Raw genomic sequence first — 62,245 nt, forward strand, 5'->3', positions numbered from 1 at the left:
AAATTCTCTTCCTCTTTATATTATGTTGAATTAAATCTAGTTTTAGGGCCAAGGAGAAAACTGTGGTGGAATTAACCTTCCAATTCCATATGACTTACCTACAGACTCCTAGAATCACCCTCAAACCCTTCCACATGGATCAAAGTCTTCTCCAGATTTGTTACTTAAGCCTGGCCATGGTTTTGATCAGAGACTCAAATTTGGAGGCTCAGCCACAGATTTGGAGGGGATTTTTTTTTTTATCAAGGAAAAGATAGAGGACTAGGGGCCCTGACTTTATAGGAGGCGGGCCATATTTTTGGGGTGTTAATGAAAATATTAGGAAAACCAAAGACAAAGAAAGAATAATAAAACGCATGTGCCAGGAACATACTGTCTGTAGGAATCAAGGAGGAGCTGGATTGGTTTAGGAACTTTGAACTTGAAGTCAGAATGAGAGCAGTTGGAAGGAGAAAAATAAATAAAGGAGCCAGGTTGATAATGGGGGGAGGGAAGACAACAGGGGAAGCCTAGGGTTCAGCCAAAGATGCACCTTGTTGTTTGCAGCCAGTGTTCATCCTGCTTGGCTAGTACTGGGCCCTCCCACCATTGCCATGTAGAGAGGAGGGGCTCCTTGAGAGAAAGGTTTTGATCGTGGAGGACAGGTTAGTCTGATATGAACAGTGGAAAGAGATATGCTTAGACATAACTGTTCTCAAAGAAGGTATTAGAAACCCTTTTGTTTCAGTTATTACTACACCAAAAAGGGTGCCTGGGGTCCAAAGAACTCTAACAGAGGGAGGAGAGATTACAGAGAACAGACTGGAATAATCTACATGCCCTCCCCACCCCCAACCAAGGATGCAGTTCCAGGGAGCACTGAGAAGTGCCCTCTTAAAAGGTCAGATAAGGAGTCAACAATAAGTTTAATTGGGGAATCACCCTTTAAATACTGACAGTTATACCAGGTAGTCACGTAACTGTGGCCAGATTTGAGGGGGGAGGGCTGGGAAGATGAGCACAGGATGCTTCCAGCATTGCCAGTGAGTTTCCAGGTGGCTCACTTATTATAGGTGGGAATGCAGGCATGGCATGTACCTTGAGGGAACACACCTTGGAAACTTTTGGAGGGAGACTTACAGGAAAGGCACAGGAAGATGAAATGAACTGCAAGTGAACCAGGCAGTACAGTAGAACAAAGAGTCCTGAACGGGGTTAGAGATTGGTCCGATAGGACACCACCATCCAAGCAGGATAAAGGAGGACAAGACTTGTTTCAACAGCCGTGTTTTTGGCAGACTCAAAACTTCCTAATTTCATATTGCTCACTGTAGGGGACCCCACAAAACAGAATCTAAGGAATATATCAGAAAACCAAATGTCTTGACTCAAAAGCAAAGGGAAATAAAGAAAACACTGATCAACACAGCAGACAGTGCCGGCTGGCATGGGATAAAGGAAAGGATCAGCTGAAGAAGGAAGGTATAATGTTGAAAATTTGGCTGAGTCTTCCTGAAAAGAGAAGTGGAACAAAGGCAAATAGATGATCAGAGACCTGTTTCACTTTGCAGAAAAAGATAGGACATAAGGAAAGTGTTGCCTTTGACAGGCTTTAATAGCTAAGGAGGAAGGCCGTGCTATGTGGACCAGCACATGGCAGCGGTGTTTGTCCTCACCAGGCCCCAGGGAAGAGCCTCAGTACCACCGAAGACAAATATGTTTTAAGAACCTTCTATGTGCTAAGTACTGTTCTAGGCATCAGAAGTACAGCACTGAACAGAACAAAGACCTCCTCAGGGAACACACATTTAATAGCAGCTTTAGTTGAGAAATCCACCATGAGTGAGTCTCCAGATTAAACAAGTAAAAAAAAAAAAAAAACTGCTTTAAAAGGCAGGTATCACGTGCCTAAGAAAGTCTAGGCAAGAGACAATGAATGGCTAGTAGGGGCTCACAATACGTAACAAATATTCAGGGATTTTGCAAACCACAACTTCAGTAGCTTCAAATCTTCTACAGTAAGAGAATATTTATACCAATGAAAAATTGCAAACACTACAAATCAGGGCTTTTTTTTTTTAATAGCACATCACTGCAGGGGCTACTACAAGAGAATGTAGGATTGTGTTCTTGGCTTGACAAGGACACTGGGGAAATGGAAATTAAGGGGTTTTAAATATACAGAATGGGGAAGAAAGGAATCTCTGGTAAGTTCTGGAGCACCATTGAAAATTTCTAAATTTTGTAAGAGCTGGGAAGGTTTCAATTTCTAGATATAATATGGCAAACCTAGGCCATAATTAACATCTTGATGAAAGACTTCTCCCAGCACAGTGAAAAGTTCACGGGTCAAGAACTAGGGAAAACTGACGTAGCCTGGGAGGTGTTAAGACCAGGCTGGTACCTAGAAGATTTTCTCCTTTCTCTCATGCTTTGTTTATCTTCCCTTTTTTCCTCAGATACTTTTGGGCCTCTGCTAAGATCACTAGCTGGTGCCAGAACTGTGTGAGTATTCTGGGATTTCGAGGACTTTTTTTGATTGGTGAAGTAGACAGTCGTATGATTTTTGGCTGTCCATCAACGGAATCTCTTTCCCCTCCTTAAGAGTCTTGGTGGGAATTAGAGTATATCTCCTTTTATAGAAGCAGAAAATGTCACTTACACACTTTCCCAGCTTCCCTTGCAGCCATGTGACCAAGATGAAGCCAGGTGCCCAAGGCTCAGCCAGTGAGACATACCCATCCTGAACTTTGAATCAGGGTCAGTGATGTGCAGGTGAGGCCCAACAGAGAAGTCCCCATGCTGGCAGGTCCACAGCTCAGCTGCTGACAACAATGTCTTCACTGGACACACTACTCAACACCAGGTTTTCCAGTCTTCTCTGTAATTCCCCTAACTATCCAATGGGCTATCAATAAATTCCTTCTCTGCTTAAATGAGGCAGTGTTGGTTTAAGTGGCTTATAACCTTGAATCAGGACTGATATAACTGGTCTAACTGCTGTAGAGACCAGCAGATTTGCTCGTGTTTTCTAAGTTTCTTGGGTGTGGGGCTGGTGCTGGGATAATCTCCTAGGTCCTGTTAACCCTTTGGACTCTAAAAGTGGAACACATAAGAGACTTTGGCTGCAGCCGCTGAGGAAATCCCATTCTTCCCAGGCACTGAGTGAGGTCCCTGGGCTGAAGCAGAACAGGATGAGAGTTTGTGCAGGAGATAACTGTGGACTTTAATGTCCGTGGTCTTTACCTTACAAGAGCAAGGAGATTCAGTTTGGGAGATATTCTTCCTTGGGAATGTAATGCCGTATTTCATAACATCCAACATACTATCAAGAAGGGGAGAAAACTGCAAGTAAACTTTGACACAATACTTTTTTTCACTTAAAAGGTTTATTTTATACTTAGTTAACAAAGCTCTTTTAGACTTAGACATAGATTTTTATCATATGTTGCTTTTATGCATACATAAAGGAAAATACTGTATAAGCAAAATAACACGAAGTATTCTTAGAAGCTCTTTATATTCAGAATTCAGATATTATTCATCATCTTTGTTTTCAAAGTTGGAAAATAGCTTTTATTGAATATCATTTTATTTTTTTCCCCAAGAGGTAGTTCACACAAATCGATAACATATTCTGAATACAGATTTCTCTATATAAGACTTCAATATTGGATGGTGTTCCAAAAGACATTTTTTAAGCTTTTTATTTTGAAATAATTTTAGATGCACATTAAGTTACAAAAATTGTACAAAGAGTTCCTGTGTACCCATTACCCAGCTTCTTTCCATGTTCCAAATTACTTTTTAAAAATTCCATAAAATTCACCCTTTTAAAGTGTACATTCAGTGGTTTTTAGTGTATTCACAAAGTTGTGCAACTATAACCACTACCTATCTCAGAACATTTCTATAACCCCAAAAAGAAACCTTCTGGTAACAGCTCCCTCCCCTTGTCCCTACTAGAACATCCCAACATCTAATTCCTGGATGCATCAGCATCCCTTGTTGGTGCCTTTAACCTTAACCACACCTCTGCAAATCATCCGTTTGCTAAATACCTTCAATTACCGTCTGTTTCCTGCTGGAACCCGTGATCCTTCCCATAGGGGAGTGACTCACAGACAGCTTGGGTGCCTCTCTCTTCTCTCCTCTCCTCTTCTTCCCTCTCTGGATCAGTGCCCCTTGCAGCAGGCACCCAGTCCTCTCTCCTACATGATGCAATCTTACTGGGCCAGGCTCCGTTCAGTAACAGGGAAGTCTGCAGTAGGGGGCCAATAGGTGAAATTCAGGGGGAGGATATTTTAGCACAGTTTTGTCTATAGATCAAAGCTGCATTCTACAATCCAGTTTAACCAATAGAAAAGTCGACATTTTGGTCCCCAAGATCAATATCTATTTCTCAGTTGGATCTGAACTCAGAGGGCAGAGGGTATTATCTATTGGCCCTCTGAAGTCCCAAAAACCACTCTCAAATTTATATCTCCAGTGTCAGATGCATACAGACAGCTGTCTTGTCATTTCACAAACTGCTCAGATTGAACATAACCCACACCAAACTCATACTCTTCCTCTTTCTATCCCCAAAGCTGGGCCTCTGTCAATGTTCTCTATTTCATTCCATGGCACCACTCTCCGCCTAAATGCTCATGCCAAAAACCTGAAAGACATTCTTCACACCTTCCTCTTCTTCACTTTTATATACATTATTTTTCAAATACTGTAGCTCCTGTCTATGAACAGATCATTAATCCATCCACTTCTCTCCATCACCATGGCTATAATGTTGGTACAAGCCACCATCAACTCTTCCCTGGGTCATAGTAATAACTTTCAATCATATAATCTCACCTCACTTCTGCCCCGCTCTCTAAACCGTTTGCTGCTCAGCGGCCAAGGCCTTTTACATGTTTTCAAGTCAGCTCTGATCATGAGACTCTCCTGCTTAGAAGCTTTTAGTGCTCCCAAGTGTTCTTAGAATAGAGTCCAAATGCCATGATTAAAAAGCCCTTTAAGATCTGGCCCCTGCCTACTGTTCCTACCTTATCAAGAACTAAATCATCTTCACACACAGCACCTCAAACACTGACCTTCTCTTTTCCTTGACAACGCCTTGCTTCTCCACACTGCAGACCATTAGACATTCCATTCCAGTTCCATCTGTCCAGAAAGCTCCCTCAGCTCCCACATTTCCAGCCCAGGCTTTTCATTCCTTGTCGTGGATCCAGCCCCTGGTCACTCTGTCTTACATTCCCTGCACTTGTCCTGTATAACACCTGTCACAGTTACCTGTATAAGTGGTTACTCATTTTCTGCCTCCCCCACTGGACGTGAAGTTCCATCAGAAGAGGGGCCATGTCTACCTTGTTCACGTCTAGGTCTCGGGGCCTAGCACACAGCCTGGCGTGTGGTAGTTGTTCAAAACATATCTGTTGAATGAATGAAAGGTCTTAGGCAAATCATTTTACCACTTTGAGCCCCAGTTTCTTCACATGTTAAGTGAGGCTTCTTCCAATGTGAACATTTTATGATTCTATGATGCAAAGCACTTCTTTGAACACTAAAATTGCTTAGAGTAAGAAGAAGCGATTAAGCAGGAAATTATGGAAACAACTCTGCTGCTCCCACTGTCCACGGTCCACTGGGAAATGCAACATACACAACAGACTTGCAGGTCAGAAAGCATTTCTACTTCTAAGAGTTTGCCCTCTTTCTCTCAAGAAAGTTAACCTATGGGGTTGGCCTTATATTTCTAGATGCATTTCTAGTGCATATCAGACAATCCACTAAACCCCCAAGCTTTACCCTACTGAGATGTCCTAGACTCTGACAGTGCAACCAGGGATGAGTTTCAAATGGTGAGCTTTATCATTGTCTTCTGTGGGGGTAGGAGGGCAGTGTTAGTAGAATCTTTACATATTTTATCATTTTTTTAAAGTTTAAAGTGAAAACAAACTAAAGAAACAAATATTAGCCTATTTTCTAGAATCTCAGATGTATTATGAAGCTTCCAGGAAGTTCAAAAATAGCTAAGAAACATTCATTCTACTACAGAATGAATTCTAGATCTTTTTTTCCCATAGTAAGTGACATATTTTTAAATGAAAGCACCTAATATCTGGGGGCCTTCAAACAATAAAAAATAAGTGTCCAAGTGTTTGGAACTGTGGGAACCATGAAGGGTGGTGCTCTCTATTCACTCCAGGTTTGTAAGTACTCCCTAGGATAAAAGCTAAGCTAAATCTCATGGTCATCAATTGCATCACTGTCTGAAGAGGTGTACGTAAAAAAGAGGACACCTTTGGCCCAAAGATCCTCCAGCACCTCTGCCCAAGTCCATTGCTGTTGTGGGTTGAACTGTATTCCCCCCCGAAAAAATATGTTCAAGTCCTAACCCCCAGTACCTATGCATGTGACCTCATTTGGAAATAGGGTCATTGCAGATGTAATTAGTTAAGATGAGATCTTACTGAATTAGGATCTGTGTCCCTATAAGAAAAGGAGATGAAACCCAGACATAGACATAGAGGAAGATGGCATATGAAGATGGAGACAGAGATTGGAGTTATGCTGCCACAAGCCGAGGAACACCTGAGGCTGCCAACAGCTGGAATTTGAAAGGAAGTATTGTCCCCTACAGCCTTTGGAGGGAGCATGGCCCTACCAACACCTTGATTTTGAACTTCTGGCCTCTAGAAAACTGACAACAAATTCATTTTGTTGTAAACCACCCAGTTTGTGGTACCTTGTTATAGAAGCCCTAGGAAATCAATACATCAGACTTTAGGAGTTTATTCCTCTAGAGCAGAGATTGGCAACTATAACCATGGCCCAAACCCAGCTCACTGCCTGTTTCTGTATGACCCATGAACTAAGAATATTTTTATTTCAGAAGAACATTTGCAATCAACTTGATGATAAGGAACATTTACTTTGAACATCAATTAAGCAAAATGTTATCTCCCAAAAATGAATTCCATTCTTCTCATTATTAGATCTATATTACAAAAACTTGTACTCAATTATTACTACATTTTAAATTTCATCAATAAAAAATGTGCAGAAATCTGTTCTCTCTTGTTATATGGGTACCTACATAACATCCACAATTTTGCCTCCTTGCCTGCAAAGCCTAAGATATTTTCTAATTGCCCTCTTACAGAAAAAGTTTGCTAAACTCTGCTCTAGAGGAATCTCAGCATCACCTTCTTATTTAGCCAGGTAATTTGTAAGCATCAGCGAAAGCATGCGAATATTGGTAAAGAGAGTAATTTTTATATGTTTTCATCTTTTTCTTTTTAAAAGATGACCGGTAAGGGGATCTTCATCCTTGACTTGGTGTTGTCAGCACCACTCTCACCCAATGAGCTAACCGACCATCCCTATATGGGATCCGGGGCTGGCCCCATGGCGCACTCGGGAGAGTGCAGCGCTTGGGAGCACAGCGGCGCTCCCGCCGCGGGTTCGGATCCTATATAGGAATGGCCAGTGCACTCACTGGCTGAGTGCCGGTCACGAAAAAGACAAAAAAAAAAAAAAAAAAAACCACACCTATATGGGATCCGAACCTGTGGCCCTGGTGTTATCAGCACCGCACTCTCCCGAGTGAGCCATGGGCCGGCCCATATATGTTTTCATCTTACATAAACTTTTTTCTCATGTTACTTCTTTAATAAGAGCTTTATTGAGATAAAATTCACATACTACATAATTCACCCATTTAAAGTGTACAATTCAATGATTTTTAATATACAGTAGTCCCCCCTTATCCTCAAGGGATACATTGCAAGACCCCTAGTGAACACCCGAAACTGCAGATAGTACTGAACCTGATATACTGTATACTATGTTTTTTCCTATACATACACATCTATGATAAAGTTTAACTTATAAATTAGGCACAGTAAGAGAGTAACAATAACTAATAGTAAAATGGAACAATTATAACAATATACTACAATAAAGTTGTGTGAGTGCGATCTTTCTCCCTTTCTCAAAATATCTTAATATTTTTGGACTACAGTTGACCACAGGTAACTGAAATTATAGAAAGCAAAACCGCAGATATGGGAGGACTACTGTATTTAGTTTTGCAACCATCATCGCAATCAATTTTAGAACATTTTCAGCACCCCATAAAGAAGTTCTGTACTCATTGTACTCATCAGTAGACAGTCCTCACGTCCCCCAGCCCTAGGTCACCACTAATCTATTTTGTCTTTATGGATTTGCCTACTCTGGACATTCTAGATACATTTTCCATGTTATTTTTCTGCATTTGCTTTGCTTGATCTTAACTTTTATTTATGCTCTTTCGATACTTCAAAACAAGAAGAATTAATACCAGAAGTGTGATCCTTAGTTTTTACTTCTCTGACATCCGTCTTTCCCATCTTGAAATTTAGCCCACAGATGTGGCCCTACCAGCTACATTTCCCTTATAGAAATGTTAACTGATTGAACATCCTAAAGTCAGGAAACTGGTACCCATTTCACAAGGATCCTAAACCTCCCAGCTTATGGTTTTCTGAGTTGCTGAGTTGTGACATGTAAAGTATCAGCCTAAATATCTGTTATAATTTGTTGGCAATATGAATCTCTAAAATAGGGAGAAAAAGTGGTAAAAAGAAAATTACTTATACAAAGTGCCCTTGAGAAGTATGGCATAATATTTAAATATTTCAAATTAATTGTTCTTTCAGAATCAAGATTTTTCAAAAACCTTACTTGGCCTCACCAATTAATGATTTGCTTTTATTATTGGTAAAGGCTCTCTGACTAGAAACCACCACTTCACTTTGCTTGTCATAGTAATTAGTTATAATGACTTCTAATGGCCCTTGGGTTTTTTCTTACTTATTAAACAGCCATAACATTTAAATCACCTCATATATTGTTCCGGTTACCTATTGCTGCATAACAAAATATCCCAAAGCTTATTGGCTTAAAACAACAATTATTTTATTAACTCCATGGTTTCTGTGGGCTGGGAATCCATTGGGCGGTTCTGGCATAGCATCTGTCACACAGTTGCAGCATTGGGAGAGCTTGGGATGGCCAGTCATCTGTTTCTCCACGTCAGGGCCTCTCCACATGGCCTGTCTACATAGGTTGGTTTGTGCTTCCTCACAGTATGGTGGTCTCAAGGTAGTAATGCTTCTTACACAGTGACTCAGGTCTCTAACGCACGATCCAGACAACCCGAGAGAATCCGCAGTCCCTCTTATGACCTAGCTGGGAAAGTCACATAGCATCACTTCTGCTATACTCTAGTCGTCAACCAGTCACTAAGGTTTGGCCCAGATTCAAGGCGAGGGGCCAGAGAACTTACCTCTTCATAGGAGGAGGGTGGAGGAATTTGCAGAAATGTTTTAAAATTGCCACTGTCTGTGCAGAGGACATCCTTTGGTTTATGCAATAATTACTCCGGTGAGAGATATTACTTCTCTTTTCCCTTTACTTCACTGACCAATTTCCCCCTTTTTCATGATCCCCTTTAAATGTTTACAAATTAAAGACTTCAGCTCTTAATGTTTTGCTTGGTATTTATTTGTTCTGTAGATAGACTAATTCTTGCACCAGACCCAAATATTTCCGGCTGCTCAATTCTACTCTGCCTACTTCCTGTTTGGTTGAATTTTATTTCCTGTACTCTGTCAAAGGGCTTTGTCAAAGTTGTAAACTGCCATGTGGCCTAGGCACTGTGTTCTATTTCTGAATCTGTCAGTTGTCTTGAGCAAGAGTACACATACAGTAATTAAATATAATACAGGAAGTGAAAATTAAACATGATGCCTTAATATTGATAGAATTAAATCCCCAATTTAGGGAAATACATGTTTTAGTGGAGACCATTTTCCAGGAGCTCAGACCTCAGTCAGTTCACCTAGTCAACAGTGGGCCACTGATTGGACCACTGAGGATCCAACCCTAAAGGTCTTATTTCCAAGTGATTACAGACCTGGCTAGGAGTCTCTCTTTTAGCAATAGTTCTATATCTCTTAAGTTATTCTGGGCTGCAGAAAGCTCATCTGGGTTACACTATAAGGGAATATTTATTATCTTACATAACAAGAAGTCTTAGGTGGGATGGTTCCAACTCAGCAGCTAATCATACCATCAAAAACTCAGATATTTTCTAGAGCTTTTAACTCTAACGTGTTCAGCATATTGGCTTTATTTTTAACTCATGGTCTTAAAATGGCTCTATAGTTCACTTGTCGCATGCAGACATAGCAAAGCCCAGTGAATTCCCTTGTGTCTCTTTTTGATGAGTGAAAAAAACTTAGTCCGTTTATGCTGCTATAGCAGAATACCTCAGACTGGGTCATCTAAAAGAACAGATATTTACTTTCTCACAGTTTTGGAGGCCAGGAAGTCCAAGATTAAGACACCAGCATCTGGTGAGGACCTTCTTGCTGTATTGTTACATGACAGAAGGCAAAAGAACAAGAGCACAAGAGACGGCTCCCCTTCAACCTTGAGCTCTTTCATAAGGGCCCTAATCCCATCCATGAAGGATTATGACTTAATCATCTCTTAAAAGTTTCACCCCTAATACTATCACATTGGGGATTAGGATTCCAGCACATGAATTTTGGAGGACACTTTCAAACCACAGCAAAAACCTATTCCAGAAGCTCTCCAGAAAATTTCCCCTCCTGTTACATTGGTCAGAATTGTATTGTTTGCCCATTCCTAAACCAACCTCTGGCTCAAGAATGGTATTAGCATGATTGATTTAAAGAAGCACATGGCATTTCTATCTGGATGGATTACCCCCAAAAATCAAGGTTCCATTAGAAAACAGGAAAAGGAGAAAGAATGAGAGACAAGGGTCTTGTAATATTTGGATTTACTCCAATGCAAGGGGAAAATTTCCCCTCTCCTGGAGTTCCTAGTTTACTGGATGGCACCACAGTTAATACAGATGCTCAAAGCAACTATACAGAAACTCAGAAGTTCTCCTTACCTTTGTCTCCCATATATCTATTCCCCAAAGTGACTGTCTTAATTCAAGCAGTTAAATCTTCTCTCCTCCGTTATTATGATTATTTTCCCTACTAGTCACCCTGCCTCTAGTCTTGCACCCCCCCAGTCCATCTCAGTGTTGAGAGGGTGAACTTCTTTCATGGATCATCAGGGTGTCCTCATTGTGGCTCAGATCCTGGGGAAATGGAGTTAGATGTCACTTGTACTGTCCGCTTCCTCCAATGTGAGTTCATTATATGGAGAATTTTGCTTTGTGGCTGCAGACATATGAGAGAGCAAGGACATTAGAGGAGATGGGATGGCATCTGTTGTTACCATTAGCTTAATGGTTTGGAGCCACTGTGGAGGAAGGGGTTAGAGCCAAAAGAGAAAGGAACTGTGTTAGTAATAGATTCTGTGAAATTTGAGGCACAAGCATTTCTTTCTGAGGCTTGGGTGACAAAATGTGATATAGTGTTGGACAGAAGGGGAGGTCTTCTAGACTCAGTAAAGCAGGAGAGAAGACCTCATGCTCCATTGCATTCTGTCCCTGCTATTTCAGCACTAATTATCTTGTGTTGGAATGGCAGGTCTGTGTCCCCACTAGACTGTAAGGTCCTTGATGCTAAGACATAACTCTTCCTTTGTATTTCTAGTTAGCACAGTGCTTGGCATGTAGTAAGTACTTAATTATTGATTAACTCAACAAACATTTATTAAGTTTGGTTTTCACGTATATACACAGCACCCAATTACCACTTAGAGAAGCAATGTGATCAAGATCATATCAAAAGTCTAAGGCAAAAAAAGGTATTCAAAATATACCTAATAATTTGGAAATATAATTTTATGATTTATAATATTGATCTGTCATTTTTAATAAACATTAATATAAATAAAGGTGTATATTGTTACTATGAAATGAAAAAATTTCATCTGGAATAACCAAAATTAGGCTTAATATATTTTGAATCTCATTAGAGTTTTTGATAATTTGCTGTCAATATTATTCTTAAGTAGTTATGCTTGTCTTCAATCTCTGTTGTGTTAGATACTAAATACAAGCCTTTCTTATTTATGCAATAACTTAGAAAGCCCAACCTCCTGTTTGTATCAGCACCACACTCTCCTGAGTGAGCCACGGGCCAGCCCCCAACCTCCTGTTTGTAATTTCCTATTCTTCCAATTTTCTCCCTCCATGGTCACATAAAATCTGTTAAAGAACAGATAAGAACCTGTAAACTTTGGAGCTCTTCCCAGTTTCCTAGGATATCATTTTCTAGCCAACTTCTTTCCTTATGGGGCTTAGTATAAAATCCATGCAGCAACATGTCAAAATGTGACTAATATCAAGTGGAAAAAACAGGCTATCAAATTTTATGCATATATGGATAGCATTCATGATTGTAGCTATACAAAATATGTGATAAAAGTTATGTGAGGATATACTCCAAATCATTACTCTTGGATATTTTTTGCACGGGGGGGGCGGTGTGTGAAGTCATTTTAGTTGACTCTCATTTTCTCTTTCTTAATTTTTTACCATGATAAAGTAATAGCAGAAGAAATAAATCAGGGCCGAGCCCGTGGCGCACTTGGTAGAGTGCTGCGCTGGGAGCACAGCTACGCTCCCGCGGCGGGTTCGGATCCTATATAGGACTGACCGGTGCACTCACTGGCTGAGTGCCGGTCACGAAAAAAAAAAAAAAAAAAAAAAAAAAAGACAAAAAAAAAAAGAAGAAATAAATCAAAGCCTGCATATTAAAGAGTTCTGGATGAGAACACACACACACACATCCATACAGGCACATATGTGATATTTGTATTAGCGAGGTGGAATAACAGTGGATTTTTCTTCTCTTCTCCAATCTTTCCTTAATGTTTTATTTGTATTCTTTTGTCTGTAATTTAAAAATAAACAAAAATTTTAGCAAAAAATTAAAGAAGTTGAATATTGGTAAAGAACTTGATTGATTGGTCCAGCTTGCTTTCATGATATTAACCCATGATTTGGGTACTTGTCTTAATACAATCACTGTTAGGCCTCTCTGCATAGTTACCTCTTTGGGCAGGAGTTGAGCCCTGTGCCACTTTTTATTTTCTTAATGGCATCTAATGCCCAGTGGTGACATATTGTCACTCATATCAATACTGGAGTGATTCAATATGTAATCACTTATATTTCATTAGATATTTAATGAGCATCTACCACACTCAGGGCACTGTACTAACCACTCTAGGGAATAAAAGATGAATAAGACAAAGAAGTAAAAGTACGGATTTTAACTTTTCCCACAGAGGAGCTGAATTGAGAACTTCTGCGAAAAAAGCATGAGAGTCTTAAAAGATACAGAGCCTGTGGATGCTCGGCCATCAGAGATTATGGCTGCTACTTGGATGACAAATATTTTTATATTGCTTTATGTCTTAGGTCATTTTTTGAAATGCAAAGTGACACAGTGGAAAAAGTTCCAAACTCAGAATCTGGAGGTCTGCTTTCAAGTCCCAAGTCAGCAACTAACTAGCCGTATGAACTTATGCAAAAGATTTAACTTTCTGTGTGCCTCAGTGTCTTCATGTGTAAAATGAGGGAGTCGGACTAAATAATCTATAGGGTTCCATCCAATCTTAAATTTTAACTATTTTCTGTTGAGTCATATCAAAGACATCATATAACTTTAAGGTGACAATGACTTTACCATCAGTTCTGAAAAATGCTAATTCTAAATCTGAACATGTAAGTATTGCATCTCATGTTTGTGAAACATTAGACATTACTACTGTTACAGAAACCAAGTTAGTACAATGTATCATACTTCCAAGCAGTGCAGGCAAAACTAGCATATAATACTATAGGGCCTATACAATACAATCATAAAGATTAAAAAGAGAGAAGCTTTTAAAGAATGACTATTTTATGACTGCTTTTGAAGTTTTAATGTAGTAAAATTTCATTTCTCTGGGTGTTCAAAAACCTTATGTTTCAGTTCCTTAAATGGAAATAGGTGAATGGGGCTTTTCCTCAGAGCTACGGTTCTTACTCCAAAGACTGCACCCTCCCCCAAAGTTTGCTTTAAAAATAGTGGCACATGAGCTCAGTTGGATAGGAAGAACAGGCAAAACTAATTATTACAGCATCTGAGTATGCTACTTTACTCCAAACTGTTTATGACTTTTTGAAGTTAATCCATATATTTCCATGTTACTGACAGCAATTACTGCTGCAGATTTTCAGGTTAGAAACCTGGGACTTCCTCTGATTCCTGGTTCTCCTTAATTGCCCATATCCACTTGGTCACCAAGTTTTCTACAACTTCTCTTTGTAACATCCCCTGATTGTTTTCCTTCCTCTTCATTTTACTTCATTTCTATGTTCAATATCCTGGTTTGACACTCACATTTGTTTCACTGCAGTAATATCTTGTTGGAGGCTTTATCTGCTACCGGTCTCATTTTCCTGAAACACACAGCTTCCATCCTAGCACTTCCTAGTTTAAGAACTTAAAATATTTTTCCATTGCCTCTGAGATAAAACCAAACTACTACTCCTGGCATTCTAACCCCTCCATTACCAGATTTTAAACTTATTTCCTTCTGTTACTAATTTATACCTATATTAGTTAATGTAATGCTAGCTGCTATAACAATAAGACTCAAATGCAATGGCTCAAAAAAGAGAGAAATTCATTTCTTAATTGTCTGAGTTCCAGGCTGCTCCATACAATCATTCAGGTTCCTTGCATTTTGTTTCTCAAGGACATTGTCCTCAACAGTAGAGTTGAATCTGGGTCATAGGATATCTTTTTAGCAGGCTCATCATCTTAAAGGCTCCCTAGGAGTAAGTGCAACATATCTCTTCTCAAGGGAAGCAGGGAGATATAGTACAGCCGAGTAACCATATATCAGACTACAATTAACACAGGAAAAGAAGAGAATCCAGCTAGCACTGTCTGCCACACACCCTCTACTTGGATTGTCCTGGGTTCCCCAACACTCATTTTTTCTTTCTTTCTTTCCTCCCTTTCTCTCCACTTAACCAAATGGCGTTCATCCTGCTTAACTATTACCTCCTTCAGCAAGCATTGCAGCCATTTTCTAAGAATGCTTCAGTACACTGAAGAAAGTGGAAACAGTTCCAGGACTTCTAAAAACTGATTTACAGATCCTAACCCTCATTCTTTTTTTTTTTTTTTTTTCCTAATCCTCATTCTTTATGAGGTATTTTTTCCTCTTTCTTTTGTCTTTTACAACCTCTTATATTCATGGAAGTGAATTTCAGAGACCTCAAATGATACTCATGTAGTAGGTAAACAGGAGAGCAGGAGTGGGGGTGGTGGCCAACAGCACAGGTAAAATTCACCTGTAATGGATGAGTCCAGCTATTGCAGCTACTTGTCCTTAGGAGTGGACAGCTACTTGTCCTAGGAAGGAGCACCTTCCTCACTACCCAGTCAGGCAGTTGGGTAGTATTCTAATTGGGACTAGGGTGTAGTCTCAATAAAGCTTCATTTTCTGAAAAAGAACCTTGTGGCCTAAATTGATGTAAAATACCTACATAACTATGTAACAGAGGAAAGGTAACCCAGATAAAGGGGGTATGAAAGAGAGGTAATTTGGCAATGTTTATCCAGAATTCTCTGAAGGAGAGACATCAAATTCAATGAATAGGATCATTCTGGTTATTAGTGAAATATAACTGCTGAAATATTTAGGGGGAAGTGTACCAGTGTCTGCAGTTTATATTGAAAACATTTTTAAAAATCGGATATGTGAATGGATGGACAAAGGGATGGAAAAATGACCAGGAAGGTGCTAAGGCAAGTATAGTAAAATGCCAGTGGGAGAATCGAGTTGGTGGATATACAAATGTCCTCAGCAAAATTTTATCGACTTGGCTGAATGTTTGAAAATTTTTATAATAAAACAGGAAAGAAACCTACTAACATTTTTTAGTGCTTTCCATGAGTCAGGCACTTTACATTAGTGATCTAATTTAGTCCTCACAACAAGCCGGTGAGGTAGGTACTGTACAAGGGGTCTTCAAAAAGCTCACAGAAAGATTCATATCATATTTTAATTTCATTTTTCCACGAACTTCTTGAAGTACCCTCCTCATCTTATAGATGAACAGGCACAGAGAGGTTAAGTGACTTGCCCAATGTCTCACAGTTAATAATCCCAGACAAGGTGAGATTCAATTCCAGGTCTGTGTGTCTCCAAAGCAAGGGCACTGAGTTATGGAACAGGGATACTTCAGCAGACTTTTTTCACAGTTTCCCTTAAATATTATTTGAGACCCTCTTACTCACTTTGCCTGACTCTTTGTTCACCTAGCAGTCTTCCTACTTCCCAAACAACTTGCTCCTGGGAAAGGAGTGCCCTAGGCCTAGTAGATGAACTACATACTCTGCTAACAAAAAAATGCCTCTGATCACACTGCAGAGCTGTGCTTGGTTTTCAACTCGTAGTGAAAAACAGATGTCATCCAGGTGGGATGTCAGGAAGGATGGCATGTCATTTCCTTTCTGCTCTGTTGTCCATTTGGACTCCATGTTTTAACCAAGGGCTCTCCCGTCATGTCCAAGCACTTTCCCTAACCTCACCTAACACTATCCATTGTTTTTTCATTACCCCTCATTACCCCTATTACCAGTTGTGTTTTAAATTTTACTTGTTATATAGATATTAGAGCAGCAAAAGCATACTGAACAGTATTATAATTCTCAACTACTAATGGAATGTTTACCTTTGTGTCTTAAAGTGACAGCAATAAAATTTACTGCCAACACTACTACTGCAATTTTTATGGACTTAAAATATAAATATACTAAATGAATATCTCCAAATATAAAGATTTTTTTCTTTTTTCTCTCCCTATATAAAGATGACCGGTAAGGGGATCTTAACCCTTGACTTGGTGTTGTCAGCACCATGCTCTCCCAAGTGAGCTAACCAGCCATCCCTATATAGGGATCCGAACCCACAGCCTTGGTGTTATCAGCACCACACTCTCCCAAGTGAGCCTTGGGCTGGCCCTTAAATATAAAGGTTTTAAGGGGTAAATTGGTCTCTGCTGGGATTTTTTAGTAAAGGTAGTAAGTTGATTGTCATAGCTCTAGTCTAAAGCAAATCTTTTCAAAGTCAGTTCTGAGGGACAGAACTCCTAGGGTAGTCAATAAAAAATGCAGATGCCAGGGCCTTTCCCCTACCTACTGCATCAGAATTTCTGAGAGTGGAGCCAAGCAATCTACAGTCCAAAGAAGTTTCCCAAGTGATTCTTATGACCACCAAAATTTAAGAACCATATTTCAAACCATTGGAGATGTTTGGTTGTCACAATGATTAGGGGGCACTACTGGCATTTACTGCTGGGGTGGTGAGGGATGCTAGATTCCTTGCAAGGGACAGTTCATCACAGCCAAAAATTGTCCCCCATCCTCGTGACTTTCCAACATCTCACCATTCACATTCATGTAGGTGAAAAGTCTATTATAATAATATAAGGCTACAACACAACTTCCTTTTATATATAAACATAAGATATTTTGTGTGTCGCTTTAATATATACTGAATTTCCCAGGAATGCAAACATGTACTGCATGAATCGAGGGCAGATTGTTTTACTCAAATTTTTTTTTAAGTTGGAAAATCACATCTGTATCAGTTCATTTCTAGTGCTTATAACAGAATACCTGAAACTGGGTAATTTATAAAGTAATGAAATTGATTTCTTACAGTTTGTAGGCTGGGAAGTCCAAGGTCTAGGGAACACATCTGGTGAGGGCCTTCTTTGTTGGGGCTCTGTACAGAGTCCCACGGCCACCCAGGGTGTCACATGGAGAGAATGGCAAGGGCAAGAGTAAGTTAACCTTCTCACTTTATAAAGCCATCCTTATAAAGCCATCTGAACCACACCTATTACTCCATGAATGGATCAGTCCATTCAAGAGGGCACATTCCTCACAATCTAATGATTCTTAAAAGCCCCACCTTTCAAATACCATAATTGGATTTCCTATCCTCTTAACACGGTTACAATGGAGATCAAGCCTCAGTGAGTGTTGGGGGTACATTCGATCCACAACAGGAACTCTGACAGGTCACCAATACAACACAGTTGTATCAGGCTGCATTTGCAGCACTTGCACGCAACAGTGATTCTATGTACAGGTGTGAATATCTCACAGCTTCATTATGTCTTTTAATGTACTCATACCCAAGCATTTACATATTGAAATCAATATTTCTTTTTTATAAATTGCTTTCTTTTTATTTCTCCTTAATATTGCTGTTAGAGCATTGTTCTTATTTGTTTGAAAATATTCACTTAAGGTAGATTATATCTATGAATTTTCTTTATTGTAATATGGGGAAATTACAAATATACATTATAAAACAGTGGGGACTGGTCTGAAAAGGCAGAGAACCACTACTCTTGATACTAAAGAACATACCTTAAACATATGAAATCTTTTTTTTTAAATGATGCAGCAATCAAGAAGTCATAATCCATCAAGAAATAAACAAATCTGATTAGCAAATGAATGTGTTCTAGGTCTATTAACCCAGAAGAATATGAAAAAGTGAGAGAGAGAAGTAAAAGGTAAAACTGGTCCATAAGAGATTTTCTTTTATTGAAAGAACAAAAGAGACACCTGTCATTAAACTAAATAGATGAAGTTATAACAAAGTTTAAGAATAAAATCAAACATTGTGGTCTGCCATAGACTCAGAGGAGCTATCCAAATCCAAGGTAAGTAACATACCAGACACTAAAGACCAAGACCATTCAACAACCCAACCAGGCCTGAGGAACAAAGGTATTGATCTGTCAGGAAAATTCATTTAACTAATATTGAGCATCTGCTATATGCCAACCACTGGAAATAAGAGAGTCCCTGCTTTCAAGGATTTTAATAGTTTAGTTAGGTGAGCCAGGCACATGACCAGCTAACTGTAAATCAGTGTGTAAAGAGGATGAAATAATATGCTGGTTATTATGCTGCACAGAGAAGGAGCAACTTACCTAGCCAGGGCAATCTGTAAAGGCTTCCTATAAACTAAGCATTAAAGGGTTAGTGGGAAGAATCAAGTGAAAAAGTATGTGTTAGGAGGTGGAGAGGAGGTAAGTAGGGACCTGGACCTCAAAGTGGGGCTGTGCAGGTTGTGTGGCCCTGGTGGGGAAAGGGATTCAAAAATCTTTCCCAACTTTTTTTTTAATTGATGTACGCCATACATAAAGTGCACGAGGCTTTATACACTAGTAGAGCTCAATTAATTTTTAAATATATGTAACCCATGTCAAAGATAAACAAAGCCAGACCCTAGTTAAAAGTGGTAAAGACAAATTCTATTCAGAAATAACTACTGCAGTAGGAAAGAGAGCCCAGTGAAAACTGAATTTGTAGTGGATTGCATTGTGAAGCTTGAATTGTGTCCCCCAAGTTTTATGTATTAGAAACTTAGCCCCAGGAGCCGACCCCGTGCCTCACTCAGGAGAGTGCAGTGCTCTGCCATGGGTTCGGATCCTATGTAGGGATGGCCGGTGTGCTCTCTGGCTGAGCGCGGTGCGGGCGACACCAAGCCAAGGGTTCCAATCCCCTTACTGGTCACACACACACAAAAAGAAAATTAGCCCCCACTGTTACAGTATTAAGAGGGTGGCAAATACTACTATGGTAATTGGAAGGTGGAGCCTTGAAGAGGTGATTAGATTGTAGGACCATGCTGTAGTGAATGGATTAAAAATGGTGGTCAGGGGTGTGGTTCTGAGGGCTTTAAGAGAGAGTCTGTCTTTTTCTCTCCCTGCTCTCTCTGCTTCCACCGTCTTGCAATGTGAGACATCTGGGTCTCTGCCGCCACCACGAGATGGACTTTGGACTTCCCAGCCTCAGAAACTGTAAGCAATAAATTTTGTTTTCTTTATAAATTACCCAGTTCCGAGTATTTGATTATAAGCAACATAAACAGACTAATACAGAACTCAACTTCAATTTGTGCAGAGGTGACTGGTCATTTTAAATAGAGAAAAGAGTAGGGAGGAGGAACAGGCAGAGTCAGGAAAGTAGAAATGTATAAAAAGTGTTAGTGTATGATTTTCTAATTCAGCCCATTGTTCTATATATTCCACACTACCTTAATTTCTGTGGTTTTATAATAAATTTGGATATCTGGTAGGATATGTTATTCAGCCTTATTCTACAATATTTCCTTGGATATTTTAGGATCTTCACATTTCTATATACTTTTAAAAACCATCTTGTCAACTTCCACAAAAATACACTGGGGTTTCAATGAGAACTCATTAAATCTACAGATTAATTTGGGGAGAACTGATGATATAACAATATTGAATCTTTCCATCTTTGAACATGATACGTCTCTGGGGAGGGGCATTCTAGGCTGAAGAGAATCATAAACCAAGCGGGGGTAAGAAACAGCATGGTTTATGTATGAGAAGCTCTGGAGCCGTTCGACAAGGTATAAGGCATGGAGTGCAGAAGATGAGGCTGAAGAAAGAGGCAGTGGCCAGATTATGGAAGAGTTTGTAGGCCATGTGAGAGTTTGAATCCAAGGCTAATGAAAGCAACTGATGGTATGATCTGATGTGCATTTATACAGATGACTAGGCAGCAATGGTTGTGAATAGTTTTTAAGAGGGTCAAAGAGAGAGAGTCAAACATGGCTCCCAAGTTTCTAGCATGTGTCCATGTAGATGGTGGTACAGAGAACATGGGAGGAAGAGTAAGCTTGGGTGAGAAGATATGGGGTAGGTTGAATTTGGGATGCCTATGGGTCTCCCACTGGAGGTATCTAGCAGATAATTGGATATATAGATCTGAAGCTCAAGGAAAGATCCAGGCTAGATATATGTTCTTGGGACCATAGGAAAAATAATGAGAATGTATGAGATCACCCAGGGAGTGTGTATGGGTTGAGAAGTATATGGATTCTTCCCATTCATTCCCATTCAAACTTAAATTGTTCTTGTTCTTTATCTTCTTTTTCAGGATAATATTGTCCTTTGATATCCCTGGGCTAAAACCATACCAGAAACACTATACTTACCAGTCTGACATTACATTAATGACTACAAATCTTACATGGGCATTCAGTTCACTCAGATATAGTTCTCAGACCACATTTTCAGTTTCTCTTCTTCCTCAACCTTCCATTCACTCTTTGCTCTCTACTCTCAGGTGAACTTTCTCCACACTTCCTTTTTTTAAAAAAAGGCAATTTGACTGATTACCTCATCTTTGTACCATCAAATTCATCAGGCTCTCTGCATCTACTCTGCCTTCCCTCTTGTTACCACAGAAGTATCCCCATTCCCATATATGTGTGCAACCCCACCACCTGTGCTCTGGATTTCAGCCTTTCTCCCTTCCCCACTCATGTATTATCCTCTTACCCTCTATCATCAATTTCTCCACTACTGAGTTAGTCCCATCTTTACACAAAAATGCCTTAATATCAACCCCTGTGAATAAAACAAACTTCCATGGCCAGAAACTGCCAGTGCTCACTGATATCCATGTTTGTTTCTTCTTCCTTGGGCACACAACTGAATTATATTTCTCAAATTATGTTTCTTGGCACTGCCTGTGGAGGCCCTGTGGAAAGTAGACTGTGACCAGAAGTAATGTATCAGGCCAGGCCCATACAAATCTCTCACTTTTGACCTTCTATTTTCTTTTCCAAGGTGACTTTGAAAGGCCACATACTGGTGCTACAATATGGAAGGCACCTGGGTCTCTGGGTCATTTCTGGAGGAAAGCCATCCAACTCACACTGGACTGTGACTTAAATGATGAACTTTGTGTTGACCTGTTGAGAATGAGGTTGTTAGTGAGCGACCTTAGCCTAACAAAAATCCATATCCTCCTCCAGCTACTGCCCCATTTCTCTGTTTCCTTTAACACTCTTCAAAGAGTTGTTTATACTCATTGTTTCCATGAGTCTCTTCTCAACCTGCTGCAATTCAGCTTTCATCCCCACCACTCTACTGACATGTTCTTATCAAGGTCACTAATGACCTCTACCTTGCCAAATTCAAGGTCATTTCTTTATTCTCATCATTTTCCAGCTTCTTAGCATCATTTAACACAGCTGACCATTCCATTCTTTTTGAAACACTCTCTGGGACACCACACTCTCTTGGTTTTCCTCATATTTCACTGGCAGCTCTTTCTTCTCTACCAGTTCTCTAAGTCTTGGAGGATCCTAGGGCTCTTTTTTCTCCCCTGTATCTGCACTCTTTCTTTAGGTGGTATTATCTTAAATGAAATGCTGACTCCCAAATCTTTATTTCTAGTCCTGACCTCTCCCCTTAGCTTTAGTTCTATAAATCCAACTGTCTACTGGAATGTCTAACAGGCATCTAGAATTTAACATGTCTAAAACACAACTCCTGGTTTTCCCCTCTCAAACCTCTTTCTCATTACCCAGCTGTATTAGTCTGCTTCTGTTGTTCATAACAAAACACACGGAACTGGGTAATTTGTAAGAAAATGAAATTCACTGCTTACAGTTTCAGAGGGTGGGAAGTCCAAAGTCCAGGGAACACTTATGGCGAGGGCCTTGTTGGTGGCAACAGTGATGCAGGGTTCTCACATTGCAAAATGGCAGGGCAGAGAGAGACTAACCTCTCATGTGCTCTTCTTTTAAAGCCCTCAGAACCATGCCCATGACCACCATTTTTAATCCATTCACTAAGACATGGTCCTATAATCTAATCACCTCTTTAAGGCCCCACCTTTCAATTACCATAATAGGATTTCCCACCCTCAAAAGTTACAGTGGGAATTAAGCTTTTAATATATGAACTTTGAAGACACAATTCAATCAGTCCACAGCACCAGACTTCCTCATTACCCAGTTGCTCAGGGCAAAATTGTGGGAGATATCCCCAATTATTTTTTCCTCTCACCTGCATCCAATCCATCAGCATGTCCTTCTGACTCTGTCACCAAAATATCTCACTAAATCTTGACCTCTTTTCACCATCTCCCCTGCTAAAATATTATTAAACCACCTTTACTTCTCACCTAGACTACTGCCAACAGCCTCCTAACTGCTCTGCCTTTACTCTCGCCCCTAGTGTATACTAACAGTTTATCACATCAGTCAGAGTAAACATCTCAAAATGTAACATAAATCAATTATGTGCTTAGAACTGTCCAATAGTTTTCCATGTGCGACTAAAATAAAATTCATCTTCTGTACCATGGCCTACAAGGTCCTACAAGATCTAGTCTCTACTTGCCTCTTCAACCTCATTCAGTTTATTCTAGTCCTACTGGCCTCCTTTCAGTCACTCAAATAAGCTCTTTCCTATCTCAAGGACTTAGTGCTTGCTCTTCCTTCAAATGGAATATTCCTTCCCTGAATCTTCCTGTGGATACCTCTTTTTCATCACTAGGACTCAGCTCAAATGTTACCTCATCAGAGCATCCCTTTCCCTCAGTCACTTTCTACCCACTATTATTTTCTTTACAGCAACAATGTAAAAAAACATTTTAATAATAGTATTTATTTATTTATTTATTTTTTTAATAATAGTATTTAAAATGATCTTATTTGCTAACTGCTTTATGTCTTTCATGTAGGACACAGCTGCATGAAGACAGAGAGTTTTGTGTTATTTAGTACTGTGTGTGCCACTACCTAGAAGAGCACCTGATACAGAATAGATATTTCTTGAACTGATTGACTAGTGTCAAGACTATAAACCCCTGATGAAAAATACCATGTGCTATTCTTCTCTATAATCCCCAACAACTAGCTGCCTATCAGCTGTAGAGTAATAAAATTTTTTCCCAGCACGAATCCTAAAAAAAAAAAAAAAAATCAGAATCACTACTTATGCTTGCTGTTTTTGTTTTGTTGTTATTTAGTCCATCCATCACATTGTCTTTTGATTTTCCTTTTTTTTTTTCTAAATAAGTTTGTCCTGCACAAGTAAAATATTTTTGCTCTTCAGGACTGGATTGAACCTTTGAAAAAAGGTTCAACTAATTTTTAAAAAATAGTAAAAAGTTTACAGAAAAACTTTTAAAAAGTGATATAACAAATATACAGGTTAGTCGTGTGACAAATGAAAGTGGCCCTGGAAATAAATATAAACTTATTAGTGGGGAGATTTAAATAAGTGAGTCTTTGAAAAATAAAAGATAAAGCTAATTAGTTCAAAATTCTGTAGTTGTACTAAATCTCACAAGAGGCAGCCTGTGATTCCATAGGTTGGAGTGGTTTTTAAGACTACTAGTCTGGGGTCCTGCAACTGGGACAGCTTCCATTTGGCCCAGAGCTCCTCAGTAACAAACATTATTATCCCTTATTAAGTTCAAGGAGCAACTGAAAACAATCCATCCCTGCAGACAGAATATAAACAAACACATGCAAAATAGCTCCCATTCCTATTTGTCCCTCACCCTTTTAATGGATTCTTAAATATGTGTGCTCAGTTTGCCCATATAGCTCTGACATTTGGGACTGTAAGGGTAAATACAAATCTAAAAAAAACTAAAATTTCCTTGGTGCCAAAAAGGACAAAGAACATCACCCCTTCCCTTTTCATTTAGCAATTCCTTTAGAAAAACTGAAATTGTAAATGCTTTGTCTCTTTGAAATGTATGTTTATCTTTTTAAAAGGTAAATAAACCTCTTGCCAGTTTTGCATCCTAAGAAGGTCTGTCTTCGGGGCCTTAGAGCCATCTTTTTGAAACGTGAACATCAAGGAGTAAGGTGCCCCATCTACCTGTGTCTGTGGAAGTTTAAGCCTTGGTTCTTGGCTCCAAGATGCAACCTATTATTTTTCCTTTGGATAAAGACAATCAATTGATATGTAATAAATTGTATGTGCCTGGCTATATGAAAGGGTGAGATTTCTTGTGTTTGCGATCTCTTTAAGTGGATTGCCTGTGATGTGCATCACAGTATGCTTTAAAGCATATCGAATAATAAAACGGTTCCATTCTTTTGCAGATTGTACATTTTGTGGAGGGGATATTTTGGGGTTGGCAGGATATTTTATTTTGAATTATTTCCCTAACTAGTTCCTCCGGTTTCGGGCACTTGTATGGCAGGATGTTATTCCCCATGTCCCCTCCATACTTATTTTAGGCAGTAAAGGACAGGGGAAAGAGCATAGAGTTTTGGAGTCAGACAATCCTGGGTTTAAACTGTGATTATCCTTTTTACCAGCATTCTGAAGTATGGACAAGTTACTTAACTTCTTTGAACCCTGATTACCTCCTCTATAAAATGAGAATAATACGTCATAGATGAAATAAATAAGCTACCTGACACTTAACAGGCGCTTAGCCAATGAAGAAAACGAAGATATACTAGATCCTTTAGCACACTGAACATTCGTTCCATTCCCCCTCTCCTCGTGGGTATCTCTGTCAAAATCTCAGTATACAGCGTCCATTTCACTAAACTTGAGAACACTGCGTAACAACGAACTCGTAGTGCGGACCTTTCAAATTTAAAAGGTATTAGTAAGTAAAATACGTAAAGTTAACAGAGCCCTCGCAATTTAGATATAAACAAGTATTAAAAATCAGACTGCGGGGGTTACAAACGAACCCAGGCGACAGGAGCTGCCGCACTTCCCCTCCAGGGCGTACCGGGCCACCCGCGCTCCGGCGCGCGCCTGCGCGGGGGCGGAGATTTGCATGTGCGAAATCGGCAAGAGGGGGAACCACCTATCGAAAACCCCGGGCCGTCCTCCCCGCTCCCCTTGCCTGGAGGGACGGCCACCACGGGCGGCCGGCCCTCTCGACGTCACCGTACCCTCCCACCCGCCCCTGAACTTTAAACCACGCTCCAAAGAACAAACTGGAGGAGGGGGATTTCTCAGGAGCAGGCGTCCTTCTCACGCTCGGAGCCGTCACCTCCCGGCTCCCAGCGTTCCCCGCGCTCCCGAAGATCCCTCGCTCCCGCTCTCCTCACCGTCTCCCAAGCCCGCGGCAGCTCCAGGGGCGCACGCGCGGGGGCGCGGCATCGGCGGGGCGGGGCGCGGGCTCCTGAGTGCGGAAGCACGCGCGCCGGCCGCGAGGGCGCCCCGCCCCGCATCCTCCGGGGCAGGCGGCGGCGAGGGGCTACGTCAGCCGCGGGAAATCCCCTCCCGCCAGGCTGCCCGCCTCTCGGCAGACCTCGGCTCCAAGCCTCGCTCGGCTCTCGCCCCGCTCCGCCCCCTGCCTCTGGCTGGCGAAGCCAGGACGGGCGACGCCGGGTGACCCGGAGCGCGAGAATTCAGGGGGTGGAAAGGTGTGAGCCGCAAACCCAGAGGAGGGCGGGAAGGAGGAGGAGGCAGTGCCGGAGGTGGTCAAGGGAACTGGGGGTCCCGCCGGCAGAGGTCCCTTGGCCTCTTGACTGACTGACGGGCTGTCTGCGGCGGCCTCCGGCTCGGACGCTTGGACTGCTTGCGGGGCGGCGCCGTGAGCGGAGCCATGGCCTCCGGTGAGTGTTCCCGGCGCAGGTGCCGAGGGAGGGCCCAGGCGCGGGCCGGGCCCGGACGGGGGGTTGAGGGGAAGAGCTCATCTGGGGGTCTTGTTGCTATGAGTTTGGGGGGCTCAGTTTTGGATGTGGCGCACTATGTCTTTAAAATCGCCTCATCTGGCAAATTGTCAGCCTTTTAAAAAGTCAACCTGCTTCAGGGTTTGCGTGCGAAATCAAAGCCACCCTCTGTCATTTGATCTCATTATAATAGCCGGAACCTTAGAAATTCCCATCGTCTTGGTTTGAGGATTAGGGAAGTAATCTAAATAAAGGGGGACGAAGAGTTCTCGTATTTAAAAAATTGATTTGTGTTGAAATGGTGGTTTTATGTTTTAGAACAAGAATGTGGAACCTTCAGACCTCGAGCGAGCTCTGCTCTTTTTTAGTTTAATTTCATCAAGTGCCAAGGAGTGATCGCCCTAGTGCTGACAGTTTTACAGAATGTGGCTCGGCTTTAAAAGTCTCCGTGGCGTTTTAACAGATCTAAAGTGGAAATGTTGCTTCAACAAAGTGGATAATTGTTACTGTGAAATAAAGCGCGTACTCTCTAGTTTGCCGACTGTAGACGTCGAGTTTTCCTTTACTCTTTGTTGGAAATAAGGGGGAAAGAGGAATTTTAGAATACCCGCGCTTGAAAATAGTGGATAGGAAAACAACTTTATCGCTAATGTAAATATTTATTTTCCGTTAACACATGCTTGGATCTCTTGCTTTGGGGGGAGACAGGTTTATAAGAAACAGCTTCCAGGGTAAGAGAGGGAGTTTTGTACATACAGCCATGGTTTAGGGCTGCCTGGGGTAAATCGAGTGCACTAAGTTCAAGGTGGACCTTTACCAGGATTTTGGCAAGGTGGAAGCGGGACGATTTCCAGGCAGAGGGAGCAGTGTGAGCGAGGGCGGGGAGGAAAATCGAAAAGTACGTGTTAAATGCTGTGATAGGAGGCTGTGAAGAAGGGGGCTTAGTGCTTGACCCGCATTCTCCCAACTCACTGGTTCAGTGACCTCCCGTACAAGGCTGATGTCTAGTAGAGAAGAGGAAGTAGAACGCATAAAGAACCTCTTTAAAAGGCTGAGCGGAACAATGCCATAGCTACTGCTGTAGGCTGAAAAGGAAATTGGGGTGTTTCACATGACATATGATTTTAGTTTGTCTGTGGTTTTCATGTGAGAATGCAAGTTTAGTCTAAAATATTTCAACTTTCCCTTTACCCACTTAAATGACCCCGAACTTTCAGATAATCTTGTAAATTCATAAATTCAAAGCACATTTGGATTAAAAGTGTAGAATTGACTTCAAATATTTGGTTAATTTATTAGTTTCGGAAAAAGATTTTGTATGAAAGTAGTAAAGAATGGTGAACATTGTAAGTACAAATGGTCAGCCTCCTGGCAATTTAACCAAACTTTGTTAAAATATTACATGAATTAATATATTATATTAATATTTTCAAGAGAGAGAAAACAACCATTTCTATATGGAATATTGTAAGACCCACATGATTTTAAAATATGATAAATTTTAAACTTGTTTAATGACACTGTTTTGTGCTACTGTGAGAGCTGAGGATTCCCTAAATTGAAGGGGAAATATTTAAAGGAATGGAAACTTTTAAAAGTTTGGAAGTTGTAGGGCGATTATCTTTTTTTAGTGTTTTGTTTGTTTTTTTGTCTTTTCTCCAGAGTTGCATTAAAACGGGACTATTTAAAATGTAACAAGTTATTTAAATTGTAATCCAATTGTTTGAAACTGCTAGCTAAAAAAGATTTAGTAAATAAATGACGAATTCCTATTCTGTTTTGAAGCAGTAGTTTAACCAAAAAAGTAACAATTTGCTTTATTAGTTTATCATTATATAGTTTAGATGTTGTTTGTAGTAAGGTAGTATTAAAATCTCAAGAAGTATTTAACATCAGTTTCTATTTCTTAAAAAAAAAAGTATTTTTATTGATTACCAAGCGTTTGTAACCATTTCTTCATTCCTCTCCGGATGTCATATGTAAATAGGTATGTGTAGTTGAATATGTGATGACTATAATGTAAAAGTTACATAGATTATAATATCATAACCTAAATTATGTAAATGCCATGAGTAGCTTGGCACTATATATATATATTATTAAGCTTGGGTTCTGTTAAGCTGTTTTTCATTGCCTTTCTAAAAAAATTACACCTTGATTCCAGTCTTTTGACACGATTAATTAGAATTGGCATAGTGAAGAAAAATGTTCCAAAACTTGCCAAAGTAATCATTACTCTTGTTTGTTTATGATTCTATTCTGTTTAATGTAAGTAAAATTAGGTATTTTATGTCTGAATTTAAAGTTTCTCATTGTTCCAGTAAAAAGAGCAAAATGTCCTTGTGTAGCACATTCCTCTGTTACTAATAATTATTTCTGTCTTTGGTAAAATATACTTTAAAATTTTAGATAATTTATTTTTATGTACTTTTTTTAGTATGGTTCTATGTCATATAATAGGAAGTACACGAAGAAATTGTGTTTGTAAACTGCACTACTTACCAACTCTTTGTAGTGTGAATTTCAGGTGAACTATTTTTTTTCTTCTCTTAAGTGGTAGAAATGAATGTGTAAGTATTATGCAACTTAATCTTTAATAATAGAGCTGGAAGTGAGGAATGGATAGCTAAGAGACTGCACACACAAACACAAATGTTGTGTCAGAAATACAACATGAAAAAATAGAGGTAACAGTGGTATAAAAGAATTAAGGTAATATGATAGACAGTAAAAGGAATGAGTGAATGAAATGACTAGGGAGGTGTCAGATAATGAATCATAATTAGAAACATCTGGTGTGTGTGTGTTATCTTTCTCAAATACAATTTAAGGGACTCAAAATTTCCTTTCCGCTTTCTCTCATCTGAGTTCTCTGCAAATGATTGTGTTTGTAGGCACATAACCCAAATATTGCATGGGATATACTTATCCTAAAAAAATTACTTTTTTATCTGAAATTTATATTTAACTGGGCCTCCTGTGTTTTTATTTTTAAGTCTAGTAATGTTAATTGACAGAGATGATTTGGCCCTGCCATCTGTTTTTCATTTAAATACCTGTATAATCTAGGACAGATTTTAAATATTTCTCTACTTTTTAACTCTGGTGAATAAAACTTTTTTTCAAGACTTGATTTTTTCCCCCATGGCAGTTGAATCTCTAATGCCAAAATCTTTTACATCTTTTATTTACCTTGTAGTACATAATAGACCTGGTTTGAGGACAAAAAGAAACAATCTTATTTTCTTTTTTTCCAAAGTGAGTAAAGGTAATATTTGGAAAAGTGCTGTTAGCATCATTTGCTCCTTTGAGTCTCAGGCAGTCTTGCTCAGGACCTCTATGAGGAAAATGCACTCTAGTTAGCTATTCCCGATGGAGGCGTTGACACATTGGTGGGGCAATCATTTGTGTGCTGTGATTGCAAGAAATATGGTGCTGACAATAGATAAAATATTTATTTTGCAACTATTTACTTTTTAAATAAACTAGAGCAAGTAAAGGCTGTGCCTATAATAAAGTCTCTTTTTTCCTTTCTTGCATTTGAATAAGGTTTTTTCAAAAAAAAGGATGAGAAAAAGGAGTTACAAGTAGCCAGATTTGCTTTGCCTAGTTTATCCACAACCCAGTCCATACTTGTACCTGAATTTTTGGATTGCTTCTCTAGAAATGTGCATCATTGTTTTAACTTCTTTATGTGTTAGGTCAGTGGTTCTCAGTCAGGAGTGTTAGAATTGCTTTGGAAGGCTTTAAGAAACATGGGTCTGGGCTTTACCCTTGAAGATTTCTATTTTTCTTCAGATCTCTGGTGGAGTCAGGGCATATTTGTTTTGAAAAAACTACGTACCTAGGTGATTCTGATGTACGCCCCCAATATGAACTCTGTCCTAGGGATTTCATTGGATCTAAGTACTTACTTGCCTATACCAAGATGCATTATCTTCTTAAACTAAGTTGCATTTATTTTAGATTGCAGATTATGTGCTGTATCAGTTATTGTGACTTTACCTCCAGGTGCTTTTATGCCTGCTTTTTTTTTTTTTTTAATTTGGCTCCCTGGGATCCCAGCCATCATATTAGCTAGTGTCATTCATAATTTCTTTTTCTTATAACTTCATATAATTTTGAACTTTAGTTTTATCATCTGTAAAATGGGATACTAAGTCCTCTTCTGTTTTTTATGAAAATTAAAGTTAAGAGGATCAAATGAGACATATATATAAAAAAGCTTTAAAACTGTGTTATAATTATTATAATTAACCTTTTTTCACTATATACTTAATGTTGGTTCCTGATTATAGCAATACAATTTCCATTAATAATGTGTCTTTCTGACAATTGATAATCCATTTTTAACTTTTATTTCAATGTAATTTTTAAAAATTTTTGTTCTTATTTTTTAATTTCTTTTTTTAATCTTAAAAACTCATACTTTATTAGATAGGCACTGTTTAAAAATAGCATTCTTTTTTGCCAAAGTGCAAATAAAAACATAAATATATGTTGCAGACATTTTGGCTATATTTCAAATGTTATTCTGGTCTTACTAGCATTTTACAATACTGTTCAAAATATAGAGGTCAATCCCAGCATTGTGTAGTATTGGTTAAAGAAAAATACAGTAGTCAACTTGTTTAAAATCCATTTTGAAGCATTTCAGTGCTTTTCAAAACTATGATTTGCCGTAATCTTAGTTAAGAGTACTTATTTCCCTGCAATTCCCTGATTTATATTTTACCTTCTTCCACTCCATAGATGACTACATTTCAGTACTTTTTATCTTCAGGAAGAAGAGCACTGCAAAACAGTACAGAGGAAGGAAATAACTGGTGCATTGTACTGATGCATGATATAAATGATTTATAGCTGGGAAGTTTTTAAAAATTATAAATACAGATAAAGAAATCAGAATATGAATGGGTATGATGGTGTAGGAATTCTAGTACCTACAAAGCACTATTTTTTTCCTAGTAGAATCTAATAAGGAAAATCTGATTAATCATTAATATAGTCTTAATGTTTGAATAACTTGCACAAACAAAAGATTTTTAGATTTTTAGCCATTCATTCAATAAATATTTACTGAATATCTGTGTACAAGGCACTAATTGATAAATAAGACACAATTTCTGCCTTCAAGTAGCTTGAGGAAATAAAACAAGTAGCTTTTTTTCAAAAACAAATAAAACACTGAGTCTTTCCTAATCTATAGTTATTTGGATAATTGCTATGCTATAAACAAAATACTATGGTAGTTTACAGGAAGGGGAGATTATTTCCAACTGGGGGAATGTAGAATATTACAATAAACTATTACTTGGTTGTTATTGAGACTTTTTAGCCAATTAAGAGCTTCTATGATAAATAAATTTCAAGGATTTTTAAGTACTTGATATTACATAATAACTAATATTTTTGTCATTTTTACCATTTAAAAATCTTTTAAAAATATTTCATTTAATCTTTTCAACAACTGCTTTTCTGTTCTTTTGTCTATAGCCATTTTTATAGACACACTGTCTGGTTTAAAGAAGGGTCAGGTAACCAGTGAAATATTTGAATGCTAACTATGAGCCTAAAATGTTTATTCACACAACCCCCACCCCCACCAAAAGTTGAATATTTACCATTAATGATGTCATTCTATATCAATTTCCCACCAAGACACCTTTAAATAAGTAGTGGGAGGGATTTATTTGACCTTTATTTCAACCACATGGTTATTTAAGATGTCATTTAAAACATACTGTTAATTTTAACAGCTATTGAGAAGAGAGTTTACTCTCTTAAATATTCCTACAAGAATATATAAGGATGTGAAATATTTAAAATTGAAATGTGAATTTAAAACATTTGAAATACACAAATATATACAAATTGTGAAATACTCGTCTGCATGCCTTAAGTTTTTCAGTAAAATTGAAATAAGTATTATGAACTTGATTGGGTTAAGGTCAGTTTTCCCTGGCTTTTGTCTTTTGAATAAACAAATAGTAGATTCAAACACATGGCCTCTGAACCAAACAGAATAAAAAGAAAGGTAATAGTAATACTGTATCTAGTAACCCAGAGTAGAAACCATGAAGCCATCAATGATTTTTAAATCTTTCTTAAATTAACCCCAATGCTCAGGCACTACATACTGTCAATTTTATCTTTTAAATTATCCTTCATTCCTATTATCCCTGTCATATTTCAGACATACCCTCACCATTGCCCATGTTATTACAGTGGTTTCTAAACTTGCTTTCAAGTTCACCTTGCTTTCTCTTTTCTCTTCACTGCCACCAGAATTCTTATTCTAAAGATGCCAACCTGCTTATATGATTTTACTGCATTAAAAACATTCTTGATTCCCTGTCACACTTAAAATGAAATCCACATTAACAAGTGTGCTCTGACTTTTGATTTTCTTTCTAAGAGTGGAAGTGCACTCCTCTTCCACTGGTGATTCTCAAATATTGCCTAGAATGCCAACCTTCCTCTTTTCTGTCCCCACTCTTCTGCTTCATTAACTCTTTTTTTCCTCTGACATAGACATTCCTGACTCTCGCTCTTTTTTTCATTTTCTGCAGAATTTTGTTAGCCCTTTTCTCCCTTCCGTAGTCTAGTAATTTGTGTTGTTTGCCTCACTCTTCTGTAAGTCCTTTAGAGTGGCAGTTGTGATAATGTCATGGTATCACTAAATCATTTTTTTCAAGAAAGCATCTGAAATAATAATAGATACCATCTATTGACTGTTGTGTTTGTGACACTTGGTAAGAATTTAACACATGTAATCTCTAATCCTCACAACACTGTGAGGTAGGTGCTATTATAATACCTATTTTATAAGGGAAGAGACTGAAATTTTAATAACATTTGTAGGGTCTTACTATTAAGAAATGGATGGGTGGGATTCAAAAGGCCTTTTCTCCAAACTGCACTGATAAGGCTCACTGTGTTACGCTTTCTGAAGATTGCTTGCATTCTAGCAAGATAAGCCTTATCAGTGAGTTGGATATGTCACTGCAGGAGTTTAGAAGTCACCCAACTGATTGAAGGAGACGGGTTTTTTTGATTGGAAGACATCTTCACACCTCTGGGAAAAAAAAATCACATCGTTAACTACCCTACTTGTCTTTTTTGAGCTTTTCCCCCATGATGTGTATAATAAGAGAGGGTAAAGGTGCACATGTTTTAAACAGCTTTTTGACGTATAATTAATGTACGACAACTTGCACATGTTTAAAGTATGTGGTTTGGTAAGTTTTAACAAATGTATACAACCTTGAAATCATCACAACAATCAACATAATTAACATAACCATCATATCCCAAACTTTCCTATCCACGCCATACCCTGCTTTTAGGCAACTAGTAATCTGCTTTTTTTCATTATAGATTAGTTTATATATTCTAAAGTTTCATATGAATGGAATCATATAGTATATGCTCTTTTGGTCTGGCTTCTTTTACTCAGCATAATTATTTTGAGGATCATCAGTGTTGTTATGTATATCAATAATTGATTCTGAGAGTGCATATTTTGAATTATATTTGTTATAGAAAGTAAATAATTTTTTTCCTACATTGCATCTTATACTTTAGAAAAGGTTTTGATGGGACTGAATGAAAATTCTGTTGAGCCTCAAGTCCCTTCTGGGACTTTTGAAATACTGTGTATAAGTCCTTTAATATTCCAGTTGAGATACTAAAAACTTACATATGCCTCTGCAAGGATCTAAATGCATTTTCATTTTCAATGAGTGGTCTTTTCATTTACTATTAATCAAGTTTTCATTTACTATAAAGCAAGCAGTTAAATACATTTTACTCACTTTTGAGGTACTTTAATATTATACTTCTGAATACTGTTTTCATTCTTCTGGGGGTTTCTTGGGGGAAACCCTTCTGCTTGGTGTCATGTGGAATGCTGATATCTCTGAAGTGGTTATCAGAACTACATACTGACATTAGTTATAGATATTAAGCAATCAGGTGCTAACCAATCAATATAATTTGAATGACTTGTGTTAAACACTATATAGGAGTTCAATTTGAACAGGAAGAAAAGGTGTCTGTTCCATGCAATCTTGGATAATTACATTTCAGCTTTGTTATTTACCATAGGGAGGGAAAATCTTTATTTTAGCCTGCTGTTTTGAAAAAACAGAATCATTAAAATCCATTATTATTGCTCTCCTCATCTCATTGCCCCTCCCCCCTTTTAATTTTCAGGTGGGTATAGCCCATATATAGAGATAATTGAACAACCCAGGCAGAGGGGAATGCGTTTTAGATACAAATGTGAAGGGCGATCAGCAGGCAGCATTCCAGGGGAGCACAGCACAGACAACAACCGAACATACCCGTCTATCCAGGTAATAGACCCTTCTCCTATGTCTATTTTACTCCTAGTTGCTTCATATTTTAGCTTTAACAATTATATATATTAAAGGTCCCGTTTCTTCACAGTCATCTCCATGTCTTTTTTCTTTTTTCTCCTTTTTTCTTTTCAGTTGATCTATATTAGATAGATGTCTAGGGGCATTTCTTAAATATAATAGGGTCTTCCCCTCTGCAGATAGTTATATGTTGTTTGTGTTTTAATCTAAGTAGAGTGATTCACAGTGTTCAGTGTACATGGCAGTTTTTGATCATGTTCCCTTTCATGGAATACAAAACTAATGAGGAAAAAGCATTCTCTCCTGACAGAGGTGAGCAAAATTATTCTGTAGATTAAATGTGGATTTGAGAACTCAATCAATACTTCTTCCTGCAGTCACTTGGCTAGTCTAGGGCTGTAGAAAAGAAGAATATTTTTTCTCTGTTTTTTCCTTACTTTTATTGCCTGTCTCTGATATTCTGAATCATTGACAGATTTGAAATATTATCACTTTTTATATATAGTTTTTCATATCAGCATAAATTTTGAAGGTAGTTTTTAATCAAAAATGACTTTAGTAAATATGCTATATTTAAATTTTGTGTATTATATTTATAAACTATATTTCACTTAACTTTCAGTGAATTTTTTATCCTTTAAATGCCATTGGAAACCTTAATGGCAAAGTAGATTTTGAAAAGTCTTACATATACTTTTATCAACAGATCTTAATTCACTGTTTTATATCTAAATTATTTACAAAGTTTATTTATTGAACTTAAAGGGGATTGCTAAATTATAGAATAAGCTAACAGCAAAATTATATGTTGAATTCCAAATTCCTATTTTAATTACTTTTTTGGCAGTAATATGGATTTGGGTTATCTAAGTCCTTTTATTTAAATGTTAAAATGGGTGAGATACTAATAAAAAATATATAAAGAAATACTGTTCTTTCAATCGTTCAAGTCATTTTTAACTCTTCTCCATAATTCAGCTTATTCTGTACATCTCTAAAATATTTCTAAGATCTGTATCCTTACCATTCCAGTGGGGCCTAAACACTTTACAGCTTATATTAGATGAGCTGTACATCAGCCTATCTTATACCCTTGAGTGGTTACTTTCTCTTTTATCCAGAAAGGCAGTAAATACTTCCTGTTACTGTTCAAATTATGTTTAAATTTAAAATTATGGATTTTAGTGCTCTCTACTTGGTAAACTACCCATTCTTACTTATTTGCCTTCTTCCCTTATAGTGTGCTGGGTTTTATATTCCCTGCTTTGTTCTTGCAAATTTGCTAGCTTCCAAACTAAACATTAGTTCCTTCCCATATCAGAGTGTCCTTTCACATGCTAAACACTCGTCTTTACTGTCAATGTTCTTTCTATATGTATTTTCTGCATGAAACTTCATCTTGTTAAACTCAGCTTGATTTATTGCCTAGTGTACAGTGAACACTTGGGATATACTTACTGATTTACAAATGTTTTTGAAAAATGCAAAGTCACATATTAAGTAAAATGATCATTTAGTAAAATTATCATATTTGCGTGCTGTCATTTCCAGTGTAGCTTAAATATCTTCATATACCTTCAGGGTTGTTTATAGTGCATCTAAGAGCAGAACATTCACTGATAATATCTATGTATTTCCTCATACTCTATGATAAAATTTCAGTGTAATTTAACTTTTTTTAAAAGGAAAATAAGCAGAGTTAGATGATATGACTAATTGAAATTAGGGCAAAAAATAATATGTTAAGGAACTGAGAGGTAAATTCTTCCCTACTGGTATTCTATGGAAAGTTTCATCTAAACTACAATTGCCAGTCAGTTGGACTTTGTTTATTCAGTGCTAACTACGTATATAAATTGAACTCTCATTTAACAGACCAGTTCTTAATGAGGTATATTTATGAATTCATATATTTAATTTCCCCCTTTTTTCAGCTTATGAACTATTATGGAAAAGGAAAAGTGAGAATTACATTAGTAACAAAGAATGACCCATATAAACCTCATCCTCATGATTTAGTTGGAAAAGACTGTAGAGATGGCTACTATGAAGCAGAATTTGGACAAGAACGCAGACCTTTGTTGTAAGTACACAGTCACAGACATCTTCAGGAATAGGATAAGCACAAGAAGCTCTGTTTCCTATTTATGACCATCTGTTACTTTTTAGCAGAATAAATTAATTTCTCATTCAACTACTATTAACTGTAGTGTACACTTAAATTTTCTCATCATTTGCTTTAGAACTACCCTTTCATTCTTCATTGGTAGACATAGCTCATGATGGTTAACAAAATACTTCACCATTACTTATTTTATGTTGTGATTTTTTTTCTTAGTTTGATCAATTTATGAAATAAAATTTTACTCTTCATTTATACTTAAATATTGCTAGATGTGAAAAATTAACTAGAAAACTCTAGAATTATTATTTAGAAAGGGGCAAGTTATAAAATTAACATACAACAATAATTCTAAGATAAAAAATATTATGTAACACTTCATGTTGGTGGGGCTACCAGAAGATGGACCTATTCATCATGTTAGTGAGAATGTAAATTAATAAAATCTTTCTGGTAGGCAATTTAACAACTACATAACAGAAGCCTAAAAAATGTGAGTGCCTCTTGAGCCATCAATTCCGCTTTTAGGAATTTATCATCAGGAAATAATTAAGCATGTTCAGACATTTGGTATAGTGCTGTTCATTGCAACTCTATAATGGCAAAAAGTTAGAAGCAATCCAAATAATAAACAAGTGGAATTAGTTAAATAAACTGGCACATCCATGCAGTGTACTCCTATATAGTCTTAAAAATAATGTTACAAATATGTCTGTTGGTATGTAAAAATATTCACCATATGTTAGATAAATAAAACAGGTTTTAAAACAGAATATGTGAAGAATAATCTTTTGTTTAAAATAAGGTTATACATGATGGTATATATGCTAGGGTATTAATAGTAGTTGTCTCTGGGTGTTTAGGATTGTGGGGTTTTATGTTTTTCTTTTAATGTATTTATTTTATAATTCATTTTTGTAATGAACATGTATTGCTTTGGGGGGAAATGAAACTAATTATAATAGAAAAAAGGTTAGTAGCCTCCTTACATATAAGTAAAAGCCATTTAGAAAAAATGCTTTAAGATGTTCCTCTTGTAATAACAACACAAAACATAAAATATCTAGGAATACATACTTGGCAAGAAATATTTCCTGTCTGTATCATTTGACTTCTCAATAGCATTTTACACCATTGACCACTCCTTCCTTGAAACAGTCTCATTCCTTGATTTCTGTGAGAACAAACTTCTGTTTTACTTCCTACTTCTCTGGCTGTTCTTTTTTCTTAAGTTACAGGCAGTTAAATTTTTGGACTACCTCAATTATTTTCCCGATAATGCCCTTTATGGCTGTCCCATCTCTCCCTGCAATCTAGCATCCCATTAAGAATCACGCATTATATTTAATATGAATAACATGAGTAATATTTTCATGTTAACATGAAACATTATGGGCAAGAAGTCTACAGAGGTGATGCTATATCATTCTCAAAATATCCCTTCAGGAAACATGTGTACCAGTTTTTTCTATTCTTGGTGATATTAGTTGGCATTCTATTATAAAGAAGAACTTTCCCTTCTTCTCCTTCCCCATTTGAAAAGTATCATTGTAGATTCATGGACTCTTATATTCATATGCTTGTATTATAGTTCATTACTGGTATTATTATTTTGGTTTTCAAGTTGACGCAAATGCCACCAATACAAACCCCTTTAAAGTGTCTCCTATGTCCTTTTGATATGTCCCCATATTTATTTGAGCCTTTCTTTACTTTCTGACACAACAGAGTGTTCAAGATTGTACTTTTCTTGCCCCAGCCCTGAAGTCATCAGTTTTTTCCAAGGATCTCTAGTTCCTTTTGGTAGAGAATGGTATTTAGTCTGATTGAATTGTTGATATGTTTTCTGAAATGTGCCAAAAGCACCTCAAATAGAATATGCCCTAAGCCATGATCTACCATGATTATACTTCTTTCCTCTCAAAATTGGTCTTTTTCCAGCATACCTTGTCTCAGTGAATTCTGTAAAAGCTCTAAACACAAGTGTTCTCCCTGACACCCCTCTCACAGGCATGCATATTGATCCCACAAACAGGTACCTTTTAAAAAGTGCTTGGATCTGTCCATTTCACTCAGTGAAATCCATTACTACCACACTCTCACTGTAGTCTAAATTTGGGCTGCTGGAATAGCATTCTGGCTGGTCTTTTTGTATCAACTCTTTTTGTACCTCTTCCCCTTAATCTCCTTCTAGCTAGAGTGAGCTTTTACAATACAGATTGAATTGTCACCTCCCAGCTTAAAACATTTTAATGGGATTATGTGGCTCTTGGGATAAGGACAGCATTCCTTCTGTAGCTTACAAGGCCCACACGGCCCACCTGTATTTCTAGCCTCCTTTTGTACTGCACTTCCTTTGATTTCTACACTACAGTCACAAAAGCCTTCCTTTAGTTTTTCTCACAGTGGTGTTCTGGAGGGGCCTTCGTGTGATCTATTACTCTTGTCCAGAAGTCTCTTTCCTCTCCTCTTCCTAGTTCATTTCTTTTATATTAAGTACCATTTCCTACAGGAAGCCTGACTGCCCTCCCTGAAATGATCAACTCTCTCCCATCATAGGCTGTTATAACATAATGTATATCTCCTTCATAAAATTGTCATGATTTCAGTTTAAGCATTTTTGTGTGTGTGATTATTTAATACATCCCTCCTTCACTAGACTGGAAGTTAGCAAACTTTTTCTGTAAAGGGCTAGATAGTAAATATTTTAGGCTTTATAGGCCATATGATCTCTGCTGTTAGAACTACTACTCAACTCTGCTGTTATAGCATGAAAGCAGCCACAGACAATATGTAAACAAATCAGTTTGGCTGTGTTCCAATAAAGCTTTATTTACAAAAACAGGAAGTGTTCCAGATTTGGTCCATAGGCTATGTTTGCCAATCCTTGTACGAGACCCTGTAAGCTCCATGAGGGGAGGGATTGTATATCCCCATTACTTCCCAGAGTTTTTGGTACATAGTAGGAACTCCAAAACTTGTTGAATGACTGTTAACAAATGAATAAATAATTGATTCATATAATTGCTGTGATCCTTGGTTTCCTCGTCAGAATTTCAAAAATCCCTACCACTTGTAATATTCTGTGAATAGCAGTCAAATATGATTATCCAAATGAAATAATATGAAGTAGTGTATAAATATATTAAAGTGAAGAATTCTTTAAAATCTTTTGTCAAAAAGCAAGAACCAAACAGAGTTCTTCAAAGAAGTGGAATACTTTTGAGGAAGAGGATTATAATTGCAGGATTTCAAGAAAGGATTTTAAGAATACAAGATTTGTGTTTTAGTTATTGCAGACAGAGGAAGGAAATGTCAAAGATGTTGTAGTTGCTAACAGAATCATAAGCGTAGTGAGTGTGAAGAGCATGAACATAAGACGGCATGAACATGGAGAGAGGCAAACAAGGCAGCCTCTGGTCACAAGTGCCATGTGAAGTTTGAACAAACAGTAATATTATTATCATTGAGTTTTGCTTCCTTATTCACACCCACCCAACTTTAATGATGTCATGGTTTTTCCATGTGGGAACAAGTATGACTGGTGGTGGTGGGGGAGTTTCCCCCACCATCATCTGTACCACACATATGCAAATTAGTAATATTTGTAGCTATTGAGAAGTTTTCCATAAATGACATTTTGAAACTTTTGTTAAATATTGTTAATATTAAACCTCTTTCTAATAAAAATACATTTCAGTGCTTTCTTAATGATGAATGATTATTATGACTTTATATCATATGGCATGAAATATATTCTACTGCTACTACCAGTGAATGCAGGCCTCAAAAGTCAAATCTCTGTGGGGCTAAGGCAGGCAGCACAAATGAGAGGGGTGAATCAAGCATAGCACTAGCAGGCATTGTAGCAAACCAGAGAGCCCTGGATAAGGGGGCTGCAGGTGCTCAGCCCCAGCCAGTTGTTTCTCTGCCAGCCTAGTGTTACCAGACCTTTAAAATGTTCAGGAGAAGCCAGAAATCCAGATATTCATGTGCAATTACCTGATTTTAAATGTTGATAACCTGTACAGATTTTTAAAAACTATAGGCAACACTATGGGCTCAGCAAAGTAGAACTTTCAAAATTTGTGGGCTTCAGCCTGTGGGCATCTTTTTACACCTTTTGCTTTGCATTATCAAATGTTATTTATTTGATTATGAATTTGTTTGTTAGGTGAATTTTAACTTTTTGGTGTTGCTTTCCTGTTAGTCTCTATCTTCTTTGGTATATATGACATAGGCATGTTAGTAAGATGGAATTGCAAAATACTGTATGAAAAAATGATGTAGTATATACTCTTTTTCCTTTAACAGTTCTCTTAGAAATAAAACCCCACTGTTCCACCCTCACATCTTTATCATAGCAACTTCATGTGCATTTTATGCTTATGTTTGATTTCTGCAGTATTCCTTGTGTTTAACTGTAATGCAGTTTTGAAAGCTCTATTTTTTTCCTTCTAGTTTTCAAAATTTGGGTATTCGATGTGTAAAGAAAAAAGAAGTAAAAGAAGCTATTATTTCAAGAATAAGGGCAGGAATCAATCCTTTCAGTGGTATGTTTGATATAATCATTTCTGTTATTTTGGATGTTGACTTTCTGGTTTCCATTTATATCTTGAATCTGTGTTTTAAAAATTATTTTAAGTTCTATGTTCACTTTGCTATTTGCTGACTTACACCTGTATGTGAGGAATGAAGTATATTTTAAATCTTCACAGTTGTTGGGGAAAAAATCTTATATAGACAAGGCTTTTTGGTAACAGTGGAGAGTGTCATTGTTTTCTATAGGAAAACATCAAAATGTTCTGTTTCTCTTTGAATGAAGCCTTCCTTATGCCACTTCCAAAAGATAATATACATTCCTCCTTCTGAATGTTAAATAGGCACTGTGGTTACAAGGTATTTGATGTAGCATTTATTAAGCATTTATACTTATGGCACTATTTGGTGTGGCACCTGGTACTTGTAAGCACTCTATATTGTTTGAATAGATAAATGACTACCAACCTAGATGCTGACATCCTATACTTACAGTCATCTCCATTCTAAAGCCTCTGCAGCTACTTAAATGTGCTTAAGTCAGGAATCGAATGACTATAAGATTTTCAAAAAACAGATTTCTTTGTCATATTTAAGACATCCTTATGTTGTTGGTTTGTGTTTTTCCTGATTGTATAAAAATAATTTAAGGGATATAATGATAATTTAAAGAATATGCGCAGAGATAAGTACTGTTTTTATGAACTATAAGATCTGCACCTCTTTTCTCTAAGTATTTATTTTTCATACTATTTAGTATAAAGTGGAAAGCAAAAGTCCCCTTCTTCCCCTTCGTTCTTATTCACCAGAGGAGACTGCTATTAGGTTTGATTTTCATTTTTCTAGAATTTCCTTTATACATGTATAGTCATATATAAATGTACTTTTTATTTATTTATTTATTTATTTATTTTTGTCTTTTTTCATGACTGGCACTCAGCCAGTGAGTGCACCGGCCATTCCTATATAGGATCTGAACCTGCGGCGGGAGCGTCGCCGTGCTCCCCACGCTGTACTCTCCCGAGTGCGCCACAGGCTCGGCCCTAAATGTACTTTTTATATAAAGGGAATCATGCTATACTTTCTATTTTACTGCTTCATATTTCCCACTCAGGAATATATCTTCAACATCTTTCCATGTCAGTACTTACATATCTATTTTATTTTATGTATTTATATCTTTATTTTGGCAACTGGCTAGTATGGAGATCCTAACCCTTGACCCTGCTGTTATAACATCACACTCTAAACAACTGAGCTAACCAGCCTATTTTATCTTTTTAACAGAATATTCTATTATTTGGGTAGACCGTAATTTATCTAGTTATCTATTAATGAACATACAGGTTGTTTTCATCATTGAATATATACTTGGAATCTTGTGTGATTATTTACTTACGGTAAGTTTTTAGAAGTGGAAAATTTCTAAGTCAAGAGTATGTTCACTTAAAATTTTGATTCATTGCTAAATTAAAAGGCCAGACTTAGATTAAAGAGGCCATCTAAGTCTAGATGCAATATAAAACAAGGAGATTATAAATAATAGCTATCATTTATTAAGCACTTCTTGTATGTCAGGAAGTAAATGTTAAGTGCTTGACATACACTATTTTAAGCATTGAAACAACACTGCTTTACAGAAGAGAAAACTAAAGCTTTGCTTACATAACTGTCCCAAGTTATGCAGCAAATATAAGTGGCAGAGCTGGAATTCAAACCCTGGTTTCCTGACTCCAGTGATAAAGGCATTAAAAAGGAAGATGCCATCTGTAGAAGTTTTGTTTGTTTTTTCCCCCTTTGGCAGTGCAGAACAAGGCAGATTGTTAATAATAAATACTCATGTAACACTTAAAATAGTTCCTGGTAGATAGCAAGTGCTTTACATATTTTTACTTCATTTAATCTTTATAACACCTAAGAGCTATAGGTACTATTATGATCTCTATTTTATAAGTAATAAAATAGAGATGTGGAAAACTTAAGTAATTTGTTCAGGTCACATTGTTGGTGAGTGGTGGAGCTAGGATTTGAATATAAGTAGTCTGGCTGCAACGTTCATGGTCTTAACAGCTCTATTATGCTGCTTAGATGCATATAGATTTGGGGAAGGAACAATCCTGCCAGTTGATCATTCACAGTATTTATATTTTCTGTTGTTTAGGTTTTTTGACATCCATTCCTTCTCCTAGCTTTGTTGTCATTTCCCTAGTTTAGGAACTCATCATATGAGTTGAGTTGTAGTAGTTTTTCCCCATTAGAATAAACTGCTGAGAACAGTTCCTTAGCATAATACAGTAGTCTCTCCTTATCTGAGGTTTTGCTTTCCATGGCTTCAGTTACCAGTGGTCAACTGCGGTCCAAAAACATTGAATGGAAAATTCCAGAAATAAACAATTCATAAGTTTTAAATTATGCACCATTCTGAGCGGCATAATGAAATCTTGAGCGTCTCTCTTTGTCCCACCCAGAACATGAAGCATCCCTTTGTCCAGCCTATCCATGCCGAATATGCTACCCACCCATTAGTCAATTAGTAGCCATCTAAGTTATCAGATTGGCTGTTGTAGTATGGCAGTGTTTGTGTTCAAGTAATCCCTATTTTACTTAATTGTTCTATTTTATTATTAGTTATTGTTATTAATCTCTTACTGTGCCTAATTTATAAGTTAAATTTTATGTATGTATATATGATAGCAAAAAACATAGCGTTTATGTATGGTTTGGTACTATCTGTGGTTTCAGGCATCCACTGGGGGTCTTGGAACATATCCCCTAAGGATAAGGGAACTTGCAGTGGCTTCTTATATAGTTTTAAAACTAAATGGCCCTTTATTCAAAGTCATCCACAGATAGCTCCAATATGTCTTTTCTATCTTCTCTTCTACTGCTCCTCTTTATGAACTATTCTAGAAAGACTGTTTTGTTCACCTGCCCTGACCATCTCAGTTCAATCCTCTCTTCATTCTTCTCACCCCCATTGTAGGGATGTAAGTTTACATCATTTTTAACATGGACCATTGTTGATAGCCTCTAAATTTATGTTTCTGCCTCTATTCTTGATCTCCCTCCAAGCAGTTTATATACTCTGCATCCAAAAAAATCCTTCTGAAACCAATATGATTGTTCCAGAACTCTGCTTATTGTCCTTTGGTGGCTCCTAATCAACTTCAGCAATGGTGCTTAATTTGAATGTGCCTAGAAATCCCTTAGTACTTGTTAAAAATATGGGTTCCAGGCCACGTTCCCACTCATTTGATAGGTCTGGCATGGGGATTGAGAATCTGCATTTTAACAAGCATATAGATCAGTGTTTCTTAACTTCTTTGACTGTGACCCACAATGAAAAATAGATTTTATTTCTTTGATCAATATATACATATGCACACATACCACACCCTTACTATATAACAATACCCTTACTACAATAATACCCATACTGCGTGTAGTATACTCTCTGTTCCATTCCATTCCTTCCCATTCTGTTTTCCTTCTTCCTTCCTTCCCTCCCTCCCTCCCTGCCTTTCTCCTTGCCTCCCTCCTTTCTTAATTTTTCTTTCCTTTCCTTCCCCCTTCCTTCCTTCCCTCCTTCCCTTGAAAATGCTATCCAACCCACTAAATTAAATTTTATGAGCAGTGGGTCCCAAGCTACAATTTAGAAATCTCTGCCCTAGATGATTCTGATACAAGTGATCCACAGACCACACTTTGACAGACTTGCTGAGTTTAACTTCTAATTAAAGCCCTTCGTTATCTGATTCTTGTCTTCCATTCCAACTTTCATCCTCTCTCTCAATTTTCTACCCTTTCTTCCCCTGCCACTGAGTACGGACATGCATACTTTGTTTTTGCCATTCTAAACTGTTCGTACTATTAGAAGAACCATGTTCTTTCTTGCTGCTGTGCTTTTACACATGCACTTCCCTTGCATGTAATGTCCTGATCTGCCTGGTGAAGTCTTCCTGCTCAGCCTTTAGGTTTAGGGATCACATCCTCTTTTAAGCCTTCCCTTATCTTTCCAGACAGAGCTAAGTATTCCCTCAGTTTTCCCAAAGAGCTTGTACTTATTTCTAACATGGTATGCTATTAATTTGTTTACGTATTACTTCTTCACTAAATTGTGAGACTCTGGAGGGTGGGGATTGTTTTCTCTGTATTTCTGGCACCTAGCCCAATGTCTGGCACATGATAGAGGCTTAATTAAAATTTGTTGAAAGAATAAATGAACAAATGAATGAATGAACATGCCTTTTTTGTACTTGTCTGCCAGAAATATTCAAGTTGTTTTCCTTACCTGAAATGCCCTGAAAGCCTTTTCAGTTCTCTTAAGCCCAAGGTAATATCCTCCTAATTGTACCATTTACTCAGCAATTAATCATGAAAAGCTTTGTGGCATCTGTTGCATTACTTAATTCTTCAGGAATTGCCTTCTGAGATGAATTTCATGCTCATTGTGAACAGGGTCTATGATGGAATCTTGTTTACATTTTACTTTGACAACTAAACAATGTATTTGTATTACTGTTATATAAATAACTTTCTTCACAACTAAGTGCCTTGAGCTATTGTTTCCTACCTGCACACAATATGTTGTGTTCCCCATCTTAACTACTTATGCAAGTCATTCAATAGATTTTTACCTCATTTAATCCTAAAGTCCTAGGTTGTTCTTGGTGGTTGGGATGTCAGTGAACAAAACAGACAAAAATTCTTGACTTGGAAGAGCTTATATGCTAGTGGAGACAGACCAACAGTTAACCAATTTATAAGAAAGTTATATAGTATACTAGACAGTGAAAATGCTAATGGAAAAAAATAGCTGTGTAAGGGGTCGAGAATCTGTAGTTAGGGGGACAGTTTATAAATTTAAATAGGATGGTTAGAGTAGGTCTCATCTATTCTGATGTAATTTTTGTAATAGAAATAATAATTATGTGTATTGATTTCCTAAAATATTAAAGACCTAAGATATTGCATTTCTAATACTAACCAAAACAAATAAAATCTAACTCCCCTGAAAAAGCTCAAAACATTAAAAACTGATTAAATAACTTGAACCCAACTGTAGAATTTTCTTTTCTCTGGTTTATGTTATTTTCGGGATATGCTAGTTCAGATTCTACCACTTATAGGAATTTGTCAGAGCTAAATTGTCATTTTCTTGTAGATTCATCAATTAACATGGGAAAATTCTACTGGTAAAGAATTACAAGAGACTAGCTAACTTTGTTTTTGTGTTATTTATTTTTGACATATAGAAATAATTGAATTAGAAATATTTAGCAATAGGATCTTCAGATTCTTGTCTATAGACTGTTATCTCATTGTGACAGTCTGTTCTCTGAAGATCAAATACCGTGTGAAAATATAAAGAATAATTCTTACTTTGCATAGAATTATTTCATGTACTACATCATCTAGTATATTTTAAGGCCATAAAACCTTAAGTTTTAAGGCTATGTAACTATCATAATAAATTCTGTGCAATAAAATTGATTTTTCTATGTATAAAAGGTACTGGGTTGATACTGAGAACAAAAGACTGGGTTTTGCAGTTGAGTTCGGGAGAGTTATATTACTTGATAGTCTGGAAAGGAATACAGTTTAATAAAACAAGTAGTCTCTAACATAGATTCTCATCTCTAAAGTCTAGTTTGATACAAGAAAATAAGAGCCTTTCCTTACAACTTATAATTTAAAGCTTAAAAAACAAGAAGAAAAAAAATGGCTCATGTGTACTTCACTGTCTTTTTTTTTCAATGCAGTGAGTTTTTCAAGCCTTCTTTGATTATCCTAGGCAGAACTTGTGCAGTTTTTTGCTTTCAGTATTCCCTGCACATACTCCCATTATAGCACTTTTCATGCTGTATTATGTAATTTTAGTTTATGTACAAATTTCTCGTTTAGACACTAAACTCACTAAGATTGGGCACTTGGTCTTTTTATATCTGTATGTAACACTTATTTTACTGTGTAGCACATAATAGATGCTCAATAAATATGTTGAAAGACTGAGTAAATTACTGATATATTGCTAGGACCATTTACCTGGTACAATGTTAAATGTTAGCTTTTATTGTTATTATACATATAGGATAATTTATATATTTTAAGTAACAAATTTAAATGAATCATAACTAAACTTTACATTTTTCCTTAAATGAGACATAAAAATTAAAATCGTTCCTCCATATAATGTGTATTTTTGCCTTATTTATTTTTATTTTAGTAGTATTTAACAATATTAGAATTTTACAAATGTCACACCTCTAGAGCTAGTAAATGTTATCATTGATTTTAAAAATTTAATCCCTACTTCCAAAAGAAATATAACATAATAATATCTTTTTGATTAAAAATGAAACTCTTACTACACACATACTCATTTTAGGGCTAAGGAGTGATATTTATTTCTAAAGATAGATTAAAATTTCAACATAAAATGGAAGGAGAACAATCGTTACCTTTAATCTTTTTGATCAAGTATAAAGTGAAATTTTAAACTAATTTAAAAGGAAATTAAAAGAATTTGATTGGTCTCTTGTTTCCTTCTGCTAGATTTTGTGTATGTTAAAACTGAGTATCATTTGATATGTACCCATTCAAAGCCTACAGCAAGCACTATCCTAAATGATGGAAACATCAGAAGTATTTAAAGTTAGGAATAAGAAACCAAAGCACAGTCTTACCACTTCTATTCAGCATGGTAGTGAAGATCTTATCCAGTAAGTGCAGTGAGCATTGTCGTAGAGATTGTAGCCAGTGCAGTGAGACACTCCCTATCCCCAGTCAAAGGGATAAGGATTGAAAATGAGGAAGTAAAACTGTAATTATATGAAACTATTATTTACAGTGAAAACCTAAAAGGATATAGAAATAGATTATTAACAAGTTTAAAAGGGTGAGTGGATGTAAAATTAATATACAAAGGTCAGTCATTTTTCTGTACATCAGGTCAGTCATGTTTCTATACATCAGCAAATAACTAGAAAACATAATTAAAGGAAATATTGTCAGAAAATATGAAGTACATGGAACAAATCTGAGAAACAATATCTGAGATTTCTTTAGGAAAATTACAAAATTTTATTATGAAATAATAGATAATATTCTTAATTTTCTCCATGGAAAGAAAAAAAGATAATGGAGAATACCTAAATAAATGGAGAGGTATACCATACTCTCTAACAGCAAGCAATATTGTAAAGATGTTATTTTTTTCCCAAATTAATATACAGATTCAATGCAATTTCAAACAAAATTCCAGCAAGATTTTTCATTAAATATAAGATAATTTAAAACAGGAACAGATGGGAGAAACTGACCTTATCAGATAGAAGTACTAATTATTTATTATTATTTTTTGTGTGTGTGTGTGGTTCTGAGGGCTTTATTTTTATTTTTTTTATTTTTTTTAATTTTATTTTGTCAATATACAATGTGGTTGATTATTGTGGCCCATTAGAAGTACTAATTAAATCAAAGTGTAGTATTGCAGTAAGGACAGATAGATTGACCCGTGGAGTAGAAGTGTTTAATAGAGGTGGAATGTTGAATAAAGAAGAAAGGAGGAAATGTTAGGTAAATGAAGCTGGAAAAGGTTAAGTTGGATTTCCTCCCTAGCATATACAGAAATCAGCTGAAGATGAATTAAATATAAGTCAACACTTTAAAAATTCTTGGTAGACTATATTGTTAGATATATTTTAGTCCTTGGGGTATAGAAAGACAAGATGCAAAATGTTTTCTGTAACATTTGATAAATTTGATAATATTCTTAATTTCAGTTTATTTTTCAATTCTAGAATTTAGTTCCTTTTTTTATAGTTTCAAATACTCCACTGAACTCTCAATCTTGTCTAATTCCTTGAATATATTAAGTAGTTATATTAAATCATGCATCTGAAAACTTTATTTGGATCGTTTGTGATCTGTTTTTATTTTCTGTTGTTTTCTTTTTTAAAAAATCATTTTTTCTCCTCATATGCCTGGTTATTTAAAACAGAATACTGTATGAAAAATTGTGAAGATTTTAGGCGTAGGATGACATTATCCCCATGCAGAAGATTTTCTTCTGGCACATGGCTAGAGTCACTAGCAATCACCAGATCACCTAAAATTTAGGTTATTTGAAGCTGGGCATTGACCCTGTGAGGTCTATTATATTTTCATTTTACCTTTACTCCTGGGCTAATCCTCTTCTGAATTTCAAACGCCCCAAAGCATTGGGCATTTATTAGGGCCCCCATCCTTGGCAGGCCCTGAACTCATTAATTTTTCTCCTATAGTTTATTGAGAATATATTTCAGCTTCTTATCTTTTTAGCCATATCTTATAAAATTGACAGGTTGTATCTGGATAAAAGCGGCCTCTTACTCTAAACTCTGGGTTTCCTTCTCCCTTATCTTGGCCCCATGATTCTTCTCTCCAGTGCCTTTAGAGGAATTTTGTTTCATATTTTGTCTTTTTTAGTTCTCACAGTAGAGTTGGTCTCAATTATGTATGTTGTTTGCCATTAGCAAAAGCAGAACCTCCTTTTGTTGATTTTTACTTTACAGTTTTCTTCAACAACTTATAAAAATATCTAAAGTTTGGTAGTTCTGTATGGCTTTCTTTAATTTGTCTTGTCCCTCCCTCACACCTCCCTTTCCCTGACTCTGGTAACCACTATTCTACCACTATTCTCTGTCTTTTTTCTTTCTCTTTTTAATTGACCTATGATAATTACATATATTTATGGAGTACAAAATCGTATTCGGCTACATTCAAACAGTGTGCAGTGATCATATCAGGATGCTTAGTATATCCATCACCTCAAATATTTGTCATTTGTTGATGTTAGGAATATTCAACATCATCTCGACTAGCTATTCAAAGATAACACAGTACTTTGTCATTAATTGTGGTCTCCCTGTATTACGATAGAACACTAGATCCCATTCTTACTCTCTGTATTATTTTATATCCACTGACCACCCTGTCCCCATCTCCTTTTCCCCATTCTCCATTCCCCTTACCAGTCTTTAGTAACTACTATTCTACTCTCCACTCCTTTAGCTTCCACATATGAGTGGGAACATGTGGTGTTTTTCCCTCTCTGCCTGGCTTATTTCACTTAAAATAATTTTCTCCAGGCTCATCCATGTTGCTGTAAATGGCAGAATTTAATTCCTTCGTATGGCTGAGTAGTATTCCATTGTGTATATATACCACAATTTCCTTATCCAGTCATATATTATGGATATTTAAGTTGGTTCCAACTTTTGGCTATTGTAAACAGAGCTGAGATAAACATGGGAGTGCAAATATCCATCCCCTCGACATGATGATTTCTATTCCTTGGGTATATACCCAGTAATGGGGCTGCTAGGTCATATGGTAGTTCTATCTGTAGTTGTTTGAGAATTCTCCATAGTGTTTTCCATAATGACTGTATTAATTTATATTCACACCAACAATGTATAAGAGTTCCCCTTTCTCGTCTTGGCCAGCATTTGTTATTTTCTGGTTTTTTAATAATAGCCATTCTAATTGGGGTCAGATGACATCTCATGGTGGTTTTGATTTGCATTTCTTTGATGATTAGTGATTTTAATTCTTCAGTTACTCATTAATTGAGGAAATGTATAATAAATATCCTCTATGTGTAAACCCACTATGTTCCGTGCCTTGTGAGGATACAAAGATGCATCAGACACCCATTCTGACTTCATGGAACTTTGTCTAGTGGGGCAGGAGAGGCATGCATGAAATGAATATCATGTAATTTTTAAAACTTTAAGTGCATAAGAGAGGTGTAGGTCAAGTGCTTCACTGAGTTAGAGAAAGGAGATATTCCTTCCATTTCAGAGGATGAGATTAGGTTTTATTGAAAAGAAGCTTTGAGCTGGTCTTCAGCCTTACACTGAATCCTGCATTGATTGGGTAAAAACAGGTATCAGTCGTGATGCTTGCATGTCAGTGGTTTTTAACCATGTTGTGCAGAGATGAAAGTAATTCTGATGCAGTGGTAACTATATTTCCACACATTGAGATAATTCAAAGCAAAATCCCATAAAAAATGATTTTTTTGAGAAGCTGGAATTTCTTCTCTTTGATAGAAACATTGTGTGACTAGATTTTTTAAAACTTTTTTCATTAGTTTATTTTTCTTTTATGTGCCATTTAAAAATATTTAAAATAAACTTTTATTGAGATATAAAATCAACCCAAATATCTTCTCTTGTATAACTATCATCACAGTCAAACTGTAGAACATTTCCATCACCCCGTACACACAGACACAATTTCCTTGGTTTCCCCTTCCAAATTTCCTCCCACACCTCTGCCCCAATCAACTACTAATCTGCTTTCTGTCACCTTATATTAATCTTTTCTATAATTTCATGTAAATAGAAGCATACAGTATATATTCTTTTGTGTCTGGTTCCTTTTGCACAATGTTTTTGAGATACATTCATCTTGGGGTGTAATCCATAGTTGGTTATTTTTATTGCTGAATATTATTCCATTGTATGACTATACCACAATTTGTTTATCTATTTGTATTACTCTGTTTTCTGTTGCTTATAACAGAATACCTGAAACTGGGTAGTTTATAAAGAAATAAAATTTCTTACAGTTTTAGAGGCCAAGAAGTCCAGTGTCCAGTGGGCACATCTGGTGAGGGCTGCCTTCTTGGTGGGGACTCTATACAGAGTTCCATGGCAACGCAGGTTATCATGTAACAAGGGCTGGGCGAGAGCACTTGTTAATGTGCTTACTTGCTGTCCTTATAAAGCCACTAGTCCACACCCATGATAACCATTAAACCATTAACCCATTACTCCATGAACAGATTACTCCATTTATGAGGTTGTAGTCCTCATGATCCAGTCAACTCTTAAAGGCCCTACCTTTCAACACTGCAATGTTGGGAATCAAGCTTCCAACATGAGCTTTAGAGGGAACAAACATTCCACCCATAGCACCAATCACATAAGTTTGTTTTTAAATTTATCAGGAGTACCTAGCTACTAACTTATTTTTTGCGTGTATTGATTACTCATCTCTGGAATTGAGAGACACTAATATCTTGAACCCTAAATTTGTAATGCTGTAAAAATTGATTTTGAAGAGGTAGACCTCTTATTGCCTACGTAATGGTGCCATCGGAGTAGGCTGCTATGATACAGGTATTGGTGTCATAACATTTTGACCTTTTAGTTGTACAAATGTGTTCTTGTAGTCTCTTCCAAATGTTAGGCTTAAGAATGCTGATACTGGGATAATTTTAAATTGTTGTAATAGCTACTGAGACTGTGTGAATATCGTTAAATAAAAATAACACAAAATACGTTGTCGTTTTTATTAGTTATTGCCTGTAAGAATAAGGAATTTGTGTTTTACTTGTTTTCAAATTCAGTATTTCAAATATTAATATTTTGCAAAGTAAAAATTTCATGTACTTTAATATGTGTATTTCATGCTTTTAAAAATATGGCTATGTTATGATTTATTGTTACAGCTTGTGGTATTCTTTGAAAAGGCAGTAATATTTTCTTTTGGAACTGGATTTCTTTTAAATACCAATTTAACAACTTTCATTATACTATATTCTGTCATGCGTTTTTATATTTTTTTGGAACTGCTATAAAATTTTCCTGCTATAGGCTGTTTTTTTTTTTTTTAAAGCAAACTTAATTTGCTCATGAAGTTTCTTCTGGCAACTAGCTATCTCACATCATCTAGTATTTTCTTGGTATTTTATCACTAAAATCATATAAATTTTAGTAGATATTCCTGTGTATATCACTTTTATGTATAACATATGTAAAATTTTATAATAGAGTTCAACCTTTAAAAGCATAGGCTCTGGATTCAATGACCTGAGTTCGAATTCCCACTCTATCATTTCTTAGTTGTGAAACTTTGGACAAGTCATTTCATCTCTTTAAAATCATTTCCTCATCTGTAAAATGGGGATGATAGTAATTCTTGTACAGATTTGGGAGATTATTTACAGAGTCCTTAATGCAGTGACTGTACCAAATACATATTAGTTGAATGAATGAATGAATGAATAAATGTATAATCTGCATCCAATTTTTTAAAAAGTTGATTTGTTATTAATGTCAATTTGGGATTCTGCTCTAAATCCCACATGATTGGGATAGTTACTTCCTGAACATGGCTATAAATTTATCAAATACTATTAGATAGTGACTATTTGATGATAAAAAGCATTCTTGAGATTGTATACCATTCTGTTTTTGTTAGTACAGATTTGGGTGCTCCTCAAGGTTATTAGATATAATGGGCAGGGAGGAGGACCTAGGAGGATTTAGTTCTATGTGACTATTCTGCATTCTTCAAATTTTTTTTACTATTTAGTCCCTGAACCACAGCTGCTTGATATTGAAGATTGTGACCTCAATGTGGTGAGACTATGTTTTCAAGTTTTCCTCCCTGATGAACATGGTAATTTGACAACTGCGCTTCCTCCTGTTGTCTCTAACCCAATTTATGACAATCGTAAGTACTTTATTTTCTTGTATTTGTAGTCTTAGCTTATTTTTTTATTTTAATAGTTTAACTTTTTAAAAGTATTTTGGTAATTAGAAAAAGTATATGTTTATTATAGGAAATATTCAAACATTACAGAAATGATTAACAAAGAGTAAATCTCCTATGATCTCATCCTCCAAAGATAATCATTATTCTCAGGTACATATTTCACTAGTTTCTTCTTCATATATATACAAATATGTTATCATCATCACCATTATCATCATTATTATTCACACAATATAATTTTGGCAACTTTAAAAACAATTATCACTGATCTTTTTTTAAACTTACTTTTTTTCTTAGCAATATATCTTGAACTTTTTTTTCTTTAAGCCACATATTCTTTTCAGTAGCTGCATATTTTATTATATGGCTATATCATAATTTTATTAAATCATTACCCTATTACAAGACATTGGTTTATTTCCGTCTCATTTTTTCTTTTTGCACTAATAAATTGTATTGTTGTAATAAATTACCTTGTGCAAATATTTCTCTAAATTTTCAGAAGTAGAAATATTGGCAAATGCTAGATCAAAGGATATGGATATTTATCATTTTAAAAGATTATGAAACTGCCGTCCAAAATATTTTCTGTGTATGTTTGTACACATACTTATATATGCATCCACCAAAGGTGTATGACTACCACTGTTTTGCATCTAAAATGATAGTGGGACATGGGGTTATAAAGGTAGATCAAAGTATCCTGATGATGGAGAGCCTTGAATGCCGGGGAGAATTATTGTAATCATACTGGCCAAGATAATGGAAGCATAAAAGTTGCATTGCCATAGGGATATGGCCGTAATTTAAGAATATTAATCTGGTGACAGTGTGTAGAATGGATCGGAAGAATCAGAATTTAGAAGCAGAGAGATTTAATTAGAGGACCTGTCATTGCCTAGAAATGAAGTCACAAGGCTCTAAACCAGGTTAGGTAAAGCAGTTAGAAAGGAAAGGGACAGATGGATGATTAATGTATTCAGTGTCCCTTATGTATTCACTAAAACTTTTATTTATTCTGTAAGTGGTTCTCCTCAAATTCTCTGCTTCAAAAAGGAATAGCATATATTACTAAGGTAGCAGCCCATTAAAAATAAAATCCTTTATGTTTAGGTGCTCCAAATACTGCTGAATTAAGGATTTGTCGTGTAAACAAGAATTGTGGAAGTGTCAGAGGAGGAGATGAAATATTTCTACTTTGTGACAAAGTTCAGAAAGGTATTTGTTTGTTTCATTAAATTCAGAATATATTTTAGATTAACAGATGCATTTTACTTTGTTTTCCCATTGTTGTTATTTCTTTGGTTTCTTATTCACTAGATGACATAGAAGTTCGTTTTGTGTTGAATGATTGGGAAGCGAAAGGTATCTTTTCACAAGCTGATGTACACCGTCAAGTAGCCATTGTTTTCAAGACTCCACCATATTGCAAAGCTATAACAGAACCAGTGACAGTAAAAATGCAGCTGCGGAGACCTTCTGACCAGGAAGTTAGTGAATCTATGGATTTTAGATATCTACCAGATGAAAAAGGTATAACATTTTGGTAATATATTTCTTAAAGTTGGCCCTGCTAATTACATTTTCTTGTAAGATACATTTGAATATAGTTATGTGTCTTCATAATTTGTTTCTTTTCCTGGAAGTTTTCAGTTGGTTTTTTTTCTTTATGATCTTTGGATAACTTTCTTAGGAAAGTGGTTTGATTAATCTGGAATAATTTCCAAGTATCTAAATTGTTTATCAAAATTTCTGTTTGTTATTTTAATTTCTGTTTTATTTTTGAGGGTATATTTTTTCCTAACTGTGCCCTTTTTTAGATGGGAAACTTGCCACTCAGAGAGTGTTCTCTTTTGGTCCTTATCCTATCAGACATTATTGCATTAGTTAACATTGTTGACACAGGTGTTATAAGAAAACACGATGAATATTTTAAACTATTTTTTCATAGGAGAAAAATACCCTTTTACTACTGATTTGGGATATATTCTACAATACTCATTATTTATTTAGAGCATTTTCTATATATAAATAAAACACCTGTTTATTTCTTAATGGAAAGGAAGCATAATCCTATGATGATTCACCTGCTTTCTTGATTTCTTTCTAATCAGATACTTATGGCAATAAATCAAAGAAACAAAAAACAAGTCTACTTTTCCAGAAATTGTGGCAGGATTGTGGTAAGAATATTTTAGATTGATTCAACAGATTTTATTTGCTTTTTTGTTCAGTTTTTCAAATTTTAACTGAATATTATTTTTCAAATTACATTTAATAATGGAAAAACTATCATAAACAGTTAATTTTCCTGAGAGACCAAGACATGGCCTAGGATCAACTGGAGAAGGAAGATTCATCAAAAAAGGTATGTTACCCCTATAGAGTATTTCTTGTGATCAGAAAGACCAGTGCTTTGCACAATATATTGGAATTTCATTGTTAGGAATGAATAACTGTTTCTTTAATATTTTCCTCTCCTACAAATTTTTTCACATTTCCAATATTGAATGATTTGAGCCTGGCTTCCAAAAGTTGTGTTGGAAACTGATTATGTTTTGAGGGGATTCATTGTTCGAGAAATAACATTTTGTTCATATGGTGGTAATTTTACTAATTACAGTGTGTCATGGAAGAAATGGTTTAGATCTTGCTGGTTGCCGATTTTTATGAATAGAGTTATGCTGAAACACAGTTATGCTTATTTGATTACATATCTCTATATATAATAAACTGCTTTTTTTTTGCACTATATAGCAACAGGGTTGAATAGTTCCAACAGAGGCTGTATAGCCCACAAAGCCTAAAATGTTTACTATCTGGCCCTTTAGAAAGAAATTTGCCAATCATTGTTCAGATAATTCAACCAAGGGTTCACTGAGAAGTCTTCTTCCCCCTTTAGTCTCAAATCTGTGCTTTTTCCTGGTTTAGTATACAAGGGTACTTCAAAAAGTTCATGGAAAAATAGAATTAAAAGGTAATACGACTCTTTCTCTGAACTTTTTGAAGTAACCTCATACACACATATTCATATAATACATAAATCAATATGGAATTAGTTTTTTCCTTAATTTTTTTCTGACTGGGAATTTTGTAGTACCCTAGGATTGTATCTTAATATATCTTAAAAGTTATGTGTATTTTTCAATCACACCTAATGAATGTTTTCTCCATCCCTCCATTTTTTCCTTAAAGTGTAGTGTATGAGATGGTTTTGACTGTGTAGATTCCCATTAATTGAAATTCTGATATTTATCTTTCATTTTTCAAAAATACCTTTATAGGGCCTCAGAAGCTAAATATTTTCATATTTAACTGGAGTGAAATTACATATGACAAAATAACTTACCAAAATCATTTTACATGTATTTGTAAAAAGAGTACATGTTACAGAATTCAGTTTGGGACACGCATAATAATTTCAGTGCTTTCTAAAATTTTTGTTTAAAATTTGCCTTGAAATTTTCCTTTAGTATGTTTATGTAATTTTAATTTAGAAATAATGCTTTTTATAATTTTGTTCATTTTAATTTTGTAAAATACATTTTCCTCCCCACAGAATCAAATGTGTTTTCTCATGCGACAGCTTTGACAGAAATGCCCAGGCCTTCAGGAGTTCCAAGTCAAGCATCCTACTATTCCTCACCTGTGTCCATCTCAAGTGTACTGTCACATCATGCTTCAGCCATACCCTCAGTGGTACCTCAGCCTTCTTCAAGCTGGTCATCAATGGCCCACCCCACCTCACGCTCAGGCAATACAAACCCACTGAGTACTTTTTCAACAGGGACACTTTCCTCTAATTCACAAGGTATCCCATCATTCCTGGAAATACCTGTTGTGAGTGATTTAAATTCTTCTAATGCTTGTATTTATAACAACACTGATGACATAAGCAGAATGGAAGCATCACCCATGTCACCAGCTGACTTATATGGCATTTCTGATGCCAACATGCTGCCTAATTGCCCTGTGAATATGATGCCACCCAGCAGTGATAGCATGGGGGAGAATGATAATCCAAGACTTGTGATCATGAATCTTGAAAACCCCTCTTGTAATTCAGTGTTAGACCCAAGAGACTTGAGACAGCTCCATCAGATGTCCTCTTCCAGTATGTCAGCAGGTGTCAATTCCAATACTACTGTTTTTGTTTCACAATCAGATGCATTTGAGGGATCTGACTTCAGTTGTGCAAGTAACAGCATGATAAATGAGTCGGGACCACCAAACAGTACTAATCCAAACAGTCATAATTTTGTTCAAAGTAGTCAGTACTCAGGTATTGGCACTATGCAAAATGAGCAATTAAGCGACTCCTTTGCGTATGAATTTTTTCAAGTATAACTTGCAATATTTAAATCCTTTTAAATGTTTGTAGTCATTTTGATACTACGTACATAGATGCAGCATTTTATATTTGACCCAGAATATAACACAGGGCTTTTTTTTGCTGTTTGTTTTTGAAGGATGGTAGTCCAAAAACAACTTTTTTAGGTAAGAAGTATAAAACTTCGGGTATATAGAATACAAAATTGGAAACTGTCAAAAAAAGAAAATTCAGAAATAGACACTTAAAAGGGCTTTACCATTTCTTCATTTGAAAGGAGAGACCTGCTAACATGTTTGGTATGATTCTGTCTTTAGAGTCCCACTGAATTTCCCCAGGATAGAATCTGAGGAGAATGTTAAAATAAGGATCCTGTTTTTCCAGAGAGCTTTTTTATACCTTTTTTGTAATGTATTAATGTATTCTTAGTTAAATGAATTAACTGATATTTGCTTTCAAGCAAATTTAAGGTAAAACCTGTAATGGCTATGTCATTGGAAAAATAAATTCCTTATTATTTTTGAGGCCCCTGGGCCAAGGTGACCCCTAAGGGGTTTTCTGAGGCTTCTGGGAGTTTCTTAGATTTATATGTAAATCAAAACTTCTCTAAAATCTTGAGTTTGGCAGAAGACACTTGAAGTGAGCTTTCAACGTATGGGAGGTTTTCTACATTCTATACTATGTAAAGCTGTGCCTTTGAAGTTGCATATGATTTTAGCTTTATACCCATATTTTTAAGGGGAAGAAGTTTCCTTAAAGAGTTTTCCTCTCTTTCTTAGGTGTTCTCACTCCTTGTGATCTCATAAAACTGCCTATTTGACATATCTATCTGGAAATCTCATTAAAGCTCAAACTCAACATATCTAAAACTGAGTTCTTGATTTTCCCTCCCAAACTTGCTTCTCCTTCAGTCTTCCCAACTCAGTAAATGGCAATGCCATGCTTCTAGTTGCTCAGGCCAAAACCCTTGCATCATCCTTGATTTTTCTTTCTTTCTTTAAGCTCCCGTATCCAGTCCATCAGCAAATCCAGTAGGCCCTACCTTCAAAATATATCCAAAGCTGAACACCTCTTTTGACCTCTACTTAACACCCTATTCCAAGCCATTGTCATCTCTTGCTTGGATTGAAGCCATAACCTCCAAAAGCCTTCTTTACATCCTGTGCTCCTACAGTCTGTTCCACATAAAGTAGCCAGAGTGATTGTTTTTAAAATAAGTCAAATCATATCATTTATCTGCTCAAAACCATCCAGTGGCTCCCCATCTCACTCAGAGTAAAGGCCAAAGTCCTTAAAATTATCAGGCCTAGACTCCCTGTTCTACCTCACGTACTACCGTTTCCTCCTCTTCACGCAGCTCCAGGCACTCTGGCCTCATTGCTTCTCCTCAAAGCACCAAGTACACTCCTGCCTCAGACTTTTTGTGTTTGGTATTTTCTCTGCCTCGGATGCTGTTCTCCCAAATGTGTGTGCGCAGTCTACTCCCTGACATCCTCAAGGTCTCGCTCAACTGTTACCTGATCAAGGCCTTCCTTGGGTGTACTCAGCACTCCTGTCCTCCCTGCTTTATATACATCCATAGCACTTATCATGACCTGACTTCACTAAGCATTTATTTGCTACTGTTTGTTTTCCTGTAGTGAAATATAAGCTCCATGAGAACAGAAATTTTTCTGTTTTGTTTACTGTAGACTCTCCAGTTCATCAAAGGTCTGTCTCATATTACGCACTCAGTAAATATTTATTGACCATTCAAAGTATTACTAATAGAGTTTTGTTTTTTGAAAGAAATAGCTTTGATTACTAGATGTTTATGATTTCTCAGTTTTGTTTGACATTGGGTTTATGTATTCAAGTCCAGGATTAATAATGGTAATCCAAATTGTTTGAAAGCAAATAATCACAATGGCAAAATGATGGTAGAATTTGGGCAGTAATCTTAATTATGATGGAATTGTCATAATATTAAGTAATTAACTTATTAAAGGTCTAGTTTATCTTACAGCTAGAACCTACTGTAAATATTGAGCATGCTAGCTATGAACAGTGTGTCGTTTCACTTATACAATGTCCATCCAAACCACACATTTACATAAACTAGTCAATTTGGTCAAAATGGGGAATGTGCAAATGCCATATAAATAAAAATTCTGAATTGAATGATACTGGGAAAGAGGAAGAAGGGCAAGATAAGACTTAGGGTCAGGATAATTCAGAAAGCAAAAGAAAAAGATTAAAGTCCCCTAACTAAGTACCATTAATATTTCTCAGAAATTATGATTTCAAAGGGAAATATTTCTGTAGTATAAATTTTTAAAATCATAAGCACATAGCATACTTTTAGTAGAACTTACCAGGGAAAAAGAAAAATCTGAAGGTATAATTTCTCTCCTGTTCAAAATATAAACCCAGGATGTCTCTGGATGGTGAATGATAGGTGGTGAATTTTTTAAAAATTCAGAATCTTATAATTTTTGTATTAACACTGATCAGTTAAAACTGTTAGACTGTTCGAATGGCCAAATGGATTTTTTTAAAAAACAAAATAAGCATTGACTTGACTTTAAAAAACAAAATAAGCTCAATTAAGGTACTTCTCCATCTGTTCAGAGTATTTCCAATGGGTTTTTCATTTTTCAGGTGCTATTTACTGATCATAGAATTTATTTTATAATTTAAAATTAATTTGGCAACATGTTTCTCCAGTTTCTAAATGTATTTATACTTTCACCTGCTCTTATAACACTCTACTTTTGGTTTCTGAGGAAAAGGTGTCCTTCTTCCCTCTAAACTCTATTTGTGTACTGGATCCCTTCTGCCTCCTTTCTCTCCCATCCTGTTGTTTCCTGTTTCCTAACATCACCATTTAATGCTTCCTTTCTTTGTATAAACATGGTAAATGTCTTCTCTAGCCTAAAAAGAAAGACAAAAGAAAAAACCCTTCCTACTACCCTCATACTCCTTCCCTCATATCCTGACTTCTAAAATGTTTTTGCCTCTCTTCCTCACTTTCCAGTCATTTCTTAGTGTATCAACTGGTCTTTGGCTTCTACTGTTTTCTTAAGATATTCCGGAAAAGGTAACGAGATCCCCTTTTCACATTTACATCTTTTTATCAGCCTTCACCCTGCTTGACCTATCCATAACCTTCTTCCCCGTACACCACTCCCTCCTTGGATGCTCCTCTGAGGTTTCTGTGGTTGACAAGATTCCTCTCTGAGGTTGATATTTTTTCCTAGAGTCTCAGCCCTATCCTTCAGTTGGTGCTATTTTTTCCCCAGGGTGATCTCATCAGTGCTCCCAGCTTCAGCTTTTTCCTCATACTACCTGAATGCCCTTATAAAATGGGCTCCTCCTCTGGCATTCTTTACTTTCCTTAATGGCATTACCATTTACTTTACCACCCAAGATATTCAATAGGAACCTCAAAATCATATTTTATTCTTTTTCTCCCTCATACTCAATACTTAGTCATCAAGTCCTTTTGAGTCTGCCTCCTAAAAATCTCTTGCATCTGTCCCTTCTTCATTCTTGCTGCCTTCTTAGTAAAGACCTTCATTCTTTATCCTCAACAAGAATATTTTCCATATGCTCCAGTTAAAAATACTCCATTCACCCTCTCTCTTATTACATAGTTAGCATTCCTTGAAAAAAAAAAACAAACATCCTCTTTCAGGCCTCCATACCTTTAACGTCACCCACTCTGCCTCTGCTCTTCTACAATGAGAACACTCATCCTTCCAGACCAGGCTTCTCCTCTGTGGAGCTTGGTCCTGCCTCCCTAGTTGAGGTGCAGCTTTTACATGCCCGTTACCAAAATCTCACTAAATTATAGTCATT

At 36.5% G+C, this 62,245-nt stretch overlaps 1 protein-coding gene across 1 annotated transcript; it reads left to right on the forward strand.

Annotated features, from left to right (window-relative positions):
* Nucleotides 1-26,190: 26,190 nt before the first annotated feature.
* On the forward strand, nt 26,191-58,772 carry REL (REL proto-oncogene, NF-kB subunit). The gene is made up of 10 exons (XM_063078691.1): nt 26,191-26,421; nt 34,696-34,838; nt 36,797-36,945; nt 41,446-41,537; nt 53,893-54,033; nt 55,189-55,293; nt 55,396-55,608; nt 56,190-56,258; nt 56,378-56,443; nt 57,635-58,772. The coding sequence occupies exons 1-10, from the start codon at nt 26,412-26,414 to the stop codon at nt 58,420-58,422; spliced, it is 1,776 nt and encodes a 591-aa protein (XP_062934761.1). The 5' UTR covers nt 26,191-26,411; the 3' UTR covers nt 58,423-58,772.
* Nucleotides 58,773-62,245: the final 3,473 nt, after the last annotated feature.

Source organism: Cynocephalus volans, chromosome 14, assembly GCF_027409185.1.
Source record: "Cynocephalus volans isolate mCynVol1 chromosome 14, mCynVol1.pri, whole genome shotgun sequence".
In the NCBI taxonomy this organism is placed as follows: domain Eukaryota; kingdom Metazoa; phylum Chordata; class Mammalia; order Dermoptera; family Cynocephalidae; genus Cynocephalus; species Cynocephalus volans.

Coding starts and splice junctions, on each gene's coding strand:
- REL (XM_063078691.1), top strand. Junction 54,034..55,188: donor TAACCCAATTTATGACAATC/GTAAGTACTTTA, acceptor CTTTATGTTTAG/GTGCTCCAAATACTGCTGAA. Junction 56,259..56,377: donor GAAATTGTGGCAGGATTGTG/GTAAGAATATTT, acceptor TATCATAAACAG/TTAATTTTCCTGAGAGACCA.